Here is a 71,872-nt window from a genome sequence, read left to right on the forward strand (position 1 = left end):
TAGAGAAGCACCATGGGAAGGCAGTTGTGGCTCTCTGAAATACACAATTTAGCACCAAATCTGCAGTGGCAAAGCTGCTCCCCCAGCCACATGCTGCCTAAAGCCCTCACTGCTGAGCTCAGGGACAATTTTAGCTCACAAATTTACCAAGGCTGACTCCTTTGAGTTGATTTGAACTTCAGCCCTTTCTCATCTGCCTCTGTTTATGTGCATTTTATCCATACTTCTGAATTTTCAAATTAGTATTTCAATGTGAATATTTAAAGTGTTTTAATTCTGACTATCTCTTTCAATGCTTCCTCTAATTCCAAGGTACGTCATTCATTTTAGATTTAAATATCCTTCCTTCCCACACAAACCCAGCATTATTTCTTTTTTTTCCCCCTTTATACTACTGTTAGCATATTTCAAAAGTTTTATATATATTTTTTTTTTTTTAATTTATTTTTTTTTTTTGCATTAAGAAATGAGATGTTCCTCTTCTGAAGAGTCCTGCCCTGGTGCTTGTTGTTGTCCTTCCAAAGACAGTACTAGATCATGTTGGCTGCAGGAAAAAATATCAAGGGCTCCTCCTCTTCCTTTTATGAGCTGAAGGAAGATGATCAGAACTACAAGCTTAAGAAAAGCCCCAGCATTTTATACAAGTAGCATTTTATCTTCCCAGCCATAGGGTACACTGGTGGGGTTATACTCCACAGTGTTCAGCATCCATCCATTCGCATGGTGGGGTCAGTTTGTAGTCCAAAAGGTGCAAACCCAGCCCTGGAGCACCTTCCAGGGATGCAGCACAAAGTGGTTTAGTGGTGCAAGAAATTTTATTTTCACCTACACTGCTGGCATAGGAGCAGGCCTGTATATGAAGTCACCTCAGCTTTGAAGAGGAACAGCGCTGCCAGGTCTTTGGTGTAGAATTTAATTTTGATACTGCCTTTGCCTGTTCATCTTTCCCATGCAGACTGTCTGGGTAGCATTCTGGCAGCAGGGCTCTAGATCTAGCTCCTTTCTGCTGTAATCTGTAAAGTGTTGTCATATCATCTGTAGGACTCAGCTCTAATTTGCTTAAATTCAGTGAAACATCACTAACTGGTGAAATGCTGCAAACTTATACCAGAAGCTGACCTCTGGGAGTGTTTTCAAGATCCCCCCTACCAGCCTCATTCTTCCCATTAACAGAGGGTTATTTATTGTTTACTCTGTAGTGGTCTGCTGATGTTCTGCTTTGCTGGGTAACAGCCAGTCCTTAAAAGTCTGACCTCATTCTATTAGATGCTTCCTCTGCTGAGTGCCCTCATTTCTCACTCAAGCCAATACACAACATTTACTAAAAAAACTGCCATTAAAGGCAGTGAGAATCTGCCTCTCAGATGGTAGGGACTGGATTTTTGCCTTATCATTAAGAAGTCTGTTCCTCCGATGTTGTTTTTTCACTGCTTTCATCTGTTCTTCCATGGCTACTGATCGATGCCTGTGACAGCTCATCATTAAAAGGAGGAGCAGCTCCTTCAGGGTCAAAGTCAACTTGTGGCAAACTCTTCATAATCACTTGTCCTCACAGATTTACAGCAGGTGAGAAAATATTACAAAGAGCAGTCACAAGGAATGTCCTTTCTTAATGCAGCACCCAACCCCCCCATGGCCACTGCCTTTTGATAAAGCAGTCGAGGAAACCAGACAATGAACTGCGAAGCCTTTTGTGGCGTCGCCCTGTATGAAACATGCTGCTTAAAGAGACACCATCATTGAAACTGCTGCTTCAGACTTGTCCTGGAGAGCACAATGTGACCAGGAGAAAGTTTTGACTTTGCTGGCAGTGCTGTGTGATCAGATAGCATTGATAGGGCTGAGTGGTTAACTCTAGCCGAGCAGCACGTTAAGGAATGAGTCAGTCAGAGTCATGGTACTGTTATTGGCTTAAGAAACTGGAATGTCCTTAAACCATAGAGTACAGACCTCCAGAGGCTAGATAGGTCCAGGAGTGGAGTGGAAAGTGTAATCTTTTGTTATTTCATTCTCAGAATGCCTGCATCTCCCCTTCGTAAGGGAACAGCACAAGCTGTTTGTCCCCCCTTTCCCCTCTCCCTGCTCCCTTCCTGACTCAGGCTCCCTTATCTCAGGTTTGGGGGGCAGTGGGGCCTGGTGCTGCTGCAAGCTGAATTTTTAGCAGCATCATTCGGGCCTGGGCTGGGAGGTATGGGGGAGTGGAGGGAGGTGCGATGTGCATTTGGAGCATGTTTTTTTTGGCCTGGTTTGGAAGAAGGTTGTGAAAAGCTTTGGCCTAAGGAGGTTTTTGGAGAAGAGTGGCTGAGGCAGACTATATTTGTGTATTTCATATGCTTTTGTACTGTTGTATGTAGCTATGAATTACACTTCCATTCAAACTTCCAGTTCTTTCCAGTCTGGTGTCTTTTTCTTGAACTCCTTTGAGAAGGGCTAAAGAGCATCTGTCTGCTCTTAAAACCAAGACAGGTATGCAGAGAGTCTGTGTTTAACACCCATGTCTAATGCTGGCTGAGGCTAACGTGAATGTGATGCTTCAAAGGCAAACTTGAACCTTTCCTTAGTCTTTTAAACAAAGCCGTAGGTGACTTTAGAGACTTTTCAGCCTGACACCCAGCCTAGGATAGAGTTTCAAGTAAGTTCTAATCACTTACCTGCTCATCTGCATATAATACTGTTATTTGTCTAATTGTTCTATTCTGGTATGTTTGGTATATAAAAATGCAGAAAAGCCATTATGCAGGAAAAGAAAAGGCAAGTAGTTGAGATGATTATTCTGTTATCAGTCATGACTAAGATGAAGAGAGATACACTAGCAAGACATCGTTCCTAAAAATAGAGATCTTGCAAACAAGAAATGTCAGTCAAATGAGGTTTAAATTAAATTCCTGAGAGCAATTACTTACAGGATGATCATGCTCCCATTGAAATTATATTACTATTTCCATTTTTAATGGAAAAAGAAGTTGGTCTTCAAATAGAGCTTCAGAAATGCATTTCAGAACATCCTCAGCTTTTACCATGTGCTGAACCCAAAGTCACACTGCTACAGAATGCACACTTGGCTGAATGGTGGCTTTCACATAATCCCAGCATGGTGGGGGCTGGAAGGGACCTCTGGAGATCACCTAGACCAACCCTCCTGCTAGAATAGGTTCACCTAGATCAGGTTGCCTTAAGTGAGACTCTTTGCCCAGGACAGTATGAAAATGAGTTAAAGTGAGAACCAGGCACTTGCAGAAAGTATTGAATGGCCACAAACAAGTGACCTCACTGGGAGGAGAACTGATGAAGTGAAGAAATGTGATGTGTGTTCCAAATAAAGAACTGATGAGTCAAGTTGTGCCTCAATTGGAACAGAAGCAAAGTCAAGAGGGATGGAAAATAACCTTGATGATAGTGGACAAGGAACAGCAATCAACTCATGCTGGCCCCAGAAGCTACAAGAACAGCAGTGGGTTTGGAACATGTGCTGATTTCCTCCAGGAGTGGGGATCCTTTAAGCACCAGAGCAATTATCTGAAGACCTAAACTAATATTAGTGAAGTGGCATTCAGCGACCTACTCTCTGTTGCCAGTAATGTCTCTATTACTCATCCAGTCGAGTCCTTTTGTTCCACAACAAGGAGAAAACAATTTCTAAATATATTATTTGAAATCTGGATCTTTTATGCTGCAAGACACAAACAGCTACTGCAGTTATTTCTGACAGATACTAAGTCCTTGTTTAATCTTCCAGGTTGAGACATTTTTCTAGCCATGGCTCAGCAGGAAGTTAGTTATAATCTTCTCAAATGGGAAGAATTTTCACCTGAGATGATTAGGGTACTGGTTTGAGGCATGGTATGTGGGCTCCTAGCTAAAGTTAGGAACTACCAACATCTTTGACTCTGTTTCCTTTCAGAAGTAACACCCTCTGCTGTCACAAAAACTCCCATGAAGATCGAGATCATGATGATTTTGGATGCAATTAATTCCTTAAGCATTCATCATTGTCGATATATTTGCATATTGGGATATTAGGATGGTTTGCTCTGTCCTCTGATGCAAAATTCACTGTGATTCCAGTGTTGAAATTTTTGGCCTTGGTTTCAGCTTCAAGATTTAAACAGGTCTGGAGAAACACACCACCACAAGTTTTTGGAAAAACACAGAAGTATGTGAGGTTCAGCTCAGAAAAAAAAAAAAGGACCAATTGCTTGTGGTAGATTTGCCATCTGTTGGTGTATGCACACTGCTGCGGCCACTTCATTCAGTATTTAATTACTTTTTCTGACCTGAATTTGGCTCAGCTAAGCTTAGCAGTTCAGATGAGAAAGAGTTGCTCGAGCTTTCCTCAGTAGTCTTTGGAATTACCAAAGAAATTTTTTTGTTGATGAGCATTCAGAATTAGGTTTGCAACAGCTGGGCCTTTGGGCTTTTCACTGTAAGTCATTCTGTAGAGGCTGGAGGACTTCTGTGGTTCTCTGCTGGGCTTTTCCAAGCACAGACTCCAAAATTGTACTCAAAGCCTGAGTATCCATCCCTACAGTGCTGCTCATGGCTGTAAAACAAACTCCCTCCTCACTTGATGGCTGCTGTGCATCCAGTCCTGGTGGCAGGCCTGTAATTTACCGTGAGCTGCTCGTCATTTCCCAAAGGACTTTGATAGCTAATGACTGCTCATTACTTTCTCTTTGTAATTTGTGCACATTATTGGTAGCTGCTTTTTTATTTACTTCCAAATCACCAGTGAAAATGTGTACAGAGAAACTGCAATATCCCCACCTTTCATTTACGAGTGACTGAAGATCAGGAATCTCCAGCCTGGGAAACAGAGCAGAGCCTGGTAGGACAGCGGCTGTGGGTTATATACCATGCATAACATCACAAAAGCTGTGGAAAGGGTGCCTAATCCACCCTCCCTTACAATACAAGGCTCGGGAACACTAGATGAAACTAGGCAGCAGTAAGCTCAGAGTGAGATGCATTTGTAATAAGGTTTAGTTGTGGAACTTGTTGTGAGATGTTATGGTTGCTGAAAATTCAGATATTCAAGAAGACTCGAACAAACTGTTGGAAGAAATATCTATCAGGACTATCTGGTGCAAGATACCACCCTTGGCTCACGAAACCTGAACTGCTGGAAGCTGCTCACCCTGTTTGTTTTCTGTCTTCTTTCTTAGCCAGAGTTGGAGATTGGAGAGTGGATCTTTACTTTGACTGTACATAGCATTTTGTTTGATGATATAGAACATGTGAGATGTGCCAGTTGCCTGTTTTGCAGCATTCACTCAGTTTGGGGGAAAAATAATTAAGTGTAGCACATAGGAATTCAAAATACATTTTGAAATGACAAAGAACTAAAAAAAAAAAAAAGTGAAAAAAGTTTAAATAAACACAAATTAATTTAGCAGGCTCTTCATTCACTGTGCCTATCTGTAGTTTTCATCCCTCCCTGTCAAAGCAATGTGATCAGCAGACATAAAGTAATTGTATTTTCCATATGGCTGAGGCATTTCTTTAGCTCCTTTTGGACAAACGTGGCAAGATTTGTTGCTAACTTTGTCCTGTGCTTCTGAAACAGCCCCAAAAAAGTGTTTTTGCTTTGAAGGTGAGAATGAAATAGGGAGTATCAAGGATCTTTCTTAAGGTGTTGATCCAGGAGCACCCATCTCCAATTGTCTTCCTTTTTTATCTGTAAGTGAGCTTTTTGTTTGTTTGTTTTACTGATAGGGAGCCACCATTGCCTGAGGCACACAACCTGTAGTTAGAGGGAGGCTGTCACTAAACCTAGGATGAATCTCAGGTTTGCATTTGGGCTGGAATTTTACTTGGTTTGATTTTTCCTTCATACAACCACATCTACCCTCACAGAGGGGCTGGCCATACCATCACCAAGTCACTGCTCCATTTTGCACAGAAAGCATCATCTCAGCTCAGGAAGGAAATCCTGGAATCACCTCCCCAAGCCTTGACAAGGGAAATCCTGCAGGATTTGCTTCCCCTAAGGCCACCTCCTATAAATCTTCCCATGCTGCAAACAGCAAACTGCAAATCTAGGCTGAGCTTTGCCTGCTCCCCTTTGACTGCCGGGGCTGTTACACAGCAGCTGCACCAACGCTGCTCCTTGGAGTAAACAATGACTCCTCTGCCCTATGTTTATGCCTGTGTGGGCCGGTGGGGTCCTCCTCTATACCTGGAGAATTGCCCTCAGAGTAATTAAAATAATTAACAAGTGTCAATACCTGTTGGAGGGCAGAGTTTTAGCCTATTATATGCGCAACAATTAAATCAATTACCCTTTCTGTCTTGCCAAGAACTGACACAGGGGATAACAGGAGGGAGATGCAGAGAGCCCTGGCACTGACAAAGTGAGCAGAGGTTGATGGCTCTTGTGTTGGAAGACAAAGCAAAGAGCCACCAAGTGAAATTACCAAGAGGCAGATGCAAAGGACTCTAGGAGTGCCAGTCAGCTTGGAAGATGATGGAGCCAGGTTATTGCCAGTGGCACCCTGGTACTGAACCAATGGGCACAAACTGACACACAGGCAGAAGCTTCCTCCTTAGCATCAGGAAAGACTTGTTTAAGGTGCGTGTGACTGGAAACTGCCACAGGTTGCCTGAAGAGCTGGTGGTTCTTGGAGGTTTTCAAAGCACCAGCTGGAGATGGTCTTGGGCAATGTGCTCTCTGTGAGCCTGCCTGAGCAAGCATATTGGACCAGATGACCTCCATAGAACCTTTTCAACCTCAGCCACTCTCATCTTGTTGACCTTCCTTCTGGCAATGAAGTTGTGTCCTTCTTGCCTTCACCTTCTCACCAGACAAGCTCTCAAAAATTATAATAGTTTAGTAAGTGATTAGACGAATTCTTGGAAGATGACCCAGGAGTTTGTTGAACAGAAAGATGTGTCCCCAGTGCAGACCAACCCAATGCTGGATGCAGAGCAAGGCTGAATTTTGGCTGTAGATTCCATTAAAAAATAATGATAGCTATTATTATACTCTTTTCTTATTAGGCTTGGTGAAAGAACATTCTCAGCAACTTTGCCACGTCACAGAATTAATTTTGAAACCAATAACTATTTAGAAACTGTTTACTTTGAAAATTCCATCTAATAAAAGCAAGCAACAGAGGAAAAAGTGGCAAGCTGGCCATACCTCAACCTGCTGATGAATGTAATGGGCAGACCTTGCTGAACAAACTAAGGTAGGAATATGACAAATATTCAGCACAGCAAATGAGACCTGATAGCCATACTGCCATGGACACAGGCTAGAAGATGTGCAAAGAAAAGGAAAAGGTGCAAAGAATATCCAAATACATATTTATATCTTCATTGGTAACCCAAGACATGAGGCTGTGGTCTTCCTAAACTAATAGTTTCCTATTCTATTTTTGATGTTTTACTTCTCTATAAAACACCATTTGGGGAGTGTCTTGCTAAGTTTTACATTTCAGTAACATATTGCTGCCTTTTTATTGAATACTTTTTGCTCCTTTGGTTGTGAGACCTGGACTAAAAGAAATTCTGAATGTACTTTTACTTATTCAGTCACTATTATATCTACATATATCATAATTTCCCTTTTGTAGTCTTTGACATGAATAACAATCCCAACTTCCTTGATTATTCCTCTCAGCTTCTTAAATATTACAGTGTTCAGCCTTTGGGGATTCAGAACACTTGTTTGAGGCAACAGGAAAAGGGAACAGGGAAATAGCATCTGCAAGTTTTAGGCACAAGATTTTGCTGAACGCACATGCAGAGTCAAAAAGTCACTTCTGACTCTATTTCCTTTATATTTACATTAAGATCTGCCTCAGCACTGCTCCAGTCCATACACATTCAATGCCACTGAAAAGAACTGGCCATTTGGCTTCTTGCAGGTGCACATCAGTTGCACAAAGCCACCAGAGTTGGTAGCTGTGTGTGAACCAAAGGCTCATGAAGCTGGAGTTTGTCTCTTTCTTATCACTTTGCTCTAAAATCTCCATGTACAATCCAACTAAAAAATGTTAACAAGTGAATTAGCCTCAACGTTAGTATTTTAAAAGTAAATTCTCTCTCAACATTAAGTACTGGTAAGTTTGGTCCTACATTGTCTTTCCTACTTTTTATTTTCTGAAGGATAAACATTCCTGGCACACACTGCCCATTTCAGTCCAAAACATATGCCTTCCATGGTTGAGTTACAGACCTTTAAAAATAGGTTTGCAATGGAAATGCTGACATGCCAGCTGGCTGTTGCTGCAATGACACATTCACAACTCTTCAGCAGGCTCAGCAACAGGGAACTGCTAGTGGTTAGCTTTGTGATGCAGGTTCTCACACTCATTTAATCAAAGACCATATCTTACACTATATACTTGTTTGTATGATGACTTCTGAGTTTAAAACAAAACAGCAGGAGGACACATTCTGAGCTATGGGGTGTATCAGCTTGTTCCCTCGGCTATGCTAATTTCAATGGAATTATTTGGCAATGTAGAACGGTTTGAGACTCCCTTTACTAGCTTTATCTGAAGGGCAGAGCTTCCTAAGTCATGCAGGGCATTCAAATAAAAACTCAGAACCGTTGAGGCGCTTTTCTATCCTTAAAAAGATGTATTTTTGGTATCATCATCTAGGGTTTTCCAGCTCCTGAAATCAAACAATGATGGAGAATTATTTTTTCTGATACTGCCTCAGGTTTGGACGTACTGTAGCGTTTGTCTCTGGACACATGCTTAGAAACAAAGGAGTCCATCCCCTTGGCGTTTGTAACCAGAGGGAAGGAGGCGGCTCCGCTCTCCTGCAGACGTGCACACAACCTCTTCACGCTTCTCCTCTCACCAAGAACCCAGGAGGATCCAGGCTGTGCTTTTCCACTTCCCAGCCGCCTGCGCTCTATACCCCGCAACCACTGAATTTTGAAAACCAAAACTTTTAGGGTTTTGTTTTTTTTTTTTTATTTCCTTCCTTATCAGGAAGCTGAGCCTCCCTTCTCACAGCCGGGCTGTCTAAGGTGTCCGCTTCGTAGGGAAGAGCTGCTCCCAGGCGGGCTTGCCAGGGCTCATGAGGGCAATTCAAGGCACCTAAGGCAGGGAGCAGGTGTTTGTGTGGGATGAGGGGACAGCGCTCTGCTGGGACAGCGGCTCTGCTCCGGCTTCTGACAATCGCTCTTTTTACTCCTTTGTGTTGTTTTAAACGCTGTCGTGCCGCTCCTTGAGACCCTCCCTCGGCTTCCCTTCTGCCTCAGGCGGCACATTCAAGGTGCCGCGCCCCCGCTTCTCAACTGCGGTACCTCAGGCAGGATGGCAGTGCTCCAGCGCGGCGAAGCCGCCCTCACCGGAGCCCTGCTAATGTCGCAGGACGGCAGACGAATCCGTCCCGCTTGGCCGCCACCCCTGTGCCCCTCAGTGAGGCGCCGCCTGGCCGGGAGAAACGTTAACGGCGCCGCGCGTCACCGCGCGTCAGCGCCCTCCCTCCCCATGCAGGGGATTCTCCGGCCCGCCCTGACGTCATCCTCATGCCGCGCAGGCCGCGCCCCCGCCGGCCGCCATGTTGGGGGGTGTGCGCGGGGGAGCGTAGAGCGGAGGTGCCCCCGCTGGCCGGCAGCAGCAGTAGTCTGAGCTTCGCCGCTGCGCTCCATGGGCAGAAGGAGGGGGCCCGCCGCGGCTGCCCGCCGCCTCTGAGCCGGCCTCAGGGCTGGGGAATGTGCAGCAGCTGGCGGCGGCTGCCCGGCTAGGAAGAGAGCCGGGACATGGTGCCGTTTGCCCCGCTGGAGGACGCGGAGGAGCCCGAGCCCTGTCACAAAATGGAGCTGTACGTGAGCGGCGGCGAGGTCAGTGTGGGGCCGGGCGGGGCGGGGCTCCCCGCGCCGTGGCCGGCTCCCTACCGGCACCTGCCTCCCGCTACCCGGGCCTCGCCGCCGCTACAAGCGGCCGGGCCGGGGGCGGAGGACGGGTGGACCGCAACGCCCCCAGCCCCGGTCTCTCCCCACCAGCCCCCGCCCCTACTCCGCGGGTCTCTTACCGCACCTCGTCGCCCTGCCCTCGGTCTGTCCGCCGCTCTCCCCCGCCCGCTCCCGGTGCTCTCGGCGGCGCTGCCGCCGCTTCCCCATTTCCCTCGGAATTCACCCCCGCTTTCCTTCCCGGTGTTGCCGCCCGGCTCCCGGTTCCCCCGCCGAGCCACCTGGTCTGCTCACGCCTCGTTCCTTGGAGCAGCCGTGCTGGGACTGACCCTCCTGGGAGCTCGCCTCATCTCTGGCCCGTCCTGGGCAGGCAGCGGCCCCCAAGGGCGACCCTCAGCGCGGTCCCGTCGCCGTAGGCCTGCCTCGGTGGCTGCGGCCGGCGCTGCTGCCTCCTAGCTCGACGGCAGCTCCGCGGCTCGGAAGGCGACGGCGGCCCGCGGGGCAGCGGCAACACGTGTGGAGTTACGGCAGCCAACTTTCAGTTGAGAATAACGCGTGTTAACGAGCATTGAAGGCCGGTGCGCTTTTTGTCGCCTTCTTAACCATGTTAGCGTAACCCTCGTCGGTTTCCGGATAACGTACAGCTCTGGAGGGGTTTTGTGAACTCGGTTTTACGTCCATAGCTTCTGTGAAAAGTTGCTTTAACTTTTGAAAATTTGACTGTACCGAGTGTGCATCCAGGTAGATTGTCAATAGGAGAGATCTCTTTGCTTTTGCACTGAATAACTAAACAGTAATTATCATGAATGGAATCGGCAGAATGACCTGAGAGTGCGTGACTCAGGTTTGGATGCTTAAACAAGAAATAACTTCTGAGAGACTTTGAGGTGTTGCTTAGCTCTACATGCATCCATAAGCAAGTGCCACATGCTGTTTAAAAGCAAGTAAATGGTAAAATTGGTCATGCTGTGCATGAGTCTCAGCAGAATGTGACACTTGGGCATTAAAACTTTCGCACTTTCAAATCAGAACTGTGGGATTGCGTATCAGGTATTGTCAGATAAATAAAGATTACACCTAGGTGTATTAGACACAAAAGATGTTATCTAAGTAAAGCTTCATAAAACTGGTCAGACTTGCTTTCTGTGATGCACTTGGCTGTTCTTTTTGTTCATAAAAAGCTCTGTAGGAAATTAATCTCTGAGTACAAAATAAGGAAGAAAAAAAAGGTGTGGGTTAAAGTTTTGAAGAGTGAAAGGATATTCTCGAAAGGATCTTGTGAATTTTTGTTCTCTTATAAGAATTTATACCCGGAACAGTAGGAATAAAGTGGTGAGATTTTAAATTCTTTAGCTGTTAATCTTTTCTGAAGCTGTGTATACAGAGTGCCCCTTCCCAGTACTCTAATGACTGGATGTGTATTTCTACACCACAGCTGCTACACTTTAACACTTAAAAATATTCTAATGATCTAATAACACTTGATCCCTCTACTTTAACGTTAGAGAAATTCTAATTATGTTACTGAAGCTACAGGTAAGGATTTAAAAGTCAACAGACGTATTAAGGGTGATTTGTTAATCTTGCTGTTGGTAAAAATAGTATGTTTTAGTTCAGTTACAAAGCTTATTGAAGGTCTGAGAACTTTCTTGGCCCCATTGGTCTGTTCTTCTGTGATGCATCAGTGCTAAAATAATCTAGCAGTACTGTAGTTGTGGTTATCGTGCTTCTCTCGGTGGTTTGTGACTGTACTAATGCCCCTTTACTGAGGCTGGTGCTACTCTTAAGAGCGTTGTCTTCAGTGCTGCTTCTGTTTACAGATTTGCCATAAATACTGTATTGGCAGTTAGGGAGAGTGGCTGAAGAACTAGCCCTAGCTACAACACCAAGTAGTTCTGGTGATGGTGGTGATGTCCGAGTTATCTTCAAGTACTTGCCTGGGATAGGTTGAGTAGAGAGACTGCTGTAGGAGTCTGGTTCATCTAGCCTACAGAACAGAATGTGGTGGATGTCTAGCTTGCTGTAACATCTGAAGGCAATTGTTTGCAACAGTCTTTGTTTAAACTATATTTCTGTCAAGCCTGTACATGAAATAGTTACTTAACAGGGTCTGTGTAAAAACCATTTCAGTTGTGCTCTGATTAAAATGAGACCTCATGTTTGTTATGTCCCTAGCTAGCAGTGTTTGAGGCTTCATTTATACTGGAACCAGTTCCTTCAAATTGCTTATGAATTTCCCAAATTACATTAACAAATGCTTGTTGTCATAAGGCTTTATATTAAGGTACGTATCAGGCATATGTGGTACTTTTTGCTTGTTGGAGTGGTGCATTCATGTGGTTTGGGGTTTTAACAAAGATGTTTCTTAAGAATCTGCTGCTTGACTAAATTTAGGATTACATTATTAGAAATGAGCGTTACTTCACTGGGAAACGCTTATGTTGACTTGAAGTTAAAATCGATCTTGAAGGTAGGAAACAAATTTTTGTGCTTCAGAGTATAAAACCAACATGAGCTTTTGGAAGAAACTTAAGACATCTTTTAGGTGCTAAGGATTACGTTTTGGATCATATGCTGTGCTGTTCCTGTCTGTTCTCATGTTCCTGTGACAGTGTCACCTGCGAAGCAGTTTTGTGACTGTGGGAATTCCTTAAGCCTGGGTAGGAAGGGCCAGTGTCATGCAGTTTAAGTATCAAATGATGAGTGAACTTTTTTCCTCCTAAATAGTGGATTAACAAGGATTTTCATGATAAAAACAACTTTTTTATCACAACTTTAGCTGATTATAATCAGCTGTTGTAGGTTATTAAAATATGATTGCAGTATACAGAGAAAACAGTAAATGCTGGAATTTTATTGGCCAGGCTGAATGAAGTGCAAAAATACCTGGAATTAGGCAGAATAAAGTAATCTTTGGATTTTCTGCCTATTAAATGGAAGTAGTCTTTCGTTTAACAGGTAAGTATAATTGACTTTAAGTGCATGCTGTTTGCAATTATGTGGATATTGTGAATTGCATAAATGCAACCTCACACCAAGAGTCTTGGAAAGAAATACTTCAGAAGCCAGTTGCTTAATTGGCTGATGGTGACCAGGAAGGCAAGGCTGGAACAACAAAGTGGCTGGAAACTGAAGTATTCTACTAGAAAACTGAGCTGCTTCAAAAGTTGCAGCCCTCCAACAGGCATATTCCTGACTTGAGCTTTGCTGCTGTAGTATGTAATAGGTTGCCCACACCAGTTTGAACAAATACATCTTTGGGTTTTGCTAGTGTTTTCAGTCCATCCTCTTGGGCATGTTCTGAGCTTGGTCTGTCAAAGGCCACTGAATTTTGTCAGTGTTAGGAGTTGCATAACTCCTTTGTGAGTAATTACTGGCAGTGATGTGGATGACTCAGCTACCTAGTTCTGTGCATGTCTGAAGATCTCTAGTTAGGTGGTGTCATGTTAGGAAAAGAAAGTAATAGTATTGCCTGTAACTTGACTCAAGTGCCCTGAGCCATTGCAACAGAGTGCAGTTTTTATGAAGGCTTATGAGGACAAGCTGTCTAAAAAAGGGGGGGTGGTTAGCATGCACATTAGTCATAGAATCGGTCAGGGTTGGAAGGGACCACAAGGATCATCTAGTTCCAACCCCCCTGCCATGGGCAGGGACGCCTACCTAATACTCTTAAATAGAAAACAGTGAGTGTCTTTATGCACTGAAAAGTGCTACAATATAATAAATAACTCTGTTTGGGTAAGGTAATTTTGGCAATGTGCTGTTCTGGGTCTGTAAAAGGAGCAGGAGGGTGGTTGGAGGCAGCTCACCTGGGTTTCCGCAGGATAGCTTCGGAGAGACTTGGGTCGCTCTAAAAGAAGAATGGTATGATTTGATAACTCAGAGGCTTAATATTCATATAGATGTACTTCATTATATTAAGATTTGAAATATGTTGTTTTCACCAAGTTTAAATTTTACATGTTTCCAATATTCTTTAATCTGCCATTAAAAATTATTTCCAGAGCATCTGCAGAGTTGATTACAGAGTTAGCCTTCTCCCAGGCAGGCAGCAGTGAAAAGATCTCAGGTCCTTGACTAGCTCTGCAATCCCTGTGCTTGTGGTCAGCTTCATGCCTTATCGTAGCTGTAACCAGTCTGAAACACAGTTCTCCCTGGCTCTCTGATAATGGGAAGGATCAAAATGTTCTTTTAAAATCAGTAATTATGTGTTGCTGTGGGTTTGTTATCTTGTCTGAATGGGTGATATTTGCTACAGGAAAAGAACTTTATAACTTTCCCTAGTAACTGATTATGGTTTAGAGTTGGGGCTTTTTTGGTATTGTCGTTTTGTTTTTTTAAGGTAGATGGCTTTATTTTCCTTTTTTACTCCGTGTGTTTAAAGAGTTTGCGTTACCTGGCCTCTTCCTTTTGTGAGATGAACTGAGGGCCTGAGTCTAGCACAGGGTTTGTGAAGGCAATGAGAAGAAAATTTAGCACAAACTTAGAGTCTCATGTGGGTGCTGCTGTTGGCAGGACATCCTTTCTCAGGTCACATTGCAGCAGGGTGGGATTCGGCTTTGGTTGATGTAACTCTGTCCGGTAACCTTAATAATACTGCCGTGTCTTCCGCTACATGGGGTTGGCTGCTGGACTGGGAGAAACTGTTCCTTGCCACAAGCATGTGAGTCCAGACAGTAAAGAGCACTGAGTTCAGCTTGGGCAGCAGCATGTGGTAATCTCTACCATTAGAATCATCAAACCAGGAAGACTGCTGCATGGAAGAGAGGTGTGAGTGTTTTACAAGAATAGGTGCAGCCTTTAAGCTGCAGTTTTGTTCACAGGGACTTTCAGACATTAACTCACCTCACCTGTGTGGCTGTGCACAGAACACCCATGTTTCTCAAACCTACCTTAAGAAACAAGATTCAGTAGGCCAATGTGTTGCTAATTAAATTAATGATGCAAACTCCTTGCAAATGTAATTCAGAATAAATGAGGAGCAAATGACATCTCAAAGGGATGTTTTATTTATTTTTTTCCCCAGTAATTGGGGGTTCTAATGTAAGCTTCCAGTAACATTTTGCCATAAGCTTTTCAAGTAACACTTTTGTACGTGGGGAAGCAAACTGGTTAGCCTTCTGTTCATCTGGAAGAATTGAGAGGTGTAGGTCTGATGACTGTGGCTGCAATATCTCAGCAAATTGAAGGCAGTGAAGGAGGAACTGTGGAGGATGCAGAAGCATTTTTTGGTCCTTATGTAGACTGCTACCTGTTTGTGGCCAGGCTAAGTTGTATGTGAGTTGAGGTTTTGAACAGTGCTTTCTACATGTAATAATGATTATAGCACTCTCACTTCTTTTTCCTCTCAAGTCTTTGCTTCTGTTTGATTGCCTAAGTGAAGATATGTAAAAACAGGGCAGAATGAACTCACTTTGTCTTCTGTTTCTTCTTGTAGTTGGGCATTTTTGCTGACTGTTTGTCTAGCTTCTTTTGGCCAAAACCTATTGACCCACCAAACCATAGCCAGTTTACCACGTAAACAGTTAAAACCTCTTTAATATGGGAGGAAGATGGTTACAAGCTTTGGTAATATTTGGATCCTTCTGTTCTGCTGTAATTATGAGAGCCTTCTGTTCTGCTGTAATTATCAGAAAAAAATGAGTGCAATAGTAGTTAAGCCTTTTACCAGCCCACAGAAGCCCTTTGGATATTCTCCCAAGGTAATAGAGTGTAGGTCTAGCCAGTCATGGGATCCATGGCAGCTATTTAAATCAGAAGGCAGGTTGCTGTGTGTTACTTCACAGGCAGTTTGGCAGCGGAGGATTTGGTCTCTTACCCTGCACCTCTGGAAAAGTAAGTTTCTTACCTGCCAGGTTGTCTGACCTTAACTTTGTTCTCATCTCTTTGAAAACTGTATTTGGAAAGTATTGACAATGTTTGCCTAAATGTCTAAATTTAGTTTGTGTTTTAAGGGAAGTTAATATTTAAAATGTTCAGTTAGTTGTAGGACTTTAGCAGTACTGAACAGCAACGTGATTCAAGGAGGAAATAATCTCCTTCAGAATAATGATCCTGGCTTCCTTTCACGTGCTCTGTTTATAGCTATCTGCTTTCTAATTCTCAATAATAATAGATTAGAATTTGTAGATACTTAGGAAGTGATGACTTAGAGGTTAAAATAGTTCTGTTCTATATATGTTTGTGCATAAATATTCATGATTAAATCACTAAAAAGGGTCCCACTTGGCTACAGAATAATTTTGTATTTGCCTTCCACAGAAGTGGGAATTAAGTACTTGGTACCTTTTGTTGTTTACTTGCCTAAAACGGGCAGCAGTGGAAAATTCTAGTTACTGACACTTGACCAATGTAAGTAACTGTACAAAACATCAGTGATTTGATTTCTGTCATTGAATTTAACTGAATAACTAACACTCTACTACACTTTGGGTTGCAGTCCAACAGGTTTACGCTTGTTGCTTTAGGGTGTTTGTTTGTTTTTCTGTGTGGGTTTTGTTTGTGGGGTTTTTTTTGGTGGTGTTTTTAATGGGCAATGACCAGGGTTCACAAATAAGACAGAAGTGAGGTATATATCAGGCAACAAAAGTAGATTCATGCACTTAACTATAAAATTCTTTGGGCTAAAAGTTGGCAGGCGTCCCAACCTGTGTAGTTATAGAGAGGCTGGACAGGAAAGAAAAAACACGAGCAGTAATGAAGAGGAAAAGTGTATGGTAGGAAATTGTTAATTAAGATGACATTTGATTACCCACCATTGAAATCCAATAACTTACTATATTTGATTTGCCAGAAAGCTGAAAGTATGCCTACATGACATGTTCAGATTGAATAAAATGCTGGGTTTTGGTTCAAAACTCCCATTCCAGCAGTGACAGCTTTCTGTATCTGGCTGCCTGGAGTTACCTTACTGTTTTCAGCATATCTGCACTATTTCTGGCTGGTGGTACTGGTTTCAGAACTTAACATGAAGTAAAAAAACCCCTGGAAATTATTGACCATATTTAAAGAAAATCAAGGTAAAATACATACTAAATGCACCTCAAATTTAAGTACATGAGTGAAGAATTGTATCAGATTTCTGAGCACCTGCAGTAAAATCCCATTCTATTACTAAATCCAAGTAAGTTTTTTTTAGACAACTTCAGTGTGCCTCCTATTGATTCACTCTTGAGCACGATCTAGTGATACTGTCAAATCACATAGGAGTGGGTCATCTCAAATGAGGTTGGAGTTCATATCTGGTCCAAACTGTGGTGTTATTTCTTCATGTGTTCAAATAATTCATATAACAACAAATCTAGTGGGTGTCTCATCCCCCCTGGTATCTACGTGGGGAAAAAAAAGAATTATGCAGAAGTGTTATGCAGCAAATAAGTTGGTGGCTTTGATTTCTGTAACGTATGTGAGGTTTCTGAGTCCAGGGTAATGGGTTAGTGATTTCCGACCCTGAGAATTAGGGTGGCAATGCAGGAAGGATGTGGACCTGATGGAGTGCGTCCAGAGGAGGGTCTCAAAAATGGTCATGGGGCTGGAGCACTTCTGTGAGGACAGGTTGAGGGAGCTGGGGTTGTTCAGCCTGGAGAAGAGAAGGCTCTGGGAACACCTAATAGCAGCCTTCCAGTACCTGAAAAGGGCTACAAAGCAGCTACAGAGGGACTGTTTATAAAGGTCTGTGGTGACAGGACAAGGGGCAATGATTTGAAATGAGAGAAGAGCAGATTCAGATTGGATGTTACAAACAAGTTCTGCACCATGAGAGTGGTGGAACACTGGAACAGGTGGAACAGGTTGCCCAGGGAGGTAGTTGAGACCCCATCCCTGGAGATATTCAAGGTCAGGCTTGACAGGGCTCTGAGCAACCTGATGTAGTGGAGGATGTCCCTGCTGACTGCAGGGGGAGTTGGACTGGATGACCTTTGGAGGTCCCTTCCAACCCAAACCATTCTATAAGTATGCATAAAGAAGATGTGTTGAATATGTCAGATGCCAGTGCTTGGTTAAACTGACAGATATAGTTAACATGAAGACTTTGTAAAGTGTGGCTAAAATAGATAGAAACTTAGGGAAGAGTGAAAGTAGCCAAAGCCTTGTGCCTTTACCCTTGATACTGCTTTTTTCCAATGAGGATATAGTCCAAAAATAATTGCCAATAACTCGATACAGAACTTGGAGATTAAATTTTATCAGAATCAGTCATTTAGGACTTAGCTCTTAAAAGCTTTACTTGAACTCGAGAGTCCTAGAAGAAGCAGTGGAGGTGGTTGAGGGTTTGCTTAGGTGATGCAATCATGATATGAAGCTGTCACTTCAGCCCTACCTGTTTGTCCAATTTTGGGGCTTGATTTTAAACAGAGCCATGGTATATGTGGCATGTCAAGGTTCTCTGTGGGCCTGCATTTCCCCAGTTCACATACTGGTAGTCATAGACTATTGCAGTCTCTTAGGCATGAGTTTTAGATGAATTCAGAAGTACAAGTAAAAAGTATCATTGGTCTAAACTGGGTTGGTTCACTTTCTGTTTTCAGAAACAAAGTAGTTTGAGTTTGCTTGTAAAGTGGCAAAGGCTTCAAACCGGGAAGAAGCTTGATTTAGGTTAGACACTAGGAGGAAATTCTTCCCTACCAGTGTGGTGAGGCATTGGAACAGGTTGTTCAGAGAGGTTGTGGAGTCTTCAAGCCTGGAAGTGTTCAAAGCCAAGTTGGATGGGTGCTTGAGCAACCTAGTCTAGTAGGAGGTGTCCCTGCCCATGGTGGTGGGGTTGGAACTGGATGATATTTAAGCTGCCTTCCAACCCAAACCATTTTACGATTTCTCGTTAGTATCTTGTTGTGTGAGCTCCATGCCACATGAAGGTAATGGTGCTGAACAATTAATGTGTAAATAAGCTTGCTGTTACTGTTAGCAAAATGTAGTTTATTTTACTCATTTTGTCAAATATTTCCAATTTTTAATCAATGCTTTCTGTGTTGAAACAGAGCATGTCCTTTTTGTTTCTGTATTTCGTTGAAAATTTCATTTTTTTAAGCAGCATTGAATTTTGTTACTGAGGGAGAGCTTAAATAAGATTTTTGTGCTATGTGTTCTCCATTCTACATTCTCCCTCTTGCCCCAAAAAGACTGTAAATCACTTTTTTGAATCTTTTCTTCTTAAAATGTGAATTTTAGGTTTCTGAAAAGCATCCACACCATAAATCTTATGCATAACAGAGGAGTCTTACTTCAGTGTCATCTTGTACGGATGGTATTCGTAGCTTTTAAAGAAGGAATTTTAAATTAGTCCCAATTAAATAGTGCTGTGGAACTGCAGTTATACAGGGATATGCTAAATGATACATAAGGGAGATGCTAAATATAACTACTAAGTAGTAGTGTTTGTTTGAAACTAGTTTTAAATTGGAGCAACAAGGATACCAGCTTTCATTTGTGTGCTCTGAAATATAAATTGGTCAGATGATGAACTTTACTGATTTGAAATTGCAAGGTCTTAATGCTGGTTTTGGTTTGTTTCTTTTCTTTCTCTTCTGTGTTTTTCTTCACCTCTCCAGCTAAATGGCCTTAAAATGGCAGATGAGCCTATGGAAGAAGGTGAACCATATTCCTACCACGTGAGTATATTTGATGGATGTTCCATTTAGACATTCATTAGCATGATTTCTTTTTGAAGCAAAAATTTAGGTATTCCCTGATCTTTAATAACTTTTGATCCTATCATTTTATTTGATATGAAGAGATCTGAAGAGGCTCAAAGTCTTAGAGATTATTTTAAGTCTCAGAGATTATTTTGAAAATTAGTACCTGGGCAGGGCTGTAAGTGTCTTGTTTCAGAAAGTTTGCTGATGAAGTTTGCTGATGCTTTATGGAGGACAGTTTCTGTGTGATGGAGAGAGCAGTCATGGATCCCTCAGCCTCAGAAAATGCTCAGTTCAATCCTGAACCTTTTATACACAGTGATTAGCGTTGCTCTTTTTTACACTGTCACATGTTCTTCCTTTGTGTGTTTTACTGTAGTTGTGTATTCATCTAGAGGGTACCTAAGTCTTGCTGTTCTAGAAGAGAATTAATCTTTGCACCAGTATGTTCATTTGATTATATATTTTTCTTTGGTTTTTTTTTTTTTTGGTGTGTGTAGAAATAGGCCAGGTAAACCCTCCTGAGCAGGCTCTTTGTCCAGTGCCATGGTGATGTAGATATTTAGGCGATTCTGAAATTCAGGTGTTCTGGCTAAATCTTGAACTAAGCTTCAGGCTAGTTCTGTATGTAGTGAGATGCCTGAATTTGCATGGAAAAAATTGCCACCGTTTTTCCATGCAGTTATTTTTTGAGCAGGATCATGGAAGAAGGTGTCAAGTAGATCTTGCCAGCTGTAACCACTGTTTTGTATTGCAATAATAAATTAAGTAAATGATTTGGAGAATAAAACTCTTGGAGTAGAAGCATGTGGTGCTTGGATATTCCCTGGTGTGGAGCAAGTAAATAAACCATCACGTGTCAGTCACCTTACATGAAGCAAAGAAAGATGAGCAGTGGATTCTCTGTCTTTCACTGCACTTGAACCAGAAGGATGTTGTTGAGCTTGTTTGTTAGGTGCTTGGAGCTGCATACCAGTCAAGCTGTAACGAAGGAGGATGGCACAAAGCCGTAACTGATTGCAGCCTTTCTTTCAGTGCTTTGTCTTCTGGTGAACCTGCTGGGAATAGTTACCTCTTGTGCAAGGCCACTCAGTGGGAGCTGCTAGCTGAGCCCTGACATAAATTTGCTGCTCAAGCAGCAGAGCACAAAATCAGATAACCAAATTTGCAGTTCATGGAGGCCAAACTAGAAGTTAAAATTGGGATATATATATGCTCATCTCTCTGCTCATTTCTTGTTGATGATGCAGAGGACTTTTTATACTTAAATCATGCCAATTTTTAGTACTTTAATGATAGTTAAGTAGGTGAAATTACATAGCCATCTTTTGCGAAGGTAAAACACTTCATAAAAATTAATTCATTTCCTACATCTCAACTTATTCTTTATTTGCATGGAAGACATTATTTCCCCTTCAGTTCACATTTAGAAACACTCTTGTCAGTCTCCGCAGCAACCACGTGTGATGTCACAGGCTAATGACTGTGGGTGATAAACAGAAGAGCAGGTGAACTCTTCCAGATCTTTTCTTATGCAAAGGTTCACAGTGTTAAGGAATACAAATTAGGGTGGTGAAGTAAAAAGGCTTCTAACTAGAATATTTACATATTTCATACAATGAACCAGCCATTAAGTCTGTTATACAACTTGGTGTCTAACTAGATGACTTGCTGTGTAACTTACATGACTTTCTGCTTTCATCTGTCATCAGATGACTGGAGATGCTGCTGTTCTTACCTGCCTTTAATCCCAGGCATGTGTTTAAAAAAGAAAGAAAATGGAAAAGATAGGTGCAGCTTTCCTAAGAGTGTGTATGTGCATAGTCAACAAGGTGGATGGATGAAACAAAGCTGAGACGTGTACCCTCTATCATTAGTGTGTCAGCTGAGTTTTGTCAGCAAAGAGGGAAATAGCTTAGAGTGTGAATTAAAGAGTTAAGTTTGTTATCCAGCGGTGTCTTAATAGCTACCTTTGTGTGGGAAACAGGCAGAACAGACCTTTTCCAGCAAGAGTATGAAATAAGAGAAGGAGAGGAGGAGAAAGGACTTACAGAATGGTATGGGTGGGAAGGGACCTCTGGAGATCATCTAGTCTGACCCTGCTGAAGCAGGGTCACCTACAGCAGGTTGCCCAGAATCACAATGTCCAAGTGGGTTTGGAATCTTGGAGATTCCACAACTTCTCTGGGTAGCCTGCACTAGGGCTCCAGCACTTATGCAGGGAAAGTTGTTTTTCCTTTCCTAATGTTTAGGGGGAGCTTCCAATATTCTGCTTTGTGCCCATTGCCCCTTGTCTTACCAGTGGACACTACTGAGAAGAGTCTGGATCCATCCACATGCATTCCAGCCTTTAGATATCGATGAGGATTGATAAGATCCTCTTTCAGTCCTCTCCAGGCTATGAAGAGCCCCAAGTCTCTCAGCCTTTCCTCCTCAGACATTCTCCAGTCCCCTCATCTGTAGTCTCGCTTGGACTCTCTCCAGTAGTTCTCTTGAACTGGGGAGCCCAACTGGTCACAGTAATCCAGAATCATGCAGAAATAGCTGAACTACAGTTTGTGAATATACTGGGCTTGTACTTTTATTTCTCCCTCGGACAAACAAAGTATTTAAGGCATAGATAATTAATGCAGTGTGATGATTACCCCCTCTTAATTATTGCAGTAGGCAGGTGCCCATTTAGATGATTGGATTTCTCTCCTGAATTGCTCTCTAAACCCACCTAGAGAATTTAATCTAGATACTTCTGTACTGTCTGAGAATGCTGATTGTAAGTTTTAATTCATGGCCTTCATCAGGAGGACTTTGTAGTCAACCTAGGTACAGAATGATGGTCTTTTCTAAAACCGTTTCATCCTGTGGTCTTTTTTTGATGTTGTGTGTACTTGTCATCGAGGGACAACAGTGCACCACAAGTTGGTAGGGTGTTTTTCTGGTGTTTACCAAGAGAAGTTTTCAAGATAGAGCTAAAGAAGAGTATAGGAGGACAGTCAATAATAATTTGGATACTTTAAGGTCATCAAATCACTGGGATCTTCTGTTGCGATTGGGTTGTATTTGCAGTGTGCAAGAAATCAGGGCTGAGGGTGCTGCTCCTGTTGTATGTGCAAGCTCAGGTGCTGCCGCAGGCTTTAGCACGTAGTTTGTAGTTTCAAGAGTGCTGATTTTGACATCTCACTCGTTTTGGCTCAGAGGAACTTCTCTTACACCATAAAAGCTGCAATGCACCATCTGATTGGTTTTCATCATAAATGTTTGTCTTTTCACAATTGTAGCTGCTGTGCCCTGATTTGCTAAAGGTGAGTGTAGCACCAAAAAGTCAACAGAGCACTGAGTCTTTCATTTGCCTTACAACTGCACTCAGCTTTCTGAAGGTGTTTTCTACTCAGGATAGTCTCTCCATGGGCTCTGCACTCCAGACCTATGTTTCTTCTGTTGGATGCAACAATCCTTAGAGTTCTTTTGATGACTCATACTTCATTTATGCTCTTCAAATGATGCATGTCCCTCTAGCTAGAAATGGATGACCATATTTATTATCTGCTGCTGTGAAAAGCAATAATTACCTAAAATGATGAAATTCAATTCAACTTTTATTAAGATTATATCAGGAAAGGGGAAAATGAGAAGCAGAATCACTGGGAAAATGAAAGGTCACCAAAACAGGTGGAGCACCGAAGGATCATCTTGGTTTAAAAACATCTCTACATTTATTGCTTTCATAGAAGAAAATCCATCTTTGCAGTAGTCTTAATATTTATGACAAAAGAAAATGAGCCTTGTGTGAGAATTTTCCCTCAGTTAAGACATTTTTAGATAAAGGATGGATGGGAAAACCCTTCATTTAAAGAGTTTTTTTTTTTTTAAATGCCTTGCTAGAATTACAAGTATTTTATTAAAAGAAAACCCTAAACCAAGCACTTGTAATGAGCTGAAGAATTCATGCCTGTTCATTGCTGTATTTTGTTTGTCTTGAAATAATAGGATGAAGGAAGTGTGAAAGAGATTCCTATTACACACCATGTGAAAGAAGGATGTGAGAAAGCAGATCCAGCACAGTTTGAACTACTTAAGGTTCTTGGGCAAGGATCATTTGGAAAGGTAAGTTGACAAACTTGGTTTGCATGTGATGCCTGCTTTGAACCTGCTTTGTCTTAATACTTATGTCTATAGTGCTAGAAGGTTAGGTATAAACCTAACAAATCTGAGTACAGGTGGATAGGTATTCATTTGGAAATTTCCCTATTTTGGAAGAAGTCATCCATCCTCCTTTGCAGCTGGGTGTGGAGGGATGTGTATATAGTTTTGCTTTCACTGTGATAGGATTTCTAAGTTCTTTTCCCATAGATCTGCCCATAGCAGAGTTGCTGGGAATGTTTGAGAATATACTGACAAATTTCATTCTTTTCCAGTCTTCCTCTAGTGCCAAAGAATCACTATTCATAGCAGGCCATCAAATCATCTCAGGCACAGAGACAGAAAGATCAGGTAGAGGCAGATTTGAGGAGGTTTGCCTTGCAAAGTTGTAGTTTGCTTTAACTGAACAGAGGGCCACATTTATGCTTTATCTGGACTGGCTTCTTCATCTTAGTGTGAACACTGTCACCAAGAACAGGGGATTTTACCAGTGGGGTTATAGAGTTAGGGGTGGGTTTTATGCAACAACTCTGGTGGTGTTAAGCTCTGTTTGCCCAATGCCTTGGCTATTTGAAATCAAGTAATAGTGTTTCCAACTGCCTCGAGACTTTATTGCAGCAACCGCTGAGGATCCAGAATGAACATCTCTGTTCCACATATGTTGCCTTGCATTTTCTATAGCTTAGGTTGATGCTTGGTAGGTACCAGCATGATAGACACTTCTGGAGGAGATGAGGGTACTTGACACATGAATGCTTGACTTGCATACAGAATCTCATTAATGAAGATTTAGAAGAATGTTAGTGGTAGTTTGGAACTTGAACCAAAGTGACAATCAAGTAACCTGGGAAATGTATTTCAGGTTTTTTATTTTGCTGGGCAAAGACATGAAGTGAACAACTAGTCAAACAGCAGACAGAAGAAATAGGGCAGGTTTTAATTTTTGTTACAATTATTGCTTTTTGTAATGTGCCACTTGGTGTTACATTGCAGAAATGAAATCAAAAATCGAATCTCTCCATCACTAGCTTGAAACACATCATCTGAATACTAATCTTAGTGTATAAGAAACTGATCTGTTTTTCAGAACCAGACTCTTGGCAAGTTTAGAAAACACACTTTGAAGTATTTCTTAATGTTTTACAGCTTAAGAAACATTTCTTTATCTGCAAATATTGGTTGCCAGTTTCCTCATAACACTTTTCATCTTCAGAGCCTAAAATGCTCCTTGTGTTTATTACTCCTGACTTGATATGTCTTAAGCTATCTGGTGTGAACTTCTTAGCTCTGACTCAGACAGATTCTCACTTCACAGAGTTCAGACTTCTGACAGCCTAAGGAATGTTCTTGCTCAGAATCTCACCAGCTTGGTGAGATGTCTGTCTTGAAGCTTGTGAAACCTGGCAGGCCTTGGTTCAGGAGCCAGCTTTGAGAACTGGATGGTAACTGTTGCTCTTCTGAGCTGGGCTCATTTCATTTAGTATTTGTCACTTCCTACCAAAAAGAAAACAAACGATGAAGATCAATGGCTGTTGCCTGCATGGTATTTGTTTTTTCTCTCCAGTTCATACTTCCCAGGGATTTCTCTTTGGGTTTAGCAAACACAAGATTTGTTTGCTCTAGCCTAGCACAGTGCTATAGTCCATCTTCTACCTGTCTTTTCAGCATCCATGTAGGATTTTACATTTTTTCACAAAAATAAAGGCTTAAACTTCAGTTCTTTTACTAGATTTTTTTTTTTTAGCAGCCTTTGATAAGGTTCTGCTGAAGGTGTTTTGAATCCCTAAATTGAATCACCTTGCACAACGTACTCATCTTGACTTCTGCTCTACAAATGAACAGCTAACCCCTGCATCTCTGCAAGATGCAGGATTATGGAGACTGTCTGCAAACTGAATAGATGGTGCTTGAGTAGTTTTCAGTGGCAGCTGTTTTGGTCCTTGTACCTACATGCCTTACAATCTTGTAGGGTGCTGGTTATTAAGCACTAAAGTATTTGTACTTGCCAATTAAGATTTTACTTAGAATTGGGAGTGTCTTAATCTACATATGTTGTCTTACTTGCTGCTGGTCGAATGATTTCCTTTACTATTAGAGCAACACCGTAATAAGAAAGCAGTGCTGCACATCCAATCATTGGGCAAAACTTCAAACAAAAAGCCTGATAAACTTGGCACATGATGACATTTTGCATCTAGTTAGAGCTTAGAGTAAAAAAACTTTTCTTCCATCCATGTACAAGTTAGTGACTCTGTATGAATTTCTGATTGTGTGGTGGAAAATTTGACATTTCATTTTAAAAAACTTTCTGACAAAGTATATAAGTAAACCTAGTGTTCATGAAAATCTGAATGAGGTTAAGATCAGAGAGGCAATTGCAAGTTGCTCTTGAGGTTCTTTTATGACTTGTACAGGTTTTTTTTACAGTACAAGCACTCCTCATAATTAATAATCAGAGAATCGTAGAATGGCTCAGGTTGGAAAGTACCTCAGAGATCATCTACTCCAACCTCCCCACCATGGGCAAGGATACCTCTCAACTAGACTCAGCTGCTCAGGGTCTCATCCAGCCTGGCCTTCAATACCCCCAGGGAGGAGGCATCTATAACCTTCCTGGGCAGGCTATTTCAGCCTCTCACCACCCTCATACTGAAGAACTTCTTCCTAAGATCTAGTCTAACCCTGCTCTCCCTCAGCTTCAAACTATTGCCCCTTTTCCTGTCTCTGGAGATCCTTACGAAAAGTCCCTCTGCAGCCTTCCTGTAGGATCCCTTCAGCTATTGGAAGGCAGCTCTAAGGTCCCTCCAGAGCAGGTTGAACCACCCCAGCTCCCTCATCCTACTCTTATAGCAGAGGTATTCCAACCCTTGGATCATCTTTGTGGCCCTTTGCTGTTACGAGAGCAACAACTTTGAAACAGGAGCAGATGGCAAACAAATGGAAGGGTCCAGTGGATAATTAGTCAGCAGAGGTGCATGTATTTGTACTGCATTATTCTATGTACCATTATGCTTTTCTTAGTGTCAAGTTATATAGCACCTATCTTTAAAACTCCTCTGGAAAGAGAAGGCTGGAAAAACCTGTTGGAGTTGCTGATCCAGAGGAAAAGGGTGTTTTGATCTTAAATGCTGAGATGTCCTTGCCTTCTTCTCACCACTCTTACAGAATTCATTAAGTGACTGTTACATATTTAAGACTTGGATCTTTAACCTCAAAAATCTTAGGAGGTGGCAGACCAGGCACAACTGTGATTCTCTAAGAAAGTACTATAAAGAAACACACTCTGGAAGCACTTATCAAATAAGTGCTTATTTAAGCAGCTTGTTGTAGGAAAGTATGACCATTCTGGATACTTCAGAGAGCTTGGTGGTGCTTCAACCTCTAATCTGATTAAGGGAATGCAGTTTTGCTCTTTCTCTGAGGGTATGTACTTAGGAAAGAACACTGAAAGCTGTCTGAAATTAATAGGAGGTTGGCAAATGCATTGTGTTAGTTGTATATTGATTACTGGGCTTGTTTATGCAAAAAGACTTACTCTGGATATTTGGCATCTTTTTACTCAGAGTTAACAAGGAATGGGATGGGACTAGGAGCAGGCTATCTCCTCATCTGCATTAATGAAGTAAAAAGAAGCAAATCCTTAGTAAGGGTTTTTAGTCAGGCTGGTTTAGTGTTTACATAATGTTTTTAAGAGTCATTTTCAAAGTGGGGTTTGTGTTACCAGGTCTTCCTCGTGCGGAAAATAATTGGTCCTGATGCTGGGCAACTTTATGCAATGAAAGTGTTGAAAAAAGCTTCTTTAAAAGGTAGGTGGAACTTTGGAGTTGACACTTAAGAAAATGGCTTTCAGTTTAGCTGAATCTCTTCAATAAGGCTTGTAAATACTTCTTTTAAAAAGGCTTTTCTATAAAATCTTAAGTATTTTCCAGTAAGTTTATAACTGTCCTCTGACAGGAGCTATTTTTTCTAGACTAAACTTGTAAGTTCATGTTTAAGGATTATTTTAAACCTGGCCAGATGGCTTTAATTATGTGGTAAAAAGTGCTCTTTCAAAGTGATTGTTTAATTCTCTTTAGTCTTCTCTTTTATATTAATGCAAATTAATTTGAAAAGCAATTTTCCTTTTGTCTTTTAAGTTAGACCTCTACTGTGGTTAAAATTAAGTCAATCCTTCTTTCTATAGGTGCCATAGCAAGTTAATTTACTCTTCTTGGCCTTCAGAAGACATTAATGGATGCAACTCCACTATGTGTAAATAACAACTGTTACTAGTTGAAGAGGATAAAGTAATCTTAAAAGAAAGAAAATATGTTTTCAGTACAGATAGTTAATTGAGAGGTTAAATTTAGATGCCTGGAAATGTAGATGTGAGTTCTTATTATTTTCAATAATTAAAAAAAAATCACAAAATACTGGGGAAGAAAATGAGGGCAGTAAGGAAGCTGGGGCAGGTAAGAGCTGAAATAGAGGACCATGTGTTTTGTGGGAGACTTAAAAGCTTAAAACAAATAAGGTAACAAGGATAAGTACTTCTTTAGGAAGCAAACTTTCCATATACTGACTTCAGCTCCATCTGTATTCCACCAAATATGTTTTACAGCAATATCTTTTGTCTTTTTTTTTTCCCCTCAGTTCGGGATAGGGTTCGTACAAAAATGGAGAGAGATATATTAGTAGAAGTAAATCATCCCTTTATCGTCAAACTGCACTATGGTTGGTATAATTTTCCTACAGTTTCTTCCATTACTGAAAGGCATAGCTGATCATGTTCCTTCTCAGTTGTACAGTGTCCATTTTAGTGTCCTAATTAGATTCTAGCAACTTCATAATGCTGAAAAACGAATTTAAATACACGTGGATAAAGTTTTTCTGTAAGTCCTCTTGAAATTTAAACAGATGTGTGATGGTTTATCTTGGTTTTGTTTATTTGATTTTCATTGAGCAAAACCGTAAAAGTAATTCACATCCTTGGTGTTTCCCTGTTTGGCAAAGAAGAAATAAAAGTATTTTAATGATATCTTGTGACTAAGATTGTCTTCTGTGAAGCAGCAAGTAATCAGACCTCATGTGCTGCTGAATTAGTTCCATAAGAGAAGTATTCCCTTTCACTGAAATAGCCAAACTCTGAAAGCATTCAGATCTGTTTTGTAGATCATCTCTGTCACTTCACTATTGATGGGGTTTGTTTTATTATTCTTTTTTTCAAGCCTTTCAGACTGAAGGGAAGCTGTATTTAATATTGGATTTTCTCAGGGGAGGAGATGTATTCACGCGATTATCCAAAGAGGTAAGTACCTACAATTTTATCTCCACTTGATGTTAGACAGGAGGAGGATTTTGACAGTGCAGGGATTGTCTTCTATAGAACAGAACATACCTGGTTGGAAGAGACCTCCCACATCGTCTAGTCCAAGCTTTGGCCCAGCACTGAAGGATCAACACTGAGCCACATCCCTAAGCACCAGGTCTGCGTGCTGCTCGAACACCTCTAGGGATGGTGGCTCCATGGCTGCCCTGGGCAGACCTTTCCAGTGTTTGAGCACCCTTTCACTGAAGGAATATTCCCTGATATCCATCTTAAATCTTCCCTGGTGCTTGTAAGCATTTCCTCTTCTACTGATACTTGCCACTAAGGAGAAGAGGCTGGACCCCTTCTCTCTCCAACCTCCCTTCAGGCGGTTGTAGAGAGCAATAAGATTTCCTGTGAGCCTCCTCTGTTTCTCCCCCATATTTCTTGTCATAGTGAAGTTTTTAATAACCTAGTTGGGCTCCCCTTGCATTCTTCCTTCCCTTACATTCTCTATTATACCAGAATATACTCTGTAACTAGGAAACATGAGTGTGTATTGATTAGTAACCTAAGTTTTAATTTAGTATCTGCAAAGTACAGTTCTTTTGTCTAAAAATGTTTTGTTGCTTGGAAACCTAACTGCAGTAGATGAAGGTTTAGCAATAAAGACAGAGGATGTGAGTTCTCATGCTCACAGTCAGCTTAGGTGCTCCTGGAAGCCCCTGTCTATTAGGGATTTCTGCTGCATTGTAAAATTGCATAATGCTGTAATCCACATCCTGATGCTTAATCTCACAAAGTGCGAACACTGAGTATTTTTGAGACCACTTCCCTTCACCCAATATTGCCATGCAGCTGGAACTTTCATTTTTAATTTTATTTTCGTGTGGGTTTTTTCGTGGTTTTTTTTGTTTGTTTGTTTGTTTTTTCTGGGGAGAGAGCTTCAGACAGAAGAGGGAATATGATGCAGCCTGTTGTTCTTTAGCATTGTGTTCTGGTTCAGACATTGGTTATCAAATACTTATTGTACGTTACCTTAAGTATTAGGAACAGATTTATAAGACTTTTCTTTCTGCAAACATTTCATAACTATCTAAATGTTTCATGGCAATTTCTTAACTACTTAACAGTAAGAGAACTTTTCAGTGTATCCACCAGTGTAAATTCATTTCTGTTGCTAATGCATAGGAAAAATCACTTCCTTAAATGAGAAAGGAGTTTGTCATGAGATGGAGGAGGTTATGTCCCCAGTAGGTAAGGCCATAAGCTAGAGGGTTTTTCCCCACACAGTGTTTGTAAAACTAAAGCTTGAATATAGGAATAGGCAAAAGAGAAGGAACAATTTAATTTTTTTTTTGTTTTCCTCCTTCATGAAAAGCTGACCTAGGAAGGACACTGTCCAAGAATTGAGCTCAAAATTAATTAAGCTTGAGGCTAAAATGGAGGTTAAAAGCTTAAAGTGACTGACTTGCAGAAAGTTATTGGAACAGTAGGTAGGAAAGAGGTCAGTCTCTGCTTTGTTACTGAATGCTTAATTACAGAGGAAATTCTGGTGTAGCAGGAAGAACTGTTCTTGCACTAACATAGCTGAAATGACCAAGCATGCAACATTCTCAGCTAAGGGATGGTAAAACACAAACAGTGGAAGATGCACATAAGGGTAAATTCTCTGTGGTGTTTCATACTTCACATGCAAAAATGATTTATAATTCATTTGGCATAAAGTTATTTGAAAATACTTTGTCTTGGTGAGGTTGCATCTGGAATATTGTGTCCAGTTCTGGGCCCCTCAGTTCCAGAAGGATGTCAGGAAACTTCTTGAAATAGTCAAGTGCAGAGCCACAAAGATGCTGAAGGCAGTGGAACATCTCCCTGCTGAGGACAGGCTTAGGGAGCTGGGGCTCTTGAGCTTGGAGCAGAGGAGGCTGAGGGGTGACCTCGTTCATGTTTACAAAGATGTGCAGGGCAGTGTCAAGAGGATGGAGCCAGGCTCTGCTCAGTGATGTCTAATGACAGAACAAGGAGCAGTGGGTGCAAGCTGGAGCAGAGGAGGTTCCACATGAACATAAGGAAAAACTTCTTCACTGTGAGGGTAACAGAGCCCTGGTGCAGGTTGCCCTGAGAGGTTGCAGAGTCTTCTTCTCTGGAGACATTCAAAACCCTCCCTGGATGTGTTCCTGTGTGACCTGCCCTAGGTGATCCTGCTCTGGCAGTGGGGTTGGACTGGGTGATCTTTGGAGTTCCCTTCCAACTTCTGACATTGTGTGATGGTTATTTTAAATTGTAATGTGGGTATGAGAATTTTGGTTGTGGAATTGTATGATGAAGTTTTCATTGGTAACATTTAATGAAGTTGGCTTGCATCATCAATTTGATGCAGTGAGCAGTTTTAAATGAAATTATTATTGGGAGGTTTTAGATTAGCATCATTGTGTTCTGAGATTTGCATTTTGGCCACTTCAAGGAGCAATGATACCCAAGGTTTCCTCTTGCTCTTTTGGATATAGATAAAAAATAGTATTAACAGTGCTCTTAAATCAAGGTGAAACTTTGTGTAGTGTAACAGCTTTATTGTTCATACAGTGTTCATACCTATCATTATGGAAATTAGGGGTAGTTCTGTTGGCAGTAGGACAGATTGCATATGTGCAATTCAAAGCACAGATCAGTGTGCCACTAAATCCGTAAGCTCAGTTACCTTAATTTTAAGTTTTGTTAGCTGCGTCTACTGTGCAGCTGAGACAACTGGGTTTGTGCCTGGTGTTTTCGGGAGAGGAGGCAATAGCTCACTTAAACCTCAAATTCAGTTCTAGTCATTTAAAGAGAACTGATTGCTCCAGTAATTTGTAGAACATGACAAGAGCTAAAGCAGCTATGATATTTCTATGTGAAGCAGAAACAACTTGTGGAGTACTTAGGACAGAAATATCTCTCAAGTGCTCCATATGCAATATAGAATCGCGGAATGGCTCAGGTTGGAAGGGACCTCAGAGATCATCTATTCCAACCTCCCTGCCATGGACAGGGACACCCCTCACCTACACTCAGCTGCTCAAGGCCTCATCCAATCCGGCCTTAAATAACTTCAGGGAGGAGGTATTCACAACCTCTCTGGGCAACGTATTCCAGAGTCTCACCACCCTCATACTGAAGAACTTTTTCTGAAGATCCAGTCTAAACCTACTCTCCCTTAGCTTCAGACCATTTCCCCTTGTCCTTTCTCTAGACACTCCTGTAAAAAGCCCCTCTGCAGTCTCCCTGTAGGATCCCTTCAGGTATTAGAAGGCAGCTCTAAGTTCCCATCATCAGCTGAAATCAGTCAGTTTTTCAGTGTTTCACTAGGGTTCTTCAAGCTTCTTCACCTAAGAGGAACAGAGCAAGATCCTCAAGTCCTACTACAGATTTTCACATCGTGTTACTTTCACTGGAGTGTTTTGGTTTGCATCTTTTTCTAAATTATTTTTTTTCCTCTAAATATTGTTAATGTGAATTCACAGAGATGGCCACCCAGTACAGCAGTCATAGACTCAATTTTATGATGCAGTGGAAAACATTCAGCACAGGATTGTGGCAGAAGGAGTGCTGGTGGTTAATAACACCAAATACAGCAATCAAATTTATTACCCTAGAAGCTGGCTGATGCTCTGCAGTAACTGCCGATGTTTCTGTTTAAGTGTTGTAGGTAGTTCTTTTGTATGCTTGATGATTAGCATATATTAATATATCACTGCTGTTAGCCAAGTGATGAGTTCATGAGGTACTTCTAAAATGTATTTTGCAGTATAAGCAGAAAGGACTATTTGTTGTAGATTGCAGCTTTAAAAACTAAAGACAAGATCAGAAGGTAAATCTATACAGTTCTTATTAGGTTATGTTTACAGAGGAAGATGTGAAATTCTACCTCGCAGAACTGGCCCTTGCTTTGGATCACCTTCACAGCTTGGGAATTGTATACAGGGACCTGAAGCCAGAAAAGTAAAGTAAAATGTATTTTACCACTCTTACATGTATTTTGTTTGTTACTTTGGCATTTTCCACTAGAATGATGTAAAAGAATTAAAAGTATATTTTGTTAAGACAATATAAACATAAATTTAAATAATTTTTTACATTTTATTATTTAAATGAAGTTCTATTAGCATTTTAAATTAATGACAGAAGTTTGGGATCAAAATTGTTGCCTTTTATGTGTTAAATATTATATGTAAACATTCCTCTTTATGTGTATTGGTGAATGTGAATTTTAATTTTCAGCATTTTGCTTGATGAAGCAGGACATATCAAGTTAACAGGTAGGTGACACTTACTAGTATAGCACTTTCTCAACTTATTTCTGTGTTAACTTTTAGTTTTAAGCCTAAGATACATATAGTGACAGCTGTCAGTACTGTCAGTCAGTATTTGGCTGCTTAGAAATTTATTGCATAGACTTTTAAAATAAATCTGTATCCCTTCCCTGTATAATGATTCTTTATAGAGTATTAAAAACTTGTGTTGAAGTATTGTAGGTAATCACAGGCTGGATCTGATGTCTTACCACATCCTAATGTCCATGCAGGTTCCTCTGAAGTTAGTTTTCATGTTGGCTGATGTTTATTAGATCAAGTTGAAGCATTAGCAGATCCTAATTACTGTAGTTGAAGAAATATAGTTGAAAATACAAAACCAGGCATGGAATGTTTGGGATTTTTACAGGATCTTTAGTTCAGGTGGGGATGTGATAGTCCCTAAAACTATCCACTCTTCCGGTTAGAAAGTGAGCCATGTAACATGAAATGCCTTTTAACTGGAGATCCCAAGAGGTTATAGACCCAGGCTCAAGTTGCTGACTGTGGGACTTCTAAAGGGACCAGAGGTGCTTTTGGTTTAAAAAAAAAAATTAGTGTACAGTAAGACTTCTGAAATATTCTTTCCTCTGAGTTTTTTGCATTATCACTTTTAAACACGTATAAAAATGCAGCAAAATCTTCTATAAAGCAAATTAAATTCCACATATTATAGGTAATGGTATCTACAAAAGACTGCTTGGAAAGCAAATTACTATGCCTTTCTGAAAGCTTTAATTGCAGTTAAGGTGATGGGTTTGTATTGGAAAGAATAATTGAAGGGATTGTTGACTAGCAGTCATTTCCCTATTGAGAGCCTTGCCTTGAGAGTTGAGCTAATACCAAGACTTCTGTATCCTGGTTCCAAGTAGGGAAAAAAAAAAGCGCCCAGATACAGCATAACTCTTTTTGACTGAACTTGAGTCAGGTTGCAGAACCATATTGTCTTATGTAACAACAATATTTTTAGTCTGATTTTATTTATTCATCATTCTGTAACACTACACCGTGCAGACTGCATTCTCTTTAAACTCCTTTTTGCTTCTGTCCAATTTGTTGTCTGAGTAAAGCAGACAATGAGAACTTTTAAAGGCTCTAAATGTGCAGCATTTCAAATATTGAGTAGTGATATTGGTAGCTAATCATCAATTCAGTGTGACTTCTAGAATGGTTTTGATGGTATGGTATGAATGTCCAGATTGCTGCAGTTCCTTGTTTCCTCAGCAGCTAGGATAGTGACATAACATTCCTGAAAGCAAAACAAAAAGCTGTCAACACTTTGATTTTGAAATACCATATGCAGTATTGTCTTGTTCTGAAGTTCTTTACTAGCTATATTCTTGTAATGCTGTTGTTGTAGACTTTGGACTCAGCAAAGAATCAGTAGATCAAGAGAAGAAGGCCTATTCTTTCTGTGGTACTGTAGAGTACATGGCACCAGAAGTAGTAAACAGGCGAGGGCACAACCAGAGTGCTGACTGGTGGTCCTTTGGTGTTCTCATGGTACTGTATGCTTCCTTGCTTACCTTGCTTGAGGTCACAAATGCTCTGCATATGTCTAAGTGAATGTGAAATTGTGTAGTTAAAATCAGATCTAATAGTGAGGAATGCTTGGGTCAGGGGGAGAGAGAATTCAGTAACTGAATTGCTGCTGAAATAGCAACTGATTAGAATAAAACACATTTTTTTTACCTGCTTAGCTGTGAGAAGAGATGACAATCATGTGTAGTCTATTAGTGCTTCCAAATAGTTGCAGTCAGTGTGAAAGTTTAGTTTGTGTGTGTTTTGCATGTTATTTGATAGTTTAAAAACCCCTCTGAAGACTTGATAAATGGCATTTCTGTAAGAAAAAGCCTGTTGAATGAATGCTGGAGGGGAGTGGTGAAATAGGGCCACATAGGCCTTTGCTCTGATGTATTAGAGCATCAGGCTGAAATATTCATATTGGCATTAAAAGTACTGTTTTCAGAGTATTGCAACATCTAAAACTTGCTTATGATGAGGATTTTACTACTTAACAATAACTTATGGATGTAAAATATTCCTACACCATCATTATGTTCCACTTGCCACTGTTACCATCATGTAAACTGCCAATGAAAGCAAAGTTTTAGGTTTCTCAATGTTTTTGCTGATCTTTTGCAAGCTAGAGCCAGTGTGCCTAATGTAGTGCTAGAGAAGAGTACAGAAGTTAACACTTTGATCATCTGGGGGAAGAAGTGTTGATTTAGATTAACATTTGTTCTTTTCAGTTTGAAATGCTTACTGGTACACTACCATTTCAAGGTAAAGATCGAAATGAAACTATGAATATGATACTGAAGTAAGTATGGCTTCTTACTTTTTGGAGTCAGAAAATGTAATTTTAAATGTGTTTTAACAGCTTCTTGTAACTCCTTGTGCATGAAGAGCATTAAGCTAGGACAGGGACAAAAAAGCCAAACCCCTTCCAACAGGGTTAAGCTCACAGACCTTGCAAATGCTATTAATCAGAATCACAGAACTGTCAGGGTTGGAAGGGACCTCAAAGATCATCCAGTTCCAACCCCCTTGCCATGGACAGGGACAGCTCACACTAGATCAGGTTGCTCAGAACCACATCCAGCCTGGCCTTAAAAACTTTCAGGGATGGGGCTTCTACTACCTCCATGGGCAACCTGTTGCAGTGTCTCACCACCCTCATCGTGAAGAACTTCTTAACATCCAATCTGAATCCACCCACTTCCACTTTTGTTCCATTCCCCTTAGTCCTATCACTACCTAACATCCTAAAAAAGTCTTCTCGGAGCCTTCTCTTACCCAGACTGAGTAACCCCAACTCTCTGTCTGTCTCCATAAGGAGAGGTGCTCCAGCCTCTCCTATGAAGACAGAGTTTAAATGCTAGGGACTGGAATGCTAAGGACAGGAATTTAAATGCTGGGGATGAACTTGCAGGTGTATAATAAAGGTTACACCAGTACAATAAATTAGAGCAGCATTATTTACCACTGGTGGTTATGCTCTGCTACTGTTCCAGCATACCTTATTTTGTAAGCAGCAGCTCATTGGGTGTTGCTTTGTGTACATATATATGGAGAGTGCACTGATGTGCTCACATTTTTAATATGAAGTAACCTCAGTTACAACAGAAGCTGCCTAACAAGACAAACTGGACAAACTAGTGGTTAGTAAGTGAAGCTGTTGGGCAAATATGTTCCCATCTTTGTATGTGCTTAGCTAACAAAGTTTCCTTTAGACCACAGGCAGGGCCTCAGGCTTTTTGAGGGGGTGATAGGGAAGAGGATGAGTTTGGACTTACCTCAACTACAGTTAATGGTGATACTCCCTGTGAAAGCAGATGGGTCAGATCACTGCCCTCACCTGGGCCTCGAAGTGATGCAGCAGTTCTGCAGAAGAATTTCTTGCCTTAGTGTGATTCTTTTCATAAACCAGCTTGGTAAAGTCAGTGAAGTTTTGTCTGGTGGCTTAATGAGCTGCTCCCTGGGGCTCTTGCTTCAAGAATTCACTTCAGGGGCAAGTAATCTGGGGTATGGTGAGTCTCTTCTGGCACTGATTCTGGTAGATATATTTTGGTGCTAAGTTCCTGGTGACATGAGGATACCTTTCAAAACACTTAGTGTTCCTGAGATAACTACTTAACTCTATATTAGTATAAAACTAATTTTCGGGGGGTTAGGGGTTTGGATGGGGTTTGGGATTTTTGGTCTGCTGTGTTTTCTGTTTGGGGGTTTTGTGTTGTCTTTTTTTCTTTTCAAACCTCATATAATAGAAAACTTTAAAGCTGCTGAGTTAAATGTGTACTTAAGACTTTGGAATAGATTCTTGATGCATCAAACTGAGCAGTAAAATCTCTGTAGACAATTTTTCACTTGCTTGTTCTGTTTTTCTTCAGAGCAAAACTTGGAATGCCTCAGTTCCTCAGCCCTGAAGCACAAAGTCTCCTGAGGATGTTGTTTAAAAGGAACCCATCAAACAGATTAGGTTGGTTCATTTGTTTGGATCTTTGATATAAAAGTAGTTGGGTTGAGGTACTATTTGAGGTAGTAGCTAAACACTTAGGCTTTGGATGGTCAGTAAGGATTTGGGTTTAGGTACTATTTTTTGTTAGCTTGGATCACTACTTCTGGGGTTTGGCTAATGCCTGATTACCTTCATGGACTCTTAGCAGTAAGCCAAAGCTTTGACAGTATCAGAGCAAAGAATACTGACTCAATCTTTTTGTACACTTTTGCCTCCCTGATGACTTGTACTTGAGTACTTTACATCCTTGGAATGTTTCTGTATTTACAGTTCTCCCAGATAACCACCTCTATGCAATTTTTTAGAAATAAACCAATTTTTTAGTGCCATCTTGGAAGAGCTTACCCAACATGTGTTTTAATAAGGTATTTTCTTTGTTCAGGAGCTGGTTCAGATGGAGTTGAAGAAATCAAGAGACATCCTTTCTTTTCTACTGTTGACTGGAATGTAAGTACAAAACAAATCAGAATGATAAAGCTGGTTGTAATTTGTTTTGTTGCAGCATAAGTATTTGCATCTGAATAGGGCTCAACAAACACTGCAGTACTGCTGACTTACATTCTGGCTCCTACTATGAATTTATTTGGCATCTGGATCTGTATTATTTATGGTATAGAGAGTATTAATTATAAATTGTTCATTTACTTTTTAAATAATTAAGAGCTTCAACATTCTAAAGCTGAAATTGTTTATTAGAACATTTGTGGTTGGAAGAAGATGCTGGTGTTCCCTGTACAGGAATTTTTACTCTTCAGTAAATACCCATCTAGTGCTTCCATGCAGAGCAAACAAACTCACTGTGACTGCAATTCTCTTGGACTTCTTTCTAGTTAGCCCCAGCACACTCCTATTTTATCAGTCATAGTCCATTCACAGCTGAAGTATTGACTCTGGTGCTCAGAGATGATCAGAAGTCTGTACAAGTTCATGATTGGCTTGCTTGCTTAAATTTTTAACAAGCACCTTGATCCTTTTCCTCTGTGGTTCTCTAATCTCTGAGATCTATTTCTCAAACCAACGCTGCTCTCTATCAAATAAATCCACTCTGAAAACACTCCTTTGCTGTAATGCCTACAAAAGTATAGGCAGAAAGAACAAAATGTTGCTCTGCTGACAGGATTGCCTGCAGTGCTGGCCAGTAGCATGCCTATGTTTTTAAAGCCTGATATCATTATCCTTCTATCTCTTCCATTTACTTCTGAGAAGGTGTTTTTCTAGCTGAATTTATGCAGCATCTACTGCAGAATCCTGATTTAGCAAGTGGTGTTTTCAGTAACAGAAAAACTTCACTGTTTTGAGTACCCTTTGCCAGAGAAGGCTGTGTTGTTATGGCTTGATTATCTACTTCTGATGTTGAAATAAATACCAGCAAGGAAATTTCTGGGGTTCTAACACTTCCTTTTTTACTATTAGACAGTGCCTTGTATTTCTGTCATTACAGTGATGTTGATGACCACTTATTTTATTTCATTTCTTTGAGATGAATTCAAGGTCCTTGTTGGTTGTTTTTGGTTTTTTTTGGTTCTTTTAAGGAAATATATTTTATGTCCTTGTGCAGGAAGATTAAATGAAATGAACTTGCAAAACTAGGTCTGAATAGATGAGAGAAATGCCAAGAAAATATTTTCTAAATTTTGCATCTTTAGGCTTTGATATCATTTGACACCAATTTTTTTCTTCCTTAAGTCTAAAAGGGACTTATGGCTGATGTGAGGTCACTTGGGCAATGTAGTTTTTTCTATAGCAAGTTGAGTAAGGAGGAGCTGTTGTTCTGCTTTCCCTTCCTTCCCCTTGACTTATTTTAGTAGACTAGGAAAAGCCTGAAATAGAGCTTTGGGAACTGGCAGTTCCTTGCCAAGAGGGCCACGCCTGTCACTTGTGAGAGGCCTTTGTCTGGACCCAGAGTAGATAGGTAAAAGACTGCATTCTATAGCTTCCCTTTGGAGTGGGTTTGTCAGAGTTCTGCCAAAGCAGTGGTGAACTAGGTCTGAGGTGACAGAAGGTAGCATGTGCTATGGCTTTTCTATGCTCTTCTGAGTGAGCCAGAGGGTGAACCAGTGGTAAGGAGCAGCCTGCTGCTGTGGTTTTAATAGTTCAGATCTGTTAGATCAGACAGATTCAGAAGAAAGAAACAGAGCTGTATGGTGTTTGACTTGTTTGGTAACATTTTCCATAGCATCTCAAATAAGAGGTACATGAAAATAACTCAGGTTTTCTGCATATGTTTGTGGATTTCTACTTGCTTTATATTATTCGCTTTTCCTGAAAGCTCTTAATAGAAAAACGTTTGAGATGCTTTCCCTTTAGCTTGGCAAAATAACAGCAGCCATAGAAGTTTCCTTCACTATTAATTTTATTACTTTGTCCTTACACTTCAGAAACTGTTCAGACGAGAAATTCAACCCCCATTTAAACCTGCTTCTGGAAAGCCAGAAGATACCTTTTGTTTCGATCCAGAATTCACAGCAAAAACACCAAAAGGTAATTGTGCATGGTTATAAATAATTGCTGGGGGCTGTGGGACAAAAGGAGTCAAACTAATGCTACGAGAAGCTTCATAAGAGAAAAAGTGAGGAAATTTAAAAGGAACGGGTCCAGCAGAGTTCCAGTACTTTGAAGGAGTATGTTCTCCTTGGCAAGTTCCTGTTCTTTGAAATAGTTTGATAAACTTTGATTCACCAAAAACGTAAGGGGAGGGAGGGGAAGGGGAATATTAACAGCTGAATTATGGCTTCTAGTTGCAGTTTGAAGTCAGACATGCAGTGTTTTTAGGGGGGAAATATTTAATACTGAAAGTAAACTTGCTTGCAGCAATGATTATTTTTTAGGGTGAATATTCCACTGAAAATAACTTTTAACTTTTTTGCGCCTGGCATCATGTAATAACAATTAAAATTATTATTCTCATTATTTTTTGTGGAACTGTTCCCCTCACTACCCATGCTGGATTTTACTTTGAACACAGTGATTCAAGGGTAGGGTGAGGAAAATGCACAGTGGGCTGCATAGCTGTACTACTAGGTCAGTTGTAAAGATGTCTTAAAACATTTTCAGAGAAGCTTATAAAATTTAGCTTTAAAATATCTCTTGGAAAGTTTTGTAGTGCAATAATTTAAGTCACTGAACTTGGAAACAAAGTGAGTGCAAACACGTATTGCCTGGTATGGTTAAAGTTTCACTTCAGGTTTTCCTCTGTGAATTTTTGTCTTTGCTGCTGCATCCAACTTTTAAAACAGTGTCATGTTTGTTTGGAGAATGTCTGTGGTTCTGATGAGCTGTGTAGAATTACCTAGCTGTGCCTACTGTGAGATTTCAAACTGAATTCAGAGGTGCACATAATACTTGGCTCTGATTATTCAATAGTATTGCTAACTGAAAATTCTTGGGTTTGCCTCACTTCTGCCTTGCCAGCAGCACACATACCACTGAAGCAGTAAAATCTGTGGGCACTCCTCTGTGAGGCAGCCCTTGAACATAAGGTTGGTCTCTTTTTTTGTATGCTCACAACTCATGCAGTGCTTCAGTAAACTTCTTCCTGAAATCATGTAATCATACATTAGCTCCTCCAGTGTTTTGCAGTGTTAAATAAAACCCAGAACACTTGCTTTATAAAGTGTTATTGAAATAAGGCAGATTCATAGGCTACCAGCTTGGAAGGAACCTCAAGGATCATCTAGTCTAACCTTTGAGGATAATAATACAGGTTCAACCAGTTGGCCCAGCACCCTGTCAAGCTCAACCTTGAAACTGACTAGAAGTCTTATTTAACATCCAGCATTGCCTTTATTTGCTTCTCTTCCCTCAAAATATTTCTTCAAACACATCTCTCCTAAATGTTAAAAAAAAAAAAAGGCCTTGCTGGGATTTAGCCATGCTAATCCAATCTATATGGCTCTAGGTTTTCCAGGACTCCCACCTAGTGCAAATGCACAGGATTTAGCCATGCTAATCCAATCTGCATGGCTTTAGGTTTTCCAGGAGTCCCACCTAGTGCAAATGCACAGGATTTAGCCATGCTAATCCAATCTGTATGCCTCTAGATTCTCCAGGAGTCCCACCTAGTGCAAATGCACAGGATTTAGCCATGCTAATCCAATCTGTATGCCTCTAGATTCTCCAGGAGTCCCACCTAGTGCAAATGAACAGGATTTAGCCATGCTAATCCAATCTGTATGCCTCTAGATTCTCCAGGAGTCCCACCTAGTGCAAATGCACAGGATTTAGCCATGCTAATCCAATCTGTATGCCTCTAGATTCTCCAGGAGTCCCACCTAGTGCAAATGCACAGGATTTAGCCATGCTAATCCAATCTGTATGCCTCTAGATTCTCCAGGAGTCCCACCTAGTGCAAATGCACATCAACTCTTCAAAGGATTTAGTTTTGTTGCAACTACTACTGTAGAAGATCATAAAATATCACCACTCACCAATATCCTGCCAATAGTACAGGTAACATTCTGTTTTCTTGGGGAGAGATTTTTGACATGCCAAAGATTGACCAGTATTTCATGTTGTAGTCTGTTCTCTTTTGGCTGGGGAGCCTGCTCTCAAATGTGCATTATTAAAATGCTTCCATGGGGTGTTTTTTAAATTTCAAACAGCCAAGTTGCTGCTTTTCTGGAGGTGGAATTGAAAAGAGAAAAGGGATGAGCAAGTTGGAAACAGTAATGTGACAGAAAGTCTTGTTGCTTTAGATGACAGCTTGTATGTGTTTGTTTTTTACAGCAACTTCATGGAAACAGTGCACAGTTTACTGATGTATACGAGCTGAAGGAAGATATTGGGGTTGGTTCCTATTCTGTTTGCAAGAGATGTATACACATAGCTACAAACATGGAGTTTGCTGTAAAGGTACTTGGAATAAATTTCACTGACAGTTCTGAAATTGTGTAGTCAATTTCCAAATTTTAGATGCATAATTTTTTTTTCCTAGTTTGTGTAGCTGTTCATATGCTGTAAGAAATGAAAAGTTGTGTTTTCTGCCTTTAAATCCTGTATTGGCTTCTGTATTCTGCTTAATGTCTTTATCAGTGATCAGGATGAGGGGATTCAGTGCACCCTCAGTAAGTTTGCAGATGACACTAAGTCGGGAGGGAGTGTTGATCTCCTTGAGGGTAGGGAGGATCTACAGAGGGACTTAGGCTGGATCAATGGGCCAAGGCCAGTTGTATGAGATTCAACAAGGCCAAGTGCCAAGTCCTGCACTTGAATCACAACAATGCCATGAATGCTAAAGGCTTGGGGCAGAGTGGCTGGAGAGTTGCCTAGCAGAGAGAGACTCAGGGGTGTTGATCAACAGCTGGCTGAATACAAGCCAGTATATGCCCAGGTAGCCAAGAAGGCAAACAGCGTCCTGGTCTGTATTTGTAGTAGTGTGACCAGCAGGACCAGGGAAGAGATTGTCACCCTGTACTTGGCACTGGTGAGGCCACACCTTCAGTACTTGGGCCCCTCACTACATGAAAGACATTGAGGTGCTGGAGCATGTCCAGAGAAGAACAGCAAATCTGGTTAAGGGTCTGGAGACTAAGTCTTATGAGGAGAGGCTGAAGGAGCTGAGGTTGTTCAGCCTGGAGAAAAGGAGGCTCAGCAGAGACCTCATTGCTCTCTCCAACTACCTGAAAGGAGGTTGTAGCAAGGTGGGCGCTGGTTTCTTCTCTCTATTAACATAGAATGAGAGGAAATGGCCTCAAGTTGCACAAGGGGAGGTTTATATTGGAAATTAGAAGAAACTTCTTCACTGAAAGGGTTCTCAAACACTGGAATAGGCTCCCCAGTGGTGCTTCAGACAGTGCATTGCCTTCCCTTGTCCATTGGAGCAGAACAGACTGCAGTAATGATATGGTTCTAACTGGTAACAAGGGCAAAAAATGAATTAACAGTAGGATGTGAAGCTGGGAGATGAATTCATCATGACTAGTAAGAAGCAATGAACTCTAAAAATGTTTTTATTCTGTTGTTGAAGCCAGAATGGAAATACAAAAAGAGATTCTTTATTAAATAGCCTTTGGTAAGCCAAATTTTTTCCTGTTGCTTTATTTTGCAGATAATTGATAAAAGCAAGAGAGATCCTTCTGAAGAAATTGAGATTCTCATGCGTTATGGACAACATCCAAATATTATCACTTTGAAGGATGTATGTACCTCTGTCTCTTCTACCTCTATTGCACAGTAGTCAATAAATACAGAGGCAAGGACTTGATTGGTATTTATCAGATTTCTTTTGCGTAGTGAAGTGTCTTAGGAGAACAGTACATTGAGTACAGAGTTAATATCAGGACAGTGTCTGATTTTTGAAATGCCTAATTTCTCTAAATGCTGTTTAGTGAGCTTGAAGTGGGAAATGATGTAAAGTTTAAAAATAACTTATTTTCACTTATTTCAAACGAGTGAGTAATGTGCCAGTAATCTGAGTCTCAAAAAAGCAGTTGTCTGTTGCCCTGTATATGCAGAGTGCCAGCAATTTAAAATTCTTTGTGGAGAGGAAGAGGAATAGACAGTGGTAATCTGCTCTCCTCTTGCAACTGAAGTTCCTAGACTGAAAAATTTCATTCCAAGTCATGAATTACAATCCATTACCTCAGCATCTCTCAGAATGACACATAAGCTGTCTTTATACTGCTTTAAGCCTCCTGAATTGCAGAATGAAATTTGTCAGTAGTTGCTGTTTGTGCTTTCTGTTGGTGTGTGAGTAGGTGAACACTCTAGTCTCTAATTTTGGTCTTATCAGGATGTATAATTGTAGCCAATCTTGTTTTTCATGTATGTGTGTGTTTATATGCATTTGCACTGGTGAAACTTCTTGGCAGGTGTATGATGATGGTAGATTCATCTATCTTGTCACTGAGCTGATGAAAGGAGGGGAGCTGCTGGATCGAATTCTCAGGCAGAAGTTCTTCTCGGAGCGAGAGGCCAGCGCTGTGTTATACACCATAACCAAGACCGTGGACTACCTGCACTGCCAAGGAGTGAGTGCTTTCTTCCAGGGCATAGCTGCTTTCACACTGCTTGGAATTAACAAATGCCTTGGGTTAGGTGGTCTGCTTGGTTTATTTTTATGGCAGAAGGGAAGAAGATTCAGGGTGTTTATGAGAAAGGTGAATGACACAAACAACCCATCCTGTTGTTCTGGCAAGCACTTGACTCTGCTGTTTATGGAACAGCAGATACTTGTTGCCTTATGCTTGTTAGCAAATGGTTGTGCTAGTTTCAACTGTATTAAGAGCAGTGTGGCTGGCAGGTCAAGAGATGATTCTTCCACTTTACTCTGCACTTGTGAAGCCCCCACCTTGAATACTGCCACCAGTTCTGGTGTCCCCAGCATAAGAAGGACACAGAGCTGTTGGAGAGAGTCCAGAGGAGGGCCACAAAGATGATCCAAGGGCTTGGAACACCTCTGCTATGAGGATAGGCTGAGGGAACTGAGGTTGTTTAGCCTAGAGAAGAAGACTGTAGGGGAACCTTAGAGCTGCCTTCCAGTAGCTGAAGAGTTCCTACAGGAAGGTTGGAGAGGGACTTTTCATAAGGGTCTCCAGAGACAGGACAAGGCAGGGATGGTCTGAAGCTGAGGGAGAGTAGGTTTAGACTGGATCTGAGGAAGAAGTCTTCAGTATGAGGGTGGTGAGAGTCTAGAACAGGCTGCCCAGGGAGGTTGTGGATGCTCCTCCCTAGGGGCATTGAAGGCCAGGCTGGATGAGGCCCTGAGCAGCTGAATCTAGCTGAGAGGTGTCCCTGCCTGTGGCTGGGAGGTTGGAGTAGATGCTCTCTGAGGTGCTTTCCAACCTGAGCCATTATGTGATTATGAGCCGTCAGGCTTTTTATGTGACATTACTTGAACCAGAATTTTTTGTTGCTTGGAAATTACCTAGTAATGTAGAACTGTTCTTAACCACATTAATCTAGAGAACAGTTTTTATAAAGTGCAAATGACAGACAAACAACTTCTAACAGATTTTAACTTTCCTCTTTTTAAAGGTAGTGCATCGAGACCTTAAACCTAGTAATATTTTATATACAGATGATTCAAATAATGCTGATTCCATAAGGATTTGTGATTTTGGATTTGCAAAACAACTTAGAGGAGAAAATGGACTGCTTCTAACTCCGTGCTACACTGCAAACTTTGTGGCACCAGAGGTATCTTAAGCTTCTGGTTTCTCTGTATTGGTTTGGATGCATCAAGTACTTAAACTTTCTAGCAGTGCTTAAAAAAAGACAAGCAGAAAAACTTTGGTAGTTTTCCTTAAATATAACTATACCTACTTTATAAACACTGTTGCATATGTTTATGATAAACTTGCTTTAAAAATAGCAGAGTCCATCCTCAAAAACAAGATGTAAGCCTGTTGAGAATCTTAAAGTGATGTTGCTTTGGGAACAAGAAATATTGTTGGTAGTAACCTGTATATTAAAAAATAATCACAGCTCTGAGATTGTCCTGAGACCTCCTTGGGCTGTGTAGTGCTATTGCTTTGGGGTGCTTTTTAGTATGAGAGGTCATTAATACACTTTGTTTTATAGGTTCTCATGAGACAAGGATATGATGCTGCTTGTGACATATGGAGCTTGGGTGTTCTTCTTTACACAATGCTGGCAGGGTGAGAAACCCTTCTTAGCTTTTTTCTTTACCTAAAATCCCAGCAGGCTGCAGGAGTATATGCTGTCATTAAAATGGCAAGAGGTTGCCTCAGTGTGTGAATGCAGAATGGCAAAGACACCAAAGTGGAACAGGAAGCTGTAAGTAAATGCAGGCATAAGCTAGGTTTATCTTACAGGTAGGTTCAAGGCTTCTCTCTTCTCTAGCACATCAACTGAGGGATGCCAAAGACACTCTCCAGGTTCCAGGAGATAATTTATTCTGTGGAAGTATGTGTTGGTTTTCTTCTTCTGCCTCTTGTCTTTCCCTCTCTAGCGCTCTTGTAGTCCGCCTTTATGTATCTCCTTCCACAGGCCTGACTCTCAGCCCTTCTGTAGAACACACTAGCTTGTAACCCCTTAAGTCTTCTAAACTTCTGTTAAGCATTGTGAGGTGCTTGGTTGCTGAGTGATAAAAGATTTTGCTCTGACAAAAACAGATTTTTTCCTAATGGGTGAATACTATCTAATGGAAATTGTTCCTCCTGATAAAATGTATACTAGCTAATGTAAAATTACTACCATCACAGTTCTATCATCAAAACTCAGGTTGCTGTATAATTTCAGTGCAGATATGCAGATATTGGGTTGTATGCTCTACAAGCACACTTGAGAGTGATGGTCTGAACAAAAGGTATGGCAGGGCAGAAGTGTGGGGAAGGAATGGTCCAGCATTAATTCCTGGTTTTCTGTTTTGTTCCTCTTAGGCTCATCAGCTGAGAGACTTGAACTAACTAGCTGGGAGGGTGCATAAACCTCTGTTGATGATGCTGGTTAATCTTTCTTCTATGCAGAGCTTTCAAAGTACTAAGATAGAATGCATGGAGCATAATTATTGCTGGCAAGCTTATTTGAAATCTAAAGGGTGTTAAAAACCTCAAAAACCAATGATTTTGTGGTTTAAGCTTCCCAAACTCACTTGAATAACCAACTACCATGAAAATTGTCTTGAGCTTTTACCTAAATGATAGATTTTTCTATGTCTTACTCATTCTCTAATGAAATGCACAGGTCCTAGACATTGTATTACCCCAGCTTTATTGGGCTGTTCTCCTAGGGTGCTGTTCCAGCTTTGGATTGCTCTACATGCTCTGGTAATCTAGCAGAATTTTTCAGTCTCCTCTGTTTAATTTGAAAGTCTGTACAGATTAGAATATGTTATTAAAATAATAACTTCAGAAATTCAGATTAAAAAGATACCTTATTTCTTATACTTGGTTAGCCACAATTATGAAGAAAATAATACAGTTTGGAAGGCGAAATGTTAATATAAGAAGTATTTAATACTGTGTAATGTGTCTCTGTCAGCAGTGGTATATCTACTCAGTAAAATCTTGTGAATCATTCTAATTTCTTTCAGCTTTTTGCTATAACAAAGTGCTTTGGTTGTATTTTTTCTTTCAACAGCTATACTCCATTTGCCAATGGCCCTAATGATACTCCAGAGGAGATCCTGGTACGAATAGGCAGTGGAAAATTCTCTCTAAGTGGAGGCAACTGGGATACTGTTTCAGATGCAGCAAAGGTGTGAATGTTTTGGTTTGTCCTTACATGTTTGTAGAATTCAAATTAACATTTCATGAATTTTATGAAATAGACTGGTCTAACACAGTAGTTTTTCTATTATTACCTGTGAACTTTATTGCAATGAAGGGCATCTAGTCCAACCTTCTGCTCAAAACAGGGCTAGCTGTGAGATCTGAGCAGATAGCTCAGGGCTTGATTCAGTCTGATTTTGGAAACCTGTGAGGGATGGAGACTGAACAGCTTGCATGGGCAGCCTTTTCCAGTGCTTGGTTGCTGTAGTGAGGAAAAAGCTTCTTAATTTCAAGCTGGAACATCTTTTGGTTTACTTTATCCTCTGTCTCCATTCCTCTGTCCATGCTGACTCTAGGATTGCCAGTATGCTTGGAAGCTACATCATGGTGGTAGCTCAGGTTCAGTTTGTCTATCAAAACCTCCTGGTTCTTCTCAGCAAAGCTGGTCCCCAGCCAGTTAGTCCCCACCCTGTACCTTGCCAACAACTTCTTCCTTTCCAAGGGCAGCGTTTTGCATTTGTCCCTGCCAAGTTTTGGGTGGCTGCTCTGCCCTCAGACTCATTAGCTCTTTCCCCATGCCTCCAGTTTGGTGCCCCACTGTGAACCTAGCAACAATGCACTCTCTTCCTTCTCTCAGGTCACTGATAAAGATAAGTAAGATAGGGCCTAATACAGACTTGCAAATTATCAGTACTCTTTTTTTTTGTTCTTTGTTTTTGTTGGATCAAAATGAAGTATTTGTGGGATTCCTTAAATGGAAGGAGGACTTTGTACATTTACCTGTTGTATTAGCTAACCAGTCTTGCATTAATGGGTCAGTTTTTCTGTAGAACAATTTCTTTAATGTTGTTCAACACAACTCATCAGGTCTTCTGTCTCCAGTAATTCCAGCAATTAAGTACTTTATCAGTCAAATATATCTGGATATCTTGCCTGAAATCTTCATCAGCTGCTGGAGCAGGTCCAGAGGAGGCCAGAAGTTGATCAGAGGGCTGGAGCACCTCCCCCATAGGGGCAGGCTGAGAGAGTTGGGTGAGAAAAGAAGGTTCCAGGGAGACTTTAGAGCAGCTTTTGCAGTACCTGAAGGTGGGCCTGCAAGAAAACTGGGAGGGGACTTTTTACAAGAGCTTGTAGTGATGAGAAGGAATGGATTGAAGCTTGAGGAAGCCAGATTTAGACTGGAGATTAGGAAGTGAGGGTGGTGAGACACTGGAAGAGGTTGCCCAGGGAGGCTGTGGATGCTCCCTGTCTGGAGGTGTTCAAGGCCAGATTGGATGGGGCCTTGAGCAATCTGGTTTAGTGGAAGGTGTCCTTGCTGATGTGAGGGGAGCTGGAACTGGGTGATCCTTGAGGTCCCTTCCAACCTAAACCATTCTATGAATCTATGAATCTCTTCTTAGATGTGCTGTATGTGTTCTCTGGCTATGATGTTGGCCTGCTCTGTTGGTATTTTTCATGAAGCTTGGCACTGATGCCCTGATCCTTTCAGTAGGAGTGAATGAGAGCCCTTGGCTGATGCTGTCTTAGCACAAGTAATTCACTTTGGTGTATCTGAGAATGCTTAACAGTTTGTACCTAAAACAAAGGAACATTCTGTCAGCTTGCTCATATTTTGTTTTCTTTCAAGATACCTCTGTCCCTGTTCTGTGCCCTTCCCACCCAGCTCTTCTTTTGACCAACAATTGTAATTAGCAGTTTATTGCTAATGATTCTAAACAGGCAAAACCAAGTGTCCACTTCTATTTGCTTTATTTTTGTATAGGTCTTAAAGGAAAGAACTCTTGGATAGTTCATTGCAGTGTGTGAATTCACTTGCAATGTGTAGTCAGCAGACTCCAAATGTGTAGCCTGAATGAGAGATGCTTGCAAATAGCTTTCTTCTATAAAGTCTGCCTGCTAAATTTTAATAGGATTGCTAGTCTTCTAAAGATTATGTTAACAATAAACTGAAATATGGAACACAAACAACAGTAGGTTTCTTTACAATAAAGGCTTGCTCTGTTAAACTGATTAAATAGTACAACACATTGTTCTCAGACTTCTGTGGTGTCAAGGCACAGAAGGATCCAATTTATCTCTTGATTTTTGTGTGTGTTTGCATTATGTTAATCCCTGCCACACAGGGTACTTTGCTTTAAAGTCTCTGTAACGTGATTTTAACTGAAAAATGTGTGTTTTTTATTCAGGACTTGTTATCACATATGCTTCATGTAGACCCACATCAGCGGTATACAGCAGAGCAAGTATTAAAACATTCGTGGATAGCCTGCAGGGACCAGCTGCCTCATTATCAACTAAACAGGCAAGATGCACCACATCTAGTAAAGGTAAGACAACCTGAAGGCTGAATGTTGCTTGAGGAATTGGGTCACTTTAAAAAGCAGTAGGCAGAATTCTTTTTTTTTTTTTTTTTCCCAGCAAAGAAACTTGTTTTCTCTAATACACACATATTTAAATGACATAAGGAAACAAGTTATTGGTGATCTTTTCTTTAACCTGTACTTAAAGAAAGATATATTTTTTTTTGAGTGTTTTCTTTTCAAAGATTAAGACAGCTTTGGCCATGTAGAAACCTGAAAAAAGCTATCAGGGATGGAGACTGCCACAAGTCTCCTACTAAGGAAATCTCTTGGAATTTGTTTCTATGACTGGCTGCTGTTGTGCTTTCCCAACATAAATTAATAAACTACACTACAGCTTTTTCCACCAATATTTTTATCTCTGTGTTTCTGATTCGTGATAAAAATATTCTACTGCATGCAGCTGGCTTTTAAATTGACTTCATTAGTTCTGTTGGATTCCAAACCAAGACCTGTGATAGCCAGTCTTAATTGTGTTGTCTTCATAAGTCAGGACCTGAATAGCCACTTAAAGGGGATGCATTTGATAAATTGATGCTAATATTGCTTGGAAGACACTAATTCTGACCTGCAGGAAAAGATTATTCCTTCATGTCATGTACATAAAAGTAGTAGACAAAAAAAAGAAAAAGCAATACCAGATACCTGTGCCTAGAAACCTGAAGGATTCATCAATGAATGGTGTGGGTTTCTTCAAAGCAAACCAGACAATGTGCATGGGTGATCTATTGGAACAGGCTGTCTACAGAAGCTGTGGAAGCTTCAACCCTGGATGTGTTTAAAGCCAGGTTGGATGGGGCTTTGAGCAGCCTGGTCTAGTAGGAGGTGTCCCTGCCCATGGCAGGAGGGTAGGAACTAAATGGTCTTTCAGGTCCTTTCCAAACCATCCTCTGATTCTACAACCTGTAGTAAGTCCTGGTTTAGAGTTAATTAACAATTTATTATTAAATGTCTTCATTTTCAGGTAAGAATGACCTTTACAACCTTTTATGTATTTCTTTGTCCTCTAGGGAGCCATGGCTGCTACGTATTCAGCACTGAATCACAAGACATTTCAACCAGTGTTAGAGCCTGTTGCAGCCTCAAGTTTAGCTCAGCGACGGAGCATGAAAAAGCTAACATCAACAGACTTGTAGATCCACTGGGACACCTTAGCAGACTGAAGCAAGGGGAAAATCCTATAAGTGGCTCTGTTTTGCCTGACCTGTGATCAAAAAAGGCATCTATGGTTTCCTGCTACACTACTTGAATTCTGTAAAAGTCGTTTTTTTAAAAAAGAGAAGAAAAAATCCACAGGTTCATGCTGTGTTGTTTTACAGGCCATATCTGTTTAATTAATTTAAGCATCAGGTACACCATAAGGAATTTCTCTACACTGTCCTTTGAGAGGTCTGTTGCAAATATTCTTTCACGTTCTGTATAGTTTTGCTGAGTTCATTCAAAAAAAAGAAAAGGTTTAGGGGACCGTTGCCAATGACCAAGTTGTACATAAAGTGTCAGTATGAGTTTTCTTTTTCACACCTTCAGACCCTGTTGTGAAAGTCACACTCTTAACTTTGTAATTGGGCACTTAATGAATCCAACTTAATTCATTTAACTTGTTTATTACTATTATGAAAAGCTGACTAATATATTGTGCTAGTGTTAAATGCGTTAGTGTTCATTTGGGAGGTCTGTTTGCTTGGTGCCAGTAACTGACAAGGTGATGAAAATACAAACAAAAGGGATGTGTAAGACGCTGTACTTCACCTATCAACTGTATTTGATCACTTATGACCAAAAAAAACGTCCAGACTGGTTAACAAATGGCCTGTTCCAGGGAAATGAATATTTCTAGTTGTTACACAAGTGGGCTTGTGTCCTGCACTGAGCTGTGTGTATAAACTGTCAGAATTAAGGTTCTCAGTATTGGTACCACTTGAACAACATCATGCAATCCAATCTTTATTTATATTGTCTACCCATCAGTTATGTTACTGTTTCCTTGACAGGCATTTCCACTGAACATCCCCAATATTAAGTTGTGTTTGGCATGGAAGACAAACTGACACTTTATAATAACCAACTTGGCACATGGATTTTTACTTCCTATTTATTTGACTTCTAGAGAGCGTCGCTTCAATCTGAATCTCTCGCTGCATGTACAAACATTACAGAACATAAATGCAACATTCTATTTGCCTGACTGTAGGAGTAGCTTGGGAAAATAAATAAGACTTGCAGAGTGCCCAGGTAAGAGAATTCTGTCCAGGGGATTTCACAGGTATGGACAAGTGACTGACAAGAACCTGTTGGCAGCACTTGCTCACCCTCTGTCTTGGTGTTATGACTTCAGCTGTTTGTAAATGCTGTGCTGGACAGAAGTTAATTTCAGGGCCAGAATGATCTGGGGATTTTCTGACTCCAAACCAGTGCTACCTGCTCGTAGACTAGGAACTAATGTGGTCAAAGATGATAAGCTTAAAAGTATTTTCAAAAGCACTACTGTGCAGCTGTACTGTCATAATAGGATGAGCTACAGAGAAATCAATTAGTGGCAGACAGACTGAAGTTTAGAGAATCCAAGTGACCAAAAATCGTGTGTAGTTCAGATTTGCTGTCATTGAATTTCCTGTTCCAGGTACCTTTTGGTAGCCAGTTAGAAGACACCTATGATGGCACAACTCATCATTTTGAGACAGGAGAAAAATCTTTCAGGAGAATTCTGGCCCAACCTCTAAGAATAGTGGTAGTAACTCAGATCTTAAAAGGCAGAGGGTGCTGGCTTATACCTGTGAAATGCTTGGTGGCATTGGAAGTACTGTTAGATAAGCTGCTTTCTTTTGTTGTGGTGGGGGAAGATGGAAATTATCTGGCCAAGTAGTTAGGTATGAATATATGTAGATTTGAGACTTGATGACTCTAGCAAACATAGGTGTGCTATTTGTATCATGCAGAACATACCCCATACTAAATTTCTTGAGTGTTTGATAGATGTTGGAAGCTTTAGGGGCTGTTTGTGCCTAGTTTTGAGGTGCCTGTTTGAAATGATTGAAAGCTTATCAAAGAACACAACTGCTTCCTGGAAAGCTTATTGTTTAGTACAAAATCTGCCCCTCATGCAAGTGATTGATCCTTCTTTTCAGTACTGAAGACCTTTGCCAGCCAGAATGCCTGTAAACCTCCTGTCTATGGTCTGTCAGCATAACTTTTTTTGTAAATTCACAAATGACTGCCAGAAGAATCTGAATTTATTTATTCTAAGAAAAATAAAACCAAAGTGGTGGAAATAAAGCCCCCTTAGTGAAGGTCAAGATATGATGTGAGTTTGAAAGGTAATGGTAAAAACTGTTCGGATAGAGGGAAAAGCAAGGAGTGGAACATGACTGAATTGGCTTCAGCTTTCCCATAAGGCAAGAGCTGGTCTTTAATGGCTTGATTCATGAATCATTTAACAGTGTTGATATTGGTGTTGTGTTTTTAGCTTGCTTAGAAGCACCACATTACAAGCACCTTAAAAGCATTTTGCACAAAAGCAGTTGTAAGCAGCTGAAGGTACTTAAGTTCGTCTTGGTGTGCAACACAGAGGTGGTAAGAGGAGAAGTACAGGAACAAGATGGATGTTCTGAGTCTTAGCAAAGAATTTAAAATATGTTCTATCAAGTTATCCCTGCTGGTTTTGTATCAGCCCTAGCATTTAGTGCTGCTCCTGGGGTTAAAGCAACGTTTTGGCAACTGCAAGGTTACAAAGCTGTCTTACAACAAGGGGAACTTGTGGGCAAACATCCTGTTGTATCTGACAGGTCAGTGTACCCTCATAGGCCAATCTTTAACTGGGGGGATGTTCATGTGTTGTGAATATTTCAGCATATCACTCTGAAACATTTTGGATGTGCAGGGATACAAAAGAGTTCTCTTGCAGTTTACTTCTTATAATCATAAGTAATCATCATCTTTGTGCGTTTCTTGCACACTTCTCATCCTTTGTTTTTTCAAACTTAGGATTTGTTCAGTTAAACAGTTACATAAAAGTAGCATGGTCTGCTCATGAGTAATCAGTTAAACATTTAACTTGGAAGAAGACTGAACTTGAACCTGCTTTTAGCTGGAGTGAAAGGTTAGTGTAAACTATTTCACTTAATCATCTGCACAGTTCAAGATTACACACTAGTTAGGATCTTACTGATTTACTCTTTTGAAAGAAAAGAGAGAAATTTTTACAAAGTCTTATAATTACAGAGAAATAGACATCTGTACTCTGCTTTTAGAGGAATTCCCAGAGAGCTAATTAATACCTTAAATGATTGAATATTTTGACTGTGGCTCTGCTACTACCAGCAGAATACCTTCTACTATGCTGTTTGGTAATGGCAGTTATAAAGAAGTGTCTGGTTTTCAGTTGCTCATAAAGCCTGATTTGTTCTTACTAAGAAGAGTAGTTCCCATAGACATCAGCCACAGCTGGAACAGGCTTAGGACGTGTTTGGCTGTTCTTTCACCCCTTGAATATTGCAGGTTCTCTCTTCAGTTATCCTTGTTATCAAAAGTGAGGAACTTTATTGTATTCCTGTTACATATCCAAAACCCATGCATTGGCATTGGTATCAGCATAACAAAGGGTGTTGATACCTGAGAGCATTGCCATGGGCACATTTAGGCCACTGTGTGCTGGCTTGTTTAGTCTCTATGCCATTGTTAAGATGTTGTGTGGTTTTCCCCATTATGCTTAAAACTAGTAAATTGTCTTTGACCACACGAAGAGCCAAAGGCGTAGGCGGTCTTAGTGCACTGTACACTCGGGTACTGTACACTCTGTGGTAGTATGGTTAAATGTTCTCCTTGCATCCAGAAGGACATCCCAGACCTCACCCAAGTCAGTCATGTTGAGCTTGAGTTCTGTCTTCCATGTTTTAATTCACTTTGCAAAGCTAATCTTCATCTGTCCAAGAGTTAAAATTACCTCTAGCAAACTTCAGCAAATGGAGGTTACTTGCAGTACACTTAACTGCATTGTTGCATCCTGTACTTGGCTCTCTGCCCTCAAATATTAAATTAAAAAGTTGAGATAGCTTGTAAGAATCAAGTATACAATTGTCTGACTTGTATCAATGCAATTAGGCTCATCCATCAGTGTAGACACAGGGGCTTATGCACTACTGTAGCACTTAAGCTTTTTGGTCCTGTTCAGAATGAGAAGTTTGCAGGTATTTGTGGGAGGGAAAGGCAGGGCAGATTTTTCTTCCTCAGTTTTCAGAAGGCTTCTGAAGCCATGATAATAAGAGTCCTTATGTAATCCTAAGGGAGGTCTGTATGGTTAAAAAACCCCAAACCCTTATCTTGAAAATTTATTCAGAAACTTTCTTGGGTATGTGTTGAGACCTGTTGGTAGCCTGCCTACGCTGTTGTTCATCCTGTCATGTTCTTCTGCATTAACAGCCCTTTACCTAAGTATGTTCTGAATGTTGTTTGTCCCTCCTTCAGTCTTTTTTTTAATATGTTGTTCAATGTAGGTTTTCCTTTGGGAATAGAAGAATGAATACCAATTTTAACATGCCCCCTGCCTTTTGTGTATAGCTAAAGCTGACTTGAGTATTATAATAACTTAAGTGATTAAACATCCCCCCTAAAATAATCAGGTTTTCTTGAGATTTTTCTTATGTAACAAAAACTTTCTTTAAAAGATACTTAGTTGATAATATCTCCTAATAATGAAGATTTGGGCCATAGCTTATTACCAATAACGAGTTTGAATAACATTAAACCCTATCTCAGGGCTTTAATTTGAGAATTGAAAAGATGCTGGAGGTGGATCTCCTTTGCAGGACAAAGTGTTCCTAATCTGTGTGGTTTGCATTAAGCTTACAAGCAGTAATTGTGTTGTCCTAATATCCCAAGCACTTTGGCATCTTGCACTGATACTCTGGTTAGAGCTAAAACTCTTCTGGCACGTGACTGGCTATAAATCTTGACCTACGAAAGGGCATTAATTGAAAACTGTGTGCAATGAATTCCATGCTCTGAGGTACTTCAAAGATGAAACTATACAAAAAGGTCCCCATTCTCAGATATTGTAACTGTCGTTTCTTTCTCTTAAGCATATTGTGGATTTTTGTATCATACTGTATTTATTTCATTTAATTTTAAAAAACAAACAAAAAAATGTTTTCTTTAAAGCTCTGTATATATTGACATTAAAGTTTGCATTGTACTACGTTCTCTTCTCCTTGTAAGGCTGAATCTGGTAGTGCATTGTATGGTATGTTGTGTTTCTTTGCACTGTGCTGCTGAAAGATACTATTGCCTTGAATGACCACATGCCAAAGACAACCTCGAAATTGTATTTATTTTTGTTAAACTTTTTTTTTTTTTGTGAATAATGATAAAGGTACAGTTTTAAATAGCTGGCAGTTCCTTGAGTACTAGAATAATAATAATAATAAAAAAATTGCAAATTCATAATATTTTATAATTGACCAAATTCCATCGTTTATGATTTGGAAGTTCACCACCTCCTTTGTTAAATTGCTACTCTCACGTATTGGCTTTTATTCCTAAATTCAATATGCTGTGAATTTTTGCATCATTTGGGAAACTTTGCCCAAAAGCTCCCCTACATCATAAGCTGTTTATAAATTTATTCTCCCAGTCAAGTGTTTCATGCTACACATTGAATAAAACATCCATTCACTGGTAGGATTGATGTACTGCTTCAAAGTGGGATGATCCAGTTCTATCTGGTTTTCACGTATCCAGATTTGACTTTAGATATTAAGAAGAAATAATTTTCCTGCCAATATCTGGTCTTTTGAAAAGAGAGATGCTTGGATTACTGGTTAGAGTAATCCCAGTAAAACCAGTGACCTGCAGAACTGGTGTGCTGGTTTTAACTCAGCTCAGCTGAGTCCTAGCAGTCCAGTTACAACAGAGGCGTTTTCTTCTTCCCCATTTCCCTCTGGGTGGGCAAGGAGGAAAGGAGCCAGGACAGCCAAAATGTCAGTTGAGATAAGGGCAATTTACTGCTCCGTTGCAGGGATACCAGATTCCACAGTGGGAAAACAAACACACAAAGGAAAATGAAACCACAAAGAACCGACGCTGTGTGCAAACCAAAACCGGAACAAAAGGGGACAAACCCCAGCCTGGAGACTGGGGAAGAAAAACAGCTCACAAACTCTAGAATATGTTACTAGTTCTGTAAATCCTAGCCACCCGCTTTCCTCTCATACAGTGAGCATGCTGTCAGCATGGTGTGGAACATACAATCCAGCTTGCTTCTGCCACTGGGGAGGGGCACACCCCTGTCACCCCCATCCCTCCCTTTCCCTCCTTCTGGGGCCAGTTGGCTTGAACCAATGCCTCTCCCTTCTGAAGTTACTCATTGCCATACTGCCCCTTCTAACCTAGTTTAAAGCCCTGTCAGTGAGCCTTGCCAACTCAGTTGAGAGAATCCTCCACCTTTGAGGCAGCTGAACTCTTTGTCCCCAGCAGGCCCAGTGTCACAGGAATGCTCCCATGATCAGAGAAACCAAAATCCCCTTTGTGGCATCAGCCCCTGGGCCACATGTTAATCAGTTGTGGTTTTTTTTATTCCTTTCGGTATTTGGCTCAATCTTCCCTGCCACTGAAGGGATTGAAGAAAACACCACCTGTGCTCCCACTCCTTCAACCAGTTGCTCCAGTGCCTTGAAGTCCTTTCTAATTGCTTTTGCACTTCTGTATTCAAACTCATCACTTCCAGCCTGTATGATCACTAATGGGTAATAACCAGAGGGCCCTACCAGCCCAGGGCGCTGCCCAGTAACATCTCTGACCCAGGCCCCAGGGAGGCAGCTGACTTCCATGGGACGTGGATCTGATCAGCATATGTGGCCCTCTGTTCCCTTCAGAAGGGAATCACCTACAACACTTACTCTTCTTTTTTTATTAACACAAGCAGTCGGGCTGACTGAGTCACCCCAGGCAATCCCCGGGATGGACTTTCATCTAATTCCTCCATTAGCCTGACTCTCCAGTTCCAGAGCCCCATACCTGTTGTGTAAGGGCAGCTAAGAAGGTGAGGGAGGCTGGGAGGGGATTCTCCTGCCCCTTTTATGTCTCCTAATTCCTGGCGGCAGGAGGGGAGGGGATCCTCTGCTTCTTGAGGAATCTCTCTCTGCTGCTTCTGCCTTAGAGGGTTGCTCTACCAGTCTATTTCTCCCTCACACTCCCTGATATTCCTCAACCTTTCCAATTTCTGTTCCAGCTCTGCCAGCCAGCTTTGTCCTGCTGTACCCAGGCATCTTCTTTGCTGTTCTCCAGTACTAGTGCCAGGCTCAGTTACTTTCTGAAACTGGACACTTGGACAGCTTCATGTTTGTGGGGGACCCTATCTGGGTCCCTACGTTCCTCCAGGCAACAATTTTACCTATGTGGTCACTGTGCTGGGTGCTGAAATTCTCAAGGTTGGGATTAAACTGAATGTTGATTATTGCAGCATTCTGTGAGAAACAGATAATGTTATTTTGTGGTTCTCCTGGGATGAATTTAGTAGTTTCACAGGTGAGAAAGCAGCAAGGATGAAGCACAGTGTGGAAACTGCTGCACGAGGAGGATGTGATTCTTCCATGGCTCATGGAAACTTATCCTACTCAGGTACAGATAGAGCAGCCCCAAACTAGCAGTGAATGGTGGTGGCAAGTTCAGCTTCTGTCTGCCTGATGCAATGCCTATGGGGGGGTTGAGGGTGTTTGACATGGTATTCGCTCGCTGGAGCCTGGCAGTGGTACGGAGGAGCTGCTGGGGGTGGTGGTGAGGCTACAGCACCGCCGTGTGCTGTGCCTGCAGCTCACGCTTCGGTCCACCCGGCCGGCTCCAGCCGCTGCCTGCTCCAGCCGCTGCCTGCTCCAGCCGCTGCCTGCTCCAGCCGCTGCCTGCTCCAGCCGCTGCCTGCTCCAGCCGCTGCCTGCTCCAGCGCTGCCTTCCCGGTTGCGCCCAGCAGATGGCGGCAGCGCTCCGCGGCCCACACGGCCCGGGAGAGGAGCGGGGAACCTCCTGGAAACCTGCATGCGAGGAGTTTGTTATGGAGTCGTGGAATGGTTTGGGGGGAAAGGAACCTTCAAAGGTCATCTGCAGTCAGCAGAAACGTCTCCCTCTTCTAGTTTGAAACCATCACCCCTTGTCCTATCACAACATCTGTACCCAGTACGGATTATTTTGTTGTTGTTGAGATTAATCTGATGTTCTCCTGGTTGTGGGATGTCTGCAGCATTCATATCCCAAATACGTCCTGAAAAGGCTTTGGCCCTGCTGTCCCATAAGCAACTCTGCTTCTCTTGGCTGAAGAGAGGAAAAGCAGGTGGGGGCAGCTGCACGCCCAGCCAGCCTGTGGTGGAAAGCTCTGGATAGAGCTGGGACACCATTCAGGGACCAGCTCATGAGCATCTCCAGAACACAGCCCTCTAGCAGGGTGTATTGCATATTACCAATGTTGAGAAATGAGGAGCAGAAGGATGAAGTATGGTGGGGCTGGGATGGCAGCAGAGCCCACAAGCAGCATGAGAAAGCACAGGAGTCTTGCACAGGGCTTGAGGTGGACACCTTGCATAGAAGATTTTTGGCAGTACCTGGATATGGAACTCGTTTTTCCTAATGCATCATTCACTAAAGAAGTCAGTGCAGCCAAGTACAGAAGCATCTTGTCTGGAAACAGTAGTAAGAGGCAACTACTGATCTGGAGGAAAACCCTCAAAATCCACAAAATACAGACTTTTGACACAGTAGAGATGCTTTGAGGTCAAAATACAGAGTATGTCCATATTTTCAGTGATTTTTTTTTTCAAAGCTGTTGAACTCTTCTTTAGCAAAAGTGACTTAGATAGCTGTATGCTTGTATATACAAGTGAGAGCTGATTTACTATTCTCATTAGGGAATTTATTGCCATTTAACATGTCAAGATTTCAAATTCAGGTTGGACAAGGCTCTGAGCAATCTGATCTAGTGGAAGATATCCCTGCCCCTGTTAAAACTAGATCACCTTTAAAGATTCTTTCCAACCCAAACCGTTCTATGATTCTATTTGGTGATGCTCCAGGGGTAAACATCTCAAGTAAATTCTACAATAGAAAAGCTTTTATTAAATCCTGCCAGAACGACAACAGTTTAGGAGTAAATATTGTTTAAGAGCTCACCTTACCACGTTAGAAAAGCACTTTATCTGCTTTGCTGAAGGATGATGGGTGAAAGGACATCACTGTCCTGGGTCACTGTGCTGCAGTATATTTATGGAGAAGGAGGGAGTGTAAGAACTCACTGCTTGAGGCTTCTCTGAAGTGTATAGATCACTTTATATCTTAATTTATACTTATTTATATCTGAGGCTGCCTCTATGTGGGGCACGGATGTTTACTTTTGGCACCAAATATGTTATCACTTAAAATCAGAGCTCTCATCATGCTGCTCAGGCTCTGTGGTGGGATGGGGGAAGAGCAAATGTCCCCAGCATTAATCATCAGCTTCAGTGAGCAATTCCCCCCGCACCAGACCAGGAACGTATCCTGTGGCGGTCTTGCTAATTTTTCTGTGCCTCATGGAAAATGACCAAACTCAAAAACAGCTGAAAGAATTAATTTACATGCCCTGGCAATGGTTGTCAGTGATGGAATATGCTACCAGGAGGGCAAATTTGAGGAAATTAGTAACATAGCTGAAAGTTCCCAGCAAACTACAGACAAAGGCGATGCAAAGTCGGTTTCAAATTAATTATTGCAAATAAACATTTGAAATGCTACAGGCTGAATTAATATTTCACAATTCTCTGCTATTTATTACTGTGCTTAATTTTCTTACTTAAATATATTTTGGGCCTAGGGCTGTTAAGAATTTAATTTTTTTGAGGTGCTTTTAATGAATTATAAAACATGTTTTAAACAGAAATGAATCGCTAATAAATGCCAAAAGTGATTAATTTTCTGAAACGTGGGAAGGCCCCTTGTATTTAATTAAAAAAAATTGCCCTAAATTGGTGGAAAGTAAAGAGAAAGAAAATACAAAATGGATCAATTGGAGTTTTGATTACCATCCTAAATGACAAATGGTTTTCCCTTTGTTGTGGCACAGCTGGGGTGGGGAGGGACCTGCTCCTGGTGTTGCATGGGGTTAAACCCTCCTGCATCATGAGCATTTCCTGCATCCCCTGCACATGGCCCCAGTTCAGTATCACTGCAGAAAGAGTGACTCAAGTGATGCCAGTGGTGAGACTGAAAAAGAAAATGCAGCAAAGTTTAAAAGGGGCTATAAGCATCCTTTTATTTCCCAAAAGGCAGGAAAAGGAATTCCCTCTGGAGGAGACATCTGGATGGGCAGCTGGTGCAGGCTGTGTAAAAGAGCCATGGTTTGAGGACTGGTCTGAGTTGAATGGGACTGGTTGTTCACAGATGCAGGAAAATGAACTGTGACAACACAGAGAAGCACTAAGAGAAGTTAAGGGAGTGAATTATCAGGTACTGGATACCCAGCTCTACCTTTGAAATGCATGACCTGTACTAACTCAGGTGCTTTTGGATGACTTGTACCAGTATTTGCTGCCTGATCTGCTTCTGATTTTTGCAGGTCACCTTGCTCTGGGAGATCAATTGGGACTGAGAGTGGTAAGATTTGGTTTAGTTAGCAGCACTTGCTCTGAAGTAGTTCCCTGAGAGAGTTTCCAGTGCTTCGCTGGATCTGGGATGCTCTTGAGCCTGTTAGCATTTGGCAAAACAACTCTCACTGTCTTGATTTTAATGAATAGAGCTCCCTTCTTTGTGATGCCATTGGGAAAGCTATGCTATAGGATATCTCATACCTCAGGGATGAGTCTGTCTGTACTTTGTTTTGGCTCAATCCAAGCAAGCTTCCTGCTGACCTCTGAAATACCCTGGTGGTGATGCTTCTTGCCAGATGGAACACAATTACCTGTTTGCTTTGGTTTGGTTTTTTTCCTGACAAAAAGATATTTTTCTAATATTGAAAGGAGCTCTAGGAAGTAGCTTTGCAGCAGCAGTATACTGTGTGGGAAACTTCTCCCCACTGCTGGGACAGGGCTGCTGTGTGGTTTGAGCTGTGTGGATCTGTTTGGCTCTAGGCTGTAAAACAAGGGAGATCAACCTTTGGGAATGGTGGGAGTGCATCCATGTATCCCTGGGGAGAACCAGTGGGTGCTGTGGGCTATGGGCTCAATGCCACTGACCACCTCGTGCTGACCACAAGTGGGTGGCACCAGCGTGCCCCCACTGGGGCAGCCCTAGGTTGGAAATGCTGATGTGGTGGAGGCTGTTCAACCATCAGAGGTCTCCTGATAATGATGATTCTGGAAGATAATTTTTTTGACCTTATTAAATATCCCTAGGCTGTTCATACCGACCACAAACCCTCTTCATCTGTGCAGGGCACAAGGGCCTGCTCCCTTTCCTGCTGTCCTGGCAGATTCACATGTTTGATTTTAAATTGGGGAAGTGCAATGAGCCCTTTGAATACCCACAATAACTTTCCAGTCATGTCAGTCTGACAGCTCTGCTCAGGGCTTTGCCCCTGTCCAGCACCACTTTGGAAACACCAGGGCAAAATTCATCCTTGGCTGTTGTATTAAATGAGAACTTATCTGAAAATTAGAAGAGACAGACAAGCATAGGAAAAAAATAATAGAAGAAGTTTTAACTTGCACATGACACTCAGATCTAGACATATTTGGATGATAAACGTTTTTTTGGAGCTTCTTAAGTTAATCAGGAAAAAAAAGAAACTGGTGAACAGGAAGCACCAGATGAACATGAGGGAAAACTTCACTTACTGTGAGTGTGATGGAGCACTGGAGCAGGTTGCCCAGAGAGAGGTTGTGGAGTGATTTTTCCCTGGAGACTTCAAAACCCACTTGAACATTTGCAATCTGGGCAGCCTGCTCTGGCTGAGCCTGTTCTAGCAGGCAGACTGGACAAGATCTCTCTGGAGATCCTTCCAACCCCCACCACTCCATGATCCTGGCATTGTTTTTTCTGATGCTATTTTCTTTTATGAGTCCCCAACCCATTTTCCATGTCCTTCAGATAATGTGATGACAGAGAAGTGTTGGTAGCCTAACTGAACCACAGCCAAGCTGCAGGAACAGCAACTTACCGCGTTTCAAACTGCTGTCCCTAAACTTTTCCTGGAGCAATACAACATCAAGGCTACATGATTTTGTAAGCCCATATTTTCCTGACTGTTTTAATGTGTTTGAGGATGTTGTGGTTTGTTGTTTGTTGTTTTGTTTTGTTTTGTTTTTTTTTAAGTGAAAGCAATAATTGTGAGAATGAAGAGATTTGCCTACTTCAGGTGAGCTTTTAATTTAAAGTTTGAATCAGGGGCTTGTGCAATGCTTAAAATGATATGAGCCTCATCTTGACGTGGGGATTTATGTGCACAGCTTCCTGCACATTGGGGTGAGAATACCTATCATTGATTTTTGTGGCTTGAAACTGAGCTTGATTTAGATGCTTTCTTCCCAAGGGAAGAGACATTTTACACAATCACCGCAGCGGTAATTGTTTGGAGTTCAGAGTGAACTAACTCAAATTTCACATGAATCAATTGTGTACTGGAAATGATTTATGCCCCAGCAGATGCCTTCGAATGTCCTTACAAATTATATGGAGCTAAGAATAGGATGATTTGCTGCCAGTGACACTTTGCAGACGATTCAGCAAAAGTCTTTGCTTGCAGATCTTGTTAGATGAAGGTCCTGCTTGTTGATTGGGTCAATAACACACAAATTCCTTCCCAGTTTTCCTTGCCTGAGTATGCAGAGATGCATATATGGGCATTGTGCATCCCAGCATCTCACCTACAAGGAGTTACCTTTTAGCAGGGGTTGGTTTTACAACTTACAGTCACTGCTCCCTCTTGACAGAAGATGCCAAACCTTTGAGAACCGCAAATGTAGATGCTCAGCAAGGCAGGAGGTCTGACAAAGGAGTCCATGTTAACTGTTTTCCAAAGCTGTGAGCATCACAGAATCTTTTGAGTTGGAAGAGACCTTTAAGATCATCAGCTCCAGCCACTGACCCAGCACTACCAGGTCACCACTAAACCATGTCCCTCAGCACCACATCTGCATGGCTTTTAACTCTCTTCAGGGATAGTGGCTCCACCACTGTCCTACTCAGCTTGTTCGAGGACTTGACAACCCTTTTAGGGAAGAAATTGTTCCTCATGCCCAACCTCAACCTTCCTTGGCATGACTTGAGGCTGTTTCCTCTTGCCCTATCACTTGTTACTTGGGAGAAGAGGGAGTTGTAGAGAGAAGAGAGAAGCATTGGGGTGCAAAGATAGAAAGCCAAATGCAATTTTTAGTACTGATGAACCCAGAATGAAACTTGGAAATAAAACATCACAGAATATTTCTTAATGGCTTAGAGGGAAAAGCATAAAAAGTCATCATCAGGGGAAAAAGGCTGGAAAATCTGTATATCTAACAGTGAAATTTTGCATTTCTGGGTGAGTTTCTTTAGCCTGCTGTATTTTTTCCCTTATTTTTTTTAAGCTAGGATTTGTAGAAAAGAGAGAAACTCTTTTTTTCCCTCTCCCCCCAGTCTGGACATTGAAAATTATTGAATTCTTTTTTGCTTTAAAATGATTTTTTTTTTCTTCAGAGCCTTTTGGATGCTTGAATTGATTTCTGTTTCTTATTAATGAAACCATTCATCCAAGAAAACTTTGGAGAAGAGAGATGTAATTTGCAGACCTACCCTGGTGAAAAGAAATAAGGTGAGCAATCAGCTGGCCCATCCAAAGAATTATCACTACTTCAGTGTAAGCTGTTTAAGAAAAAGCCTATGGGGAAATATCTGGGAATGTAATAACTTAATCCTAAATATCATGAAAACAAAGCAAATCACTGAGGGTATTGTAGGGACTGAGTACATGAGCAGAGACAGACACCCACTCAGGAAGGTTGTTTTAGGCAGGAGAAAGTTTTGGGGTTGCTCCAGCCTGGCCCAGAAACAAAAGCCTGTCTTGAAGCTTGATGTGATTGAGGTACAGATTTACTGCAAAAAACAAACAAACAAAAAATATTTTTTACTGTATTTAAGGAGTGAAGGTAAACAGGAAGATGAGGATTACAAGGCCATGGAAAACAAGTTGACTTGGTCATGCTCAGCGTTTTTGTTTAAGAAGGTTCAGAATTCTGCAGAAAAGGCAGATGCAAGAAAGAGGCTTTTGTTGCAAACTATGAAATAATGAAGATGTTCTTTCCATTGGTAGGTGTTCTTAGTTAAACAATATTTAGCTTCTTAAGATATTAATATTAATCACTGCAGTTTACTTTAGAAAGTTTTTTGTAATACCTTTCCATTTCCCCGTGCTTCTGGAGTTTGTTTTTCAAAGGCTTTGAGGCTTCAAAGAGCTCATGAGAGCTAAAAGGTCTCTTTTCTTCAAAGGCTTGCTACTGCCTTAGGTTCATCCTCCGTAAATCCCCATTCCAGTGGGACATGTTTGACTGCCTCCTTCTGTATGTGGATGGCTCCCTACAACCAATTTTGTGTTCAGATGAGGAGATTCCTTCTTTTGAGCAGCTATTTACTTTGTTCCATGTTTCTTGTTTATGAGGAACACATAAAAACACTCTCTGCTCTTAAAGTCATTCTGGAAACGCTCTAAATTCTATGCTTAAGGATGCATTTAATTAAAGATCGACTATGGTATAAAGAGTAGGTTAATTAAATACCAATCAATTCCTGTATAAAATACGTATAAAGGGGCTTCGACTCAGGCAGTAAAACGAGTCTCCAGGAGGAGATACCCCTCCTGCACACTGCAACTGAAGAATGACTTCCCACGTGCTTTTCTCCCCTGTGTTTGCCACTCAGAATACTAAAGGTCCTGTCTAAAAGCTCTGTTTATAGAAACAAAGCTGTGGCCTGCCCTGTTCCTGTGTTCAGAAGAGATTTCACAGGGAGTTTTTTACGGGTTTCAGTCAGATCCTCACTTTGTTCTGGTGTTGTTGATAGTTAGACAAAACTCTAACATGTCAGCCTGCTTCCCAGCTTGATGGGTTTTCTAACTAGCTCTGAAGGTGCTTTTTTGCCCTTCTTCATATTTCTTCAGTGAGAGAAGTGGATGTTGTCTACCTTGAGTTCAGCAGGGCTTTTGTCATGGTCTCCTATAACATCCTCATAGGTAAGCTCAGGAAGCATGAGTCAGAGAAGTGGACAGTGAGGCAGGTGGAGAACTGACTGAAGGACAGAGCTCAGAGGGTTGTGATCAGAAGTGCAGAGTCTAGTTGGAGGCCTCTAGCTCATGGTGCAGCCCAGGGGTCAGTACTGGGTCCTGTCTTGTTCTGCATCTTCATCAATGATCTGGATGAAGGGACAGAGTGTACCCTCAACCAGTTTGCTGAGGATACAAACTGGGAGGAGTGGCTGACACCTCCTCAGCCTCTGCTGCCGTTCTGTGAGACCTGGACAGGCTGGAGACTTGGGCAGGGGTGAACCTCAGGAAGTTCAAGCCTCCCGGACATGGTCCTGGGCAACCTGCTGTGGGTGACCCTGCTTTAGCAGGGGGTTGGACTAGACGATCTCCAGAGGTCACTTCCAACTCTCATCATTCTGTGATTTTTTTCCTGTGCCTTTTTGGTCTGTTGTGTCTTTTAAATTACCATCTCAGCTTCTGTATTTGCTTCTCCTTTTCCACTTTGTCTTTATCCCAAACACCAAGGTAGCAAATGCCCAGGTGGAGATGCCTCTTCCTACCCCATTTTTCAACCACCAAATCTAAAGAAAGCACAAAGCATGTGGAAATGAAGTCCTCTGAGATGAACAACTCTGCATGGTTCCTTGATGATGTGTCTGACAAGTGCATATGAGGTAGGGGCTACAAAAATGAAGTTGCAAGTTAATTGTTCTTGTTGCTGAAAGGCCTTGGTTAGTTGCTGTTGTTAACACTAATTTTCAGACTGTCTTAGTGACCTTCATATCATCTTAACAGTTTAATATTATGTTAGCAAATTGCTCAGTGAGAGCTGCTAGTCTGATTGCATTCTGAAGGTCATTAATATGATATGAAAATATTATTGTATTCTCTGCTTTCATATTTTATTAGTGATATGGAAAGCAATAAAAGAGGCTGATTTTTGCTGGGAGGTTCCCCAGGGAAACATGCTCTACAGCACTGGTGTCCCACATTGGCTCCTAATCCAATCTCAATGGGAAGTTCAATTTCCTCATCATTAATTATTTAGCTGTACTTAACTGCTGTAAATTCTCAGATTAATTTTTTTAACTGTTGGGTTTGATGACCTCTAAAGACATTGGTATTAACCAATGCAATAAGAAATACAGTTGCTTAATGCAAATAGGAGCTAACTCTTCCATGAGGATTTGTGTGAAGGCATAATAATGGCAAATTTAATTTTTCTGCTCTAACAGTGAAGGCTTATTGTATTACTGCCTCTGGTGCAATTCAGTACTGCAAAATGAAGGATGAGGATGATTGTGACTGGGGCATTACCTCAAAGTAAGCCTGGCTTGGATGGTCCCTGGTGCAGGTTATGGGGTGGTGGCACCAGGGCTGCCACCAGACATTCCATCAATTAACTTCCTGGTGTGCTTGGCTGCTGACTGACAGCACCAGCACAGGGGAAAGCTAGCAGAACCCATGCCTTGCTTTAGGTTCCTACAATTTTATGTCTCAGGTAATGTAAGTGAAGTGCTAATGTGTATGAGAGCAGGAGGTAGAAATGTTATTGGTCACCTAAGAGAGCCAAATGTGAAGGCAATAACCTTTGCACAGGTTTTCTGTATGATTTAAGTACAATGAGGCTTTCATCTTGAAGAAAGTAAGTTGGAAACAATAAAACCTTTAATAGAAAAGAAAGGTCATCACTTGCAAAGACAAATGATTTTTCAGGTTAACAATGCACTGTGTTAGAATGACTGCAGTCAAAAGGAGGATTTTGCTGTTCAGCAGCAGCCCTGAGGTGCTTTAAAGCTTTTACAGCCTCGTGGTCCCTTTTCTCACCCTTCAGATGATGTATAGCAGTGATTGATCAGATATTATCAGCAAAAACATGGAATTAATATACAATTTTAACATGATTGTGCCAACTGCTATGTTTTAATGTTTGAATTTCTGCTTTTTTCCTACCACAATATGAAGCCACTCTGAGTTCATCAGGTTCAGTGACATGTTGGCTGCAGCACAGGTGACATTTGGCACCTCAGATCCCGGGAATACACTTCCCACAAACAATTGATAGTTGGCTCATTCAGTGGTAAGGGCTTGCAGGAAAGTCAGTCTAGAGGTTTCTGCAGCCTGGGGAAGATCCCAGCAGGTTTCTGTGCTGCTCTGCACATCACTTCAGCAAGCAGCAAACCTCAGAAAGCAGTGTTGAGGTCTGAGTTTATAGCATTGTGTGGTAGCAACAGGCCTGCCTGAAGGGTTCAAACACATTTGATTATTTATCTTCAAAGAAGTAAGCTGAACTTGCAAGGTGGTTGAAAATTTTCTTGTAGTGAATTACAAATCTCAAAACTCAACCAAAGAGAGATGGTTGGGGCCCCATCCCTGGAGATACTCAAGGTGAGGATGCACAGGGCTCTGGGTGACCCAGTCGAGTTATGGATGTCCCTGCTTACTGCACGGGGGTTGGACTGGATGACCTTTGCAGGTCCCTTCCAACTCAAGTGATGATTCTGTGATCCTGTGGTGGTAGGGGCAGCTGAATCATGGAATGATTTGGGCTGGGATGGACTTTTGAAGGTCATCTAGTCCAATTCTCAGCTGAGGACCTGACTCAGACTTTATGTGTGCCATCCCCACGCCTGCCCTAAACAGATTTAAACCGGTTATTTTGTCACCTTTGGCTGGGAATGGAGTCAATCTCGGCGTGGAGGGAGCGATGTGCTGCCCGCCGCCGTGCAGTGCTGCTCGCAGTGCTGTAGGTGGCAATGCTCCACCGGCGCTGCGCTGGGCTGCTGAGTCCCGGCGCCGCCGGCGCCCCCCAGCATCGCCAGTGCCACCCAGCACTGCCGGTGCACCTCCGCACTCTGCATCTCTACACTGTGCACCCCTTCATCATGCACCCCAGCACTGCTGCTGTGCCCCACTGCCCTGCCTGCTCTTGCCGACGGCTCACAGAGAGCTCCACTTCGAACTGCTTGTAGAGATGAGGACAACCTCTGCCCCTCACGCTGCTGCTGGGCGGGGAGCACAGGAGCCTGTCAGGGTTTGGGCATTCACCCTGGGCCAGGCACAATGGTGATCCTGAGCCCCAAGAAGGAAGCATCATTCTCACTGGTAGTACAGTGTGATGGAGGAGAAGTCCTAGTGCAACTCCATGCTCAAGCATTTTATCCACAGCATAGCTGTGATGGTGCTGCTTACCTTGCAGTTTGTGTCCTCTCCTTTCTGGTGCTGGGCAGAACGCAAATGACAGGAGATGTCCCAGATCCATGCAGTGCATCACCAGGTGTTTGCTTCATAATCATGCAGGATATGCCCATGTCTGGTAAAGTTAATGCTGGGTGGGGGTTTGGAATTTCAACCCACCACACTGGCCTTAAATGTGGGGCTGTAAAACTCAATGCAAATTGAGGACAAAACAGGCAAAGCTACACCAAGCCCCAGCAGGAATTTTATTGACAATAACAAAGCCTTTTGGTGCCTCTTGCAGGAGAGAGGAACAAGTCAACTGCGGCACTGCTTCACATCGCCTGAGACAACAGCTTGAGAGCACTGAAGGTAAGACCCTGTAGACTAAGCTATATTTCATCAGAGACACAGCCCTTTAACCAGCAAACTGTTCTGGGAAAGTTTCCAACTCAGTCTCTTCATTGTGGGGTGGTGGGATCTCTCATGCTAGGAGCATCAAAGGAGTCTCTGGAGACGTTTCAAAAGAGGACAGGAGCCTGGGAGGGAGACTTCAAAATCCTGGCAAGTGTACAAATAAAATACAGTTTGGTCTTAAATTCATGTAAAATATTATGAAAATGTCTCTCAGAGATTATTCCCAATGTAGAGTTAAAAAAGAGACAAGCAAACAAAAAATAAAACCCCCTGGCTTGTGCCCACAAAGAACAAGTGCTCTGCTCCCCTGCCTCTGAAGGACAGTATCCTCAAGAAATCACTGCTGCAGGAAGGTCCCACATCACCAGGCTGCATCTGGCTGCATCCTGTCTTTAAGAAAGCTCAAGACATCACAAGTCCCTGCAAAAAGCGAACTTGCCCCTTGACCAAAATCACTGATTTATGGGAAGGCTTCCCCTGGCAAAGTCCTGCATGGGCTATGCCTGCTCTCCAGACCCACTCTGCTTCTTCAGCCATCTCAGGGCTCCATTGGATTGCGTCTTTGCTGCTCTGGGCTTGTCCTGAACAGCAAAACTGAGCTGGGAAATCCAGCTCTTCCCCTCTGAGACCTCCACATGGCTGGAGAGCAAAGCTGTGTCTGTCTCAGGAAACAAACAAGAAAGGCAAAGCAAGAGCAGGGAAGGAAAAAAAAAAAGAGGACCAGCAAATAGACCCTGAGCAGAGAACAAATTAGAAGAAAAGATAATAATAATATTAATGACAAAATTTAATTAATTGGCCACTAATGAATTTTATAAGCACCATAAAATTGCCATAACAGCCTAATTGCTTTGCTTGTCTTGCCAACAGCCAGTGAGAAGATGAAGTGTTCTAATCCCCTGGATTTCCATGTGGGAGGCTGTGCTGAAGGGGACATGCTGGGGTGCCTTGGGCTGTGTGGGCAGTGTTTCCAGGTTGGGAAGTGGCCTGGTCCCCAGCAAGGTGGCCCCACTGGCCTTTGGATGGCTGCCAGCAGGGAGGAGCATGGCTGGGGCAGCTTTGTGGTGTTTGTGAGGGGAAACCGGTGGGGCAGTGGCTTGGCCTGAAGCACAGAGGTAGTGACCACAAATGGCTTGCAAATGAATTTCTGCCCTGCTATAACTCTGGAGGAAGTATGGAGAAGTCTTGGGTCTATTTCATGCTGTCTTTCAAGTCCTCTCACCCTCTTACTGCCCTTTCAAAAATACTTTTTTGACTTGGTGCCAGCACAGATACTATTTTTTGTAATGCTTGCTCACTCTTTGTAGTAGAAGAAATTACTTACAGTAACCTGAGCTCTGGGGATACCAGTTCCCAGATCCAAAGGAGCTCCTGTTCCTTTCTACTGCTTGATGTCCTTTAGAAGAGCCCTTAAACAGAGATACCCCATCATTCCTGGAGCTCCCTAGGGCAGGTAAGCACAGCCCAGCCCCTTCTCCTGTCCCAGGACACTACTCAGGTGGCATCATGGTTGCACTTGAAATAGTTACTCAATGAGATGGATGTTTGTCCTGTCCCCTCTTTGGCAGCATTGCACACTTGCTGCTGGTTCCAATGAGCAATTTGAATGTATTTATATCTCACCCCTCTCATCCAGGGATGGGGAGAGACTGCTGGCTCTGTTTTCAGGAATTTCTCTTTTCTTTTCTAAAGATCACATCATCATTTGCCATAACCTTACTGCTAGATGAGATTTCATCTCATCCTATAATCTCTAGAGAGAAGAACAAATGGCTGGTTTGGGTGCTGTGGGGTCTCTATGGTAGAGCAAAACTTCTTTGGCTATCATTTCATGTAATTTGTGCTCCTGACTTTTCTGTCTTACCATATTTATGTTTCTTCTGTTCCTAACAAACATGGGTTTTTTTCAGCACTTCTTTAAGGATGATGAGGATTATCTAAAGGCATCTAAACAGAACCATAAAAGAGGGGGAAAATACACTGCATGAGCAAACCTGATACTCTTCCCAGTTCATTAGAATTTAATGAAGAAATACTCAGTGCCCAACAGGGGAATCCTAATTCATTATGTCTTTTGAATTCTCATTAAGCATATGTATGGTGAGGACCAGAAAACTGCACCCTTTCAGCTCTGTTGTCTATCACACTGCCTAATAAATATCCATTATACTTAAACACCAACGAGAAGAGAATCTCAGGGAAGTTTTATTCCTGTAATTAATTTGCACTGCTTAACTAACTCCTGATGAGTTTCCAGTGTTCACAGAATCACAGAGTGTTAGGGGCTGGAAGGGACCTTGAAATATCA

At 41.6% G+C, this 71,872-nt stretch overlaps 1 protein-coding gene across 1 annotated transcript; it reads left to right on the forward strand.

Annotated features, from left to right (window-relative positions):
• The first annotated feature begins 9,724 nt into the window (after positions 1-9,724).
• RPS6KA6 (ribosomal protein S6 kinase A6) lies at positions 9,725-50,947 on the forward strand. Its single transcript, XM_054388876.1, has 22 exons — positions 9,725-9,805; positions 19,423-19,482; positions 23,491-23,607; positions 27,368-27,449; positions 28,276-28,356; positions 28,851-28,930; positions 32,802-32,908; positions 33,188-33,225; positions 34,619-34,761; positions 35,511-35,581; positions 37,152-37,240; positions 37,662-37,726; positions 39,658-39,760; positions 41,604-41,728; positions 42,005-42,130; positions 43,326-43,415; positions 44,089-44,247; positions 45,254-45,415; positions 45,800-45,876; positions 47,321-47,438; positions 49,638-49,778; positions 50,822-50,947. The coding sequence occupies exons 1-22, from the start codon at positions 9,725-9,727 to the stop codon at positions 50,945-50,947; spliced, it is 2,241 nt and encodes a 746-aa protein (XP_054244851.1).
• Positions 50,948-71,872: the final 20,925 nt, after the last annotated feature.

The sequence above is a fragment of the Indicator indicator genome, chromosome 17 (assembly GCF_027791375.1).
Source record: "Indicator indicator isolate 239-I01 chromosome 17, UM_Iind_1.1, whole genome shotgun sequence".
In the NCBI taxonomy this organism is placed as follows: domain Eukaryota; kingdom Metazoa; phylum Chordata; class Aves; order Piciformes; family Indicatoridae; genus Indicator; species Indicator indicator.

Bases quoted from the DNA above. Each gene is read 5' to 3' on its own strand.
- RPS6KA6 (XM_054388876.1), top strand. From the start codon at position 9,725: ATGGTGCCGTTTGCCCCGCTGGAGGACGCGGAGGAGCCCGAGCCCTGT. The intron at 28,931-32,801 runs GTAAGTACCTAC...AGTTCTTATTAG, and splicing joins TCACGCGATTATCCAAAGAG to GTTATGTTTACAGAGGAAGA. The intron at 37,727-39,657 runs GTAAGTACAAAA...CTTACACTTCAG, and splicing joins TTTCTACTGTTGACTGGAAT to AAACTGTTCAGACGAGAAAT.